The sequence below is a fragment of the Salvia splendens genome, chromosome 14 (assembly GCF_004379255.2).
Source record: "Salvia splendens isolate huo1 chromosome 14, SspV2, whole genome shotgun sequence".
Lineage (NCBI taxonomy): Eukaryota > Viridiplantae > Streptophyta > Magnoliopsida > Lamiales > Lamiaceae > Salvia > Salvia splendens.
This window is the reverse complement of record NC_056045.1, coordinates 21,991,048-22,058,810: the sequence shown is the minus strand read 5'-3', so window position 1 is coordinate 22,058,810 and position 67,763 is coordinate 21,991,048. Positions and strand designations below refer to the sequence as shown.

General features: G+C 37.5%; 6 protein-coding genes and 1 long non-coding RNA gene across 10 annotated transcripts; 4 read left to right on the top strand and 3 right to left on the bottom strand.

Annotated features, from left to right (window-relative positions):
- Positions 1–15,404: 15,404 nt before the first annotated feature.
- LOC121763795 lies at positions 15,405–16,652 on the top strand. Of its 2 annotated transcripts, XR_006042498.1 has the most exons (4): positions 15,405–15,466; positions 15,800–15,908; positions 16,122–16,231; positions 16,430–16,652. It is a non-coding gene; the product is annotated as an uncharacterized LOC121763795 (long non-coding RNA). The 2 variants fall into 2 exon arrangements; XR_006042497.1 differs by lacking the exon at positions 15,405–15,466 and having other exon boundaries at positions 15,523–15,908.
- Positions 16,653–23,021: 6,369 nt separating this feature from the next.
- LOC121763514 (protein NUCLEAR FUSION DEFECTIVE 4-like) lies at positions 23,022–25,677 on the top strand. Its single transcript, XM_042159540.1, has 3 exons — positions 23,022–23,440; positions 23,526–24,340; positions 24,944–25,677. Exons 1-3 carry the CDS (start codon positions 23,111–23,113, stop codon positions 25,416–25,418), a joined length of 1,620 nt encoding a protein of 539 aa, XP_042015474.1. The 5' UTR covers positions 23,022–23,110; the 3' UTR covers positions 25,419–25,677.
- Positions 25,678–32,197: 6,520 nt separating this feature from the next.
- LOC121763231 (endo-1,4-beta-xylanase 5-like) lies at positions 32,198–34,901 on the top strand. 2 transcript variants are annotated; one of them, XM_042159185.1, is made up of 7 exons: positions 32,198–32,458; positions 32,541–32,575; positions 32,740–32,881; positions 32,976–33,148; positions 33,233–33,334; positions 33,408–34,193; positions 34,282–34,901. In XM_042159185.1, the coding sequence occupies exons 1-7, from the start codon at positions 32,389–32,391 to the stop codon at positions 34,615–34,617; spliced, it is 1,644 nt and encodes a 547-aa protein (XP_042015119.1). In that variant the 5' UTR covers positions 32,198–32,388; the 3' UTR covers positions 34,618–34,901. The 2 variants fall into 2 exon arrangements, with proteins under 2 accessions (XP_042015119.1, XP_042015120.1); XM_042159186.1 differs by lacking the exons at positions 32,198–32,458; positions 32,541–32,575 and having other exon boundaries at positions 32,753–32,881; positions 32,986–33,148.
- A 6,500-nt stretch (positions 34,902–41,401) lies between these two features.
- On the top strand, positions 41,402–44,306 carry LOC121765794 (auxin transporter-like protein 2). Its single transcript, XM_042162031.1, has 8 exons — positions 41,402–41,605; positions 41,680–41,865; positions 41,935–42,047; positions 42,114–42,297; positions 42,508–42,605; positions 43,253–43,460; positions 43,552–43,809; positions 43,907–44,306. The coding sequence occupies exons 1-8, from the start codon at positions 41,447–41,449 to the stop codon at positions 44,186–44,188; spliced, it is 1,488 nt and encodes a 495-aa protein (XP_042017965.1). The 5' UTR covers positions 41,402–41,446; the 3' UTR covers positions 44,189–44,306.
- A 1,393-nt stretch (positions 44,307–45,699) lies between these two features.
- LOC121765419 (eukaryotic translation initiation factor 4B3-like) lies at positions 45,700–47,768 on the bottom strand. Its single transcript, XM_042161570.1, has 2 exons — positions 46,696–47,768; positions 45,700–46,016 (listed from the first exon to the last, which is right to left on the bottom strand). The coding sequence occupies exons 1-2, from the start codon at positions 47,667–47,669 to the stop codon at positions 45,959–45,961; spliced, it is 1,032 nt and encodes a 343-aa protein (XP_042017504.1). The 5' UTR covers positions 47,670–47,768; the 3' UTR covers positions 45,700–45,958.
- A 2,227-nt stretch (positions 47,769–49,995) lies between these two features.
- On the bottom strand, positions 49,996–53,124 carry LOC121765420 (probable magnesium transporter NIPA6). 2 transcript variants are annotated; one of them, XM_042161572.1, is made up of 10 exons: positions 52,758–52,895; positions 52,161–52,230; positions 51,835–51,891; positions 51,664–51,754; positions 51,396–51,556; positions 51,184–51,311; positions 50,931–51,068; positions 50,741–50,833; positions 50,554–50,671; positions 49,996–50,462 (listed from the first exon to the last, which is right to left on the bottom strand). In XM_042161572.1, the coding sequence occupies exons 3-10, from the start codon at positions 51,842–51,844 to the stop codon at positions 50,371–50,373; spliced, it is 831 nt and encodes a 276-aa protein (XP_042017506.1). In that variant the 5' UTR covers positions 51,845–51,891; positions 52,161–52,230; positions 52,758–52,895; the 3' UTR covers positions 49,996–50,370. The 2 variants fall into 2 exon arrangements, with proteins under 2 accessions (XP_042017506.1, XP_042017505.1); XM_042161571.1 differs by lacking the exon at positions 52,161–52,230 and having other exon boundaries at positions 52,758–53,124.
- A 5,559-nt stretch (positions 53,125–58,683) lies between these two features.
- Positions 58,684–59,840, bottom strand: LOC121764346 (uncharacterized transmembrane protein DDB_G0289901-like). Its single transcript, XM_042160382.1, has 3 exons — positions 59,573–59,840; positions 59,204–59,479; positions 58,684–58,721 (listed from the first exon to the last, which is right to left on the bottom strand). The coding sequence occupies exons 1-3, from the start codon at positions 59,838–59,840 to the stop codon at positions 58,684–58,686; spliced, it is 582 nt and encodes a 193-aa protein (XP_042016316.1).
- Positions 59,841–67,763: the final 7,923 nt, after the last annotated feature.

Here is a 67,763-nt window from a genome sequence, read left to right as displayed (position 1 = left end):
CGAGATTTAAAAAAAATGAAGTTTTGTTAGTTTAAAGGAAAGATGATAAAATAAAATAGAGAATAAAGTAAAGCGGACAAAAAGAGGAAAAAGTAAGAGAAAGAATGCGAAAAAAAAGAAATACTCTATCCGTATCTTAAATTTTATCACACTTTGACGGGACAAAAATTTTGCTCATATTTCATCATATTTTCTGTAACTTTTTTTAATGCTTTATATATTTTTTCTCTTGCTCTCAGCTATTATACCAATTGGTTATTCAAATTTGTGTCATCCATAAATGATGATAGTACTTTTCGGAGATGAAGGAGTATATCGTTTCTACTTGCATAATTGTAATGTCTATCATATGTAACTTACTTTTAATTTTTATTACGATTTTAATTCAATAATTATCACTATCCCGATTGGCGACTTTAGTCTATACTAATGTTAAACATGAAACAAAACATGCCTAAAAAAGAGCAAGAGAAATGCAACTATATTACGTAAAGATTTTATTTTTTAGATACTGAAAAGATCCCTTTTGTAAATAGCAGGTGGTTATTTGATTCGTAAATAGATCTTTTTGATGCTATTAAATATAAAAAATATTTATAAGAAATATTTTTATGCCAGTTCAGTCATCGACTTTAGTCTCACCCATCTACTTTTGCGCTAAGATCGGCATGAGTCATGCTCAAATTCTAAAGGGCGAAACGTAAAAAATCAAACTTGTCTAAATAAACTAATAGAGATTGAATTGAATGAGCATTATGGTGTCCACTATAGGGGCGGCGCGCCGGCCGCCCCCATCCCACCTCCGCCCCGCCTTGCTATAGTGGAGGGACCGACCGCCCCGAGGCGGACCCCATTTTTGGGGCGGAAGGCCCTTCTGCGAGTTTTGTGCGAGGACGCGCCGGACTGACTGCCACGAGGCGATAGGCGGGCCGACCTATAGTGGGGCGGTGCGAGGTGCGGCGGTTCCGGGGCGGACGAATTTTTTTGTTTTTTGTTTTTAAATTCAATTTAATTTACCTATAAATACACCTCATTCCTTTCATTATTTTCACGCTCACTAAAATTTGTGGATTGACATGAACGATTTGTGGAACGACGCGTGGAATTCCCTGATTCAAGAGGTGCAGCACCAGGCCAACGAGGAGGATGCAGCGCGCGCGGCGGAAGTGGCGGAGTCCGCGATCCCTCGTGCGATTACTCGTCGGCGGACCATCCAACGAGACCATAGCGGAGCGCACCAGCGACGAAAATTTAGTGTTTCATTTTAATTTCTTCACTTATAGCCGTTTTTTTAATTACGTATAGTCCGATAATTTTAATTATAATTAAATTAAAATAAACGAAAAAAATTGGGGCTATTGGAATTGTCCATCTATAGGGGAGGACAACTTTTTTTGTGGGTGCGGACAAATAAATTGGGGCTGTGGACAAAAAAGGGGGCTATTGGAAGTGTCCTTCTTATAGTGGACAATCTTAAGTGAGACAAAGACAAGTCGAGCTTGAAATAATTGATCATTTTTTTTTATTTTTTTGAACAACATATGGAGAATTGAATTGTTGGAAGGTTGCGCTATAAAGTGTCATAAAGATTGAGGTTTTTGGTTCCATATACAAGTTTGATTCCTTATCAACACAACTTATCTCGTCCAAAAAATCTGTGTTTGTGATAGTCTAATTTAGCTATGATCAGAACAATATATGTTTCTCAGCAATCAATATTGTGATGTCTTTTTTTGTATTTATTTAGTAGTAGTACTAGCTGAATCAACGGACTACATCGAATTGCATCTTACCTAGTTGATGGGAACCGGCAACGCCAAATATACAGTCTCTCTCCCATATTTAAATTTTTTTAAAAAAATAGTAGAAATTTATAAATTTTAATCTAACAGTTACAATAAGCGCAAAAAATCATGGAAAATTCGAGGAAGTTTCCATTCACAAATCAGTCTCTATGTCGGCAGCTACCCCCCATTCCAAAATAATCTTAGATTTACATACTTTATATTTAATAAATAAACTAGTCATATTAACTTGACGATTATGACAAACTTTTCACCTAACTATATTTTTTAAAAATGATATGCTACATCTTAATAGAGATTGATCGTTCATTCCGTGCACTTCCGTATCCACCACCTACAATGTTGATTTCAACTTGATTGGCATTTCAAATTTAATCTATCGCAATTACAAAAATATCAATAAAAACTTTCGTCGGTATTTTTGGTAATTATAACATAAAATCTTAAAGATAGCACAGCACCAGTTCACCACTATAGAATAAGATATTTTTTTGCATAAGCATTAATCACTCTGCGTTTTAGCCATCTTATTTTTCATACTCCATTCAATGCAATTAATTATAGTGTAAGAGGAACTTATAATTCACAAGAACACTTTTATATTTGGATATAAAAACCAATAATTGGTGTTGTTGGAAATCACAAAGTAGTAAGAGCATCCAAAATAGCGGCGAGCACACCGGCTCGCCGATTTTTGGCGCTCGCCGGTTCGCTCGCTTAACTATTGCAGTCGGCGAGCGCCAAATCGGCGAGCTCACGCCGATTCCCAGACGCTCGCCGATGCACTCGCCGATCGGCTCGCCGCTATTGCAGCCTCCCGATCGGCGAGCGGAAATTTTAATTTTTTTATTTAATGTTTTTTTATAAAACTCATTCTTGGTTGTTTCTCTTTTAGAGACATCCGTGAATGTTTTATGTTCCACTTTCGATGTGGGACAAACTCATTCTTGGTGGTTTCTCTTTTATAGAGACATCTTTGAATGTTTTATGTTCCACTTTCGATGTGGGACAAACTCATTCTTGGTTGTTTCTCTTTTATAGAGACATCCTTGAATGTTTTATGTTCCACTTTCGATGTGAGATAAACTCATTCTTGGTTGTTTCTCTTTTATAGAGACATCTTTGAATGTTTTATATTCCACTTTCGATGTGGGACAAACTCATTCTTGATTGTTTCTCTTTTATAGAGACATTCTTGAATGTTTTATGTTCCACATTCGATGTGGGACAAACTCATTAATGAGGATGTTGTAATGTTATTTTAATTTTAATGAAGTGTGTTTTTTTAATTAATGTACTTTTTAAATTTAAATATTATTATTGAATTTTCCCGTATCTGTGTCGTAAATTTAATTCCGTATTTTGTGTGATTGTTAATTATTTGTTTTTTATAATTTTGTTTATTGTGGCTAGGCTATGACCGTGCTATTACTTGTCCAGTTACTTGTCCTAATAATGTGGCAGAAGGAGTTTTTAGTGCTGATGATGTGGCAGGAGGAGTTTGTGGCTGGGCTATGGCTGGCTGATTTTTACCTCGGATGTTCTAAGCAGACGCTTCTACATACTACTAAATTTGGTGTGTAAAATAAACTAGTCGACCAACATACATCACTCATTTTCTTCACGTAATGAATATCTAACTAGTACACGTTCTCTAAAATCGACAACAAAATTTCCATTTTCATTTTGCACCATCAAATATAAACCACAAAAAAGCTAGCAGTGAACAGAAAAAAAAAACATGTTTTAGGTCGCCCTATGCACTAAAATAAAAAAGGAGAGTTATTGTAGAAATTGAGTATTAGGGATAATTCTTATATGTTTACACTAACTTGGTACACTGTTAATATAGGCCTAATGAGAGCTATACAAGGTAAGTTTAATTATGGTAGAACCGTGTATAATATCCCTAATTGGTGTGATTGATTTCCCCCAATCTTCTCCCTTGATTCTATGTAATCCTTGCTTCAATTGTGCAGGATATTCTGGGGATCTTCCTTCCAACACTCCCCCTCAAGTTAAGCGACGGGATTCCCGAAGTTTAACTTGCTCAACATTTCTTGAAAGATCTTGGCTGATACGGCTTTAGTCAGGATGTCTGCCAATTGATCTTCGGACTTCACATATGGGATTTCTACTATCTTCTCTTCAAGATTCTCCTTTATGAAATGCCGATCAATTTCCACGTGTTTGGTTCTATCATGTTGCACTGGATTTTCTGAAATGCTGATTGCTGCCTTGTTGTCACAGAGTAATTTGCACGGTTTTTGTGATTCGAGGTTCAGCTCCTTCATCACCCTTCTAAGCCATAAAATCTCCGTGAGTCCACTTTTAATGCCTCGGAATTCAGCCTCTGCACTTGATAGAGCCACTACTTTCTGCTTCTTGCTCCTCCAAGTGACTAAATTTCCGCCCACAAATGTGAAGTATCCTCCTGTTGATCGTCTATCAACTGGGTTTCCGGCCCAGTCTGCATCGGTGTATCCATGGATGTTAAGATGTCCATTTTTCCGGAACAGTACCCCATGTCCGGCCGTTCCCTTCAGGTAGCGCACTACTCTAAGTGCCGCCTCCCAGTGCTCCTCCTGTGGGTTATGCATAAACTGACTAAGTACCCCAACTGCGTAAGCGATATCGGGTCGAGTGTGGGATAGGTAGATAAGTTTTCCCACAAGCCGTTGGTACCGTCCTCGATCGGTTGATAATGCTCCTTTGATTATTTGGAGGCCATGATTCTGTACAATGGGAGTATCTGCCGGTCTGCACTCTAGCATCCCCATTTCCGTCAAGAGATCGAGAACATATTTCCGTTGGCTAATGAAGATTCCTTTTCCGGATCTGAGAACCTCGATCCCAAGGAAATATTTGAGATCTCCTAGATTCTTCATTTCGAACTCTGCAGCCAAATGTCCCTTGAGATCGTTCATTTCTTCTGTATCATCCCCTGTAATAATCATATCATCCACGTAGATTATAAGGCAAGTGATCTTCTCTCCTCTCTGTTTAGTAAATAAGGTGTGATCTGAGTTACTCTGCTTGTATCCATAGCGCTTCATTACATCCGTGAATCTCCCGAACCAGGCCCTTGGTGACTGCTTTAACCCATACAGAGTCTTCCTTAATTTGCACACCCTGTCTTGCCCAAATTCCTCTGTGAACCCAGGTGGAGCATCCATATAAATAGGATCCTTCAGTTCCCCATGAAGGAAGGCATTGGTGACGTCATACTGATGGAGTGGCCAGTCTTTTTTTGCTGCGATAGACAGCAATACACGTACTGTGTTCATCTTCGCAACGGGGGAGAATGTTTCAGAATAATCCACTCCATGGGTCTGCGTGTATCCTTTTGCTACTAAACGCGCCTTGTATCGTTCAATACTCCCGTCTGGTCTTCGTTTGATTGTGAAGACCCATCTGCAGCCCACTGTATGTTTCCCATCGGGCAGAGGGCTTACTTTCCAAGTGTCATTCCGTTCCAGTGCTTTCATTTCGACTAGCATAGCTTCCCTCCAGTGCTTGATTCTGAAGGCCTCTTCAAAGGTTCTAGGAATGTCTTCGTCACAGAGTGCTGCATGGAATGCCCGTGCCATTTTGGATATATTGGCTTCGGCGAAGTTGGCCACTGAGTACCTATTTTTCCTCTCTCTGGGTTCCGGGGAGTATCTCTTGGGCGGAATTCCTCTCGTGCTCCGCGGCGGAAGCACATACTGCCCTGTATCCTGATCAATAGTAGTATCTTCCTCTTCTTCTTCTTCTGTACCAAGTGAGTCAGAAACAGTATCTGAAGTTTCATGATTCGGACTAGATATTACCTCGGATTCCGTTACGGTTGGATCAGAGGAACGCGGCGGAAGCGTTGTCGGGGTCGTCCCTGTGGACGGGATCGGCTCAGGAACAGTGCCAGCTTGTTCTGTTAGGTCCGAATCGAAGTTACTTGGCACATACCACCGAAGGGAGTCATTTTCTCGGGTCTCCCCCTGTCTCACACTCTCCCCCTGAGTCCCAAGGTGGTAGTAGAATTCGTTTTCAAGAAAGTTGCAGTTCATGGTGGTAATCACTCGTTTGGTTTTCGGGTCATAACACCTATAGCCTTTCTGGTTAATCCCATACCCCATGAAGACGCATTTAATGGCACACGGTGAAAATTTATTCCTTTCATGCTTGGGAACATGGACATAAACCGAACACCCAAAAGTTTTAGGTGGTAAGGATAGGGCAGGGGGAATTTTGGTTAGGGTGGATAGGTGATCGAGAGGAGTTTTTCGGTTTAGGGTTTTTGTGGGAAGTCGATTAAGGAGGTAGACGGATGTGGCTACGGCTTCCGGCCAAAAAGATGGTGGTACTTTCGAGTCAAATAGGAGAGCCCGGGTCATTTCTAGGATGATTCGGTTCTTTCGTTCTGCCACCCCATTTTGTTCTGGTGTGTGGGAGCAAGAGGTTTGGTGTACTAACCCATTTTTTTCAAAAAAATTTGTCATTGGAGTGTTTAAAAATTCCCCCCCCATTATCTGAACGAAGGATTTTGACAGATGTCTGAAATTGGGTTTGAACCATTTTGTAAAACAACACGAATTTATCATATACTTCAGATTTGTGTTTCATGAAATAAACCCACATAGTTCTACTGCAATCGTCTACAAATATCACAAAATATTTAAATCCAAAGCTTGTTCCTATAGGAGCTGGGCCCCACACATCAGAATGAACCAAAGAGAAAACAGTCTGAACACGAGTATCATTAGGTTTAAATGAGTTTCGGTGGCTCTTGGCCAAAACGCATGCTTCACAAGAAAAATCTTTAGGAACAAAAAGTTTAGGAAATAAGGATTTCAAATAACCCGGAGAGGTATGTCCCATCCGACGGTGCCAGAGCCAAGTATCTCGATCGGTGGACCCGTGAGCAAGCATCGCCGCACCATCTCGTCGAGCGATCTCGTCCACAAAGTAGAGCCCACGACGTTCAGTGCCACGTCCAATAATCTTCCCCGTCTGGATATCCTGTAACATACAGAAGTTTGGATGCATCAGGAGTGAGCAGTTTAAATCCTTAGTTACATGACTTATCGACATCAATTTCTGAGACAATTTAGGCACGTAGAGGCAATTGGGAATATGCACGTTAGGAAAGATTTCTATAGTTCCTGCCCCTTCCACTGGTGTTACCCCTCCATTTGCAGTCTTAATATGTGATTTGGGTGTTTTATGGATTTCTAAAAAATCATTCCTATCATATGACATAGTGTCGGTTGCCCCACAGTCAAAAATCCACCCTGTCGCGTTACTAATTTCCCCATCCCGGGCTTCAAAAGCATATGAAAGATTTTCCAGGGGTGCAAATGAATTTTTGCAAACAATGGGGTTACTTATGCAATTACTAACAGGCTGGGGGTCAAGTTTATAATTATCAACATGCTGGGGTTCAATAATGGTATATTTTCTGAAGTGGGGTTGAATTTCGAATTTTCTAAAACTTGGGGACTTAATAGCAGAATCGAGTTTAATAGGGTTAGGGCTTGCAAACCCTAACCCTTTACCTCCTGTCTCCCCGCCGTCTAGCCTGAATGAGGCGATCATCGCCTCGGCTGGTTTCCCTCCACTACCGCTGCTCTCGCTGCGTCCGCCGCCGTCGGTTAGGAGACCTCCGGTATCGGTTTTCCTTTCTTGAAAGGCTGTTGCCTCTCGCCCCCCTTCTGTCTGATTTCGGCCTCCGTTGTTTGTCCCGATAGCGACCTTCGCCTTTCCGGCCTTCTCCTCTTCCCACCACTCTGGATATCCCACTAATTGGAAGCAAGTCTCCTTTGTGTGTTTTTGCATTCCACAGTGGGAGCACCAAAGTTTGGATTTGTCCGGACGATTGTTTCCCCGGCGGCTGGTGGTGTTGCGTTGCGTAGGTGGTTGTCCTCTGTTCTGTGGTGGGCGGTATTCGCGTGCCCCGAACCCAAATCCGACCCCCGATGATGTCTCGCTCCCGACAGCGATGGAGGTCGATTCGGACGCCGGCGACATGATCTTGAGTCGAGCTGCCTCCCGTTTCACCCATCTGTACGCTACGTCGGCTGAGGGGTAGGGATCCTCTTTGAGGATCTCCCGTCGGATCCAGTCGTATTTCTCGTTTAATCCGGTAAGAAATTTGAACAATCTCAATTCGGCCTTGATGTCTCGGTACTGTGCTATCCCTTTATCGCAGCAATTCACTGTTTTGTGTGGGCATCGATCAATGTCGATCCACAATCCGTGGAGTCTACTCCAGTATGCTTCCAATGTTGATTCTCCTTGTATAACTCTGCTCGCCTTGTCTCGCAGGTCGTATATGAGATACGAATCTGCCGAACTTGCAAAAGTTACGGCTAACGTGTCCCATAGTGCTTTCGCCGTTTGGTGATGCGCAAAGTCGGCGATGATGTTGGTTTCCATATTGTCGATAATCCAGGAGAAGACTATCAAGTCTATCTCCTCCCAATCGGTATACCCTTTCTCCCCCGGCTGTGGTGGAGGTGGGACACCGGATATATGGCGGTAGACTCCTCGGCCGCCTATGGATACCTTCATTAAACGCGCCCATAATGCATAGTTTGAGCCGTTTAGTTTGAAGGCTACGGTAACACTCTTGCTTGATCTTATTTTCTCGGCCACTGGTTCGACCGTCTCTGGTTTGCCTTCTGACATTTTTGGCTGGTTATTGTTCTCGCCTTCTTGGTCGAGAAAGGTATAGGTTTGGGCTATGATGATAATTTCCTGAGCCCCTGCTCGGATGCCATGTAGAAATTGAGTATTAGGGATAATTCTTATATGTTTACACTAACTTGGTACACTGTTAATATAGGCCTAATGAGAGCTATACAAGGTAAGTTTAATTATGGTAGAACCGTGTATAATATCCCTAATTGGTGTGATTGATTTCCCCCAATCTTCTCCCTTGATTCTATGTAATCCTTGCTTCAATTGTGCAGGATATTCTGGGGATCTTCCTTCCAACAGTTATAATTTGGCAGATTTGAACAGCCAACTTTGTTTATTTTATTTTATTTTATTTTATTTTTACATAAACAAAACAAAAAAAAACGTTTTCAAATTCAAATCACATCAAAAGTACAATTGAATTGGCGTTTTCCCAGAAAATAGCAAGCTGGACGCAACTTGCTGTTAGGAGAAAAGCGTGAAAACTGAAAACGATGTAATCTGCACATACACGACAAAACCATACTATGATTTCTTTACTTAGTTAACCTAAGAGCATCATCCACTGTGCTGTTCCCCCATCGTCTCTTAACCGACCCTTAACCATATCTTAAACTACTATTTGAGGGTCTCACTATACTTTATTTCTCCATCCCTTAATTAAGAGACGGAACCTGCAACGCTCCGTCCCTTAACCGTCCCTTATTCCGTCCCTTAAATTACTATTAATTCAATTTCATTTTTTATTTTTTTTCGAACACAATTCAATTAAAACAAACACACTTCATTAAAATTAAAATAACATTACAGCATAAAATAAAAATACAACTTAAAATTTACAAAAAAAACATAATTAAAATCTTTAAAAAATAAAAATGACATAATTTAAAATACAATTTTATATGGACATCCTTGAATGTTTTATGTTTCACTTTCGATGTGGGACAAAATCATTCTTGGATGTCTCTATAAAAGAGAAACAACCAAGAATGATTTTGTCCCACATCAAAAGTGAAACATAAAACATTCAAGGATGTCTATATAAAATAAGAACAACCAAGAATAATTTTATCCCACATCGAAAGTGGAACATAAAACATTCAAGGTTGTCTATATAAAAGAGAAGCAACCAAGAATGACTTTGTCCCACATCAAAAGTGAAACATAAAACATTCAAGGTTGTCTCTATAAAAGAGAAGCAACCAAGAATAACTTTTTCCCACATCGAAAGTGAAACATAAAACATTCAAGGTTGTCTCTATAAAAGAGAAGCAACCAAGAATGACTTTGTCCCACATCGAAAGTGAAACGTAAAACATTCAAGGTTTTCTTTATAAAAGAGAAGAAACCAAGAATGACATTGTCCCACATCGAAAGTGGAACATAAAACATTCAAGGTTGTCTCTATAAAAGAGAAGCAACCATGAATGACTTTGTCCCACATCGAAAGTAGAACATAAAACATTCAAGGTTGTCTCTATAAAAGAGAAGCAACCAAGAATGAGTTTCATAAATTCGCAAGCCCATCAAATATATGTGAGCTATTACGAATTTCTTGTATTTGTTTATTTGTAAAAATTGTTTTTAAATATAAAACAATTTTTATAAATAAAAAGTTTTTTTTTAAAATTCGATATTTTTTTAAAAAAATTAATTTATTGCGTCAGCATGACGACGCCGGGTCGCGCCACGTCGCCTAGATGAGTAGTACTCCCTCCGTTTCTCTATAGATGAGTCATTTTTCCATTTTGGGAAGTTTCCTCATAGTTGAGTTATTTCTCTATATAGTAACTTTTTTCTCTTTCCTACTTTACTCTTTCTTACTGTATTCTCTCTACTTTATTCACTTTCTACATTACTCTCTCTACTTTTTTCCTTCTCTTACTTTTTATCTATTTATTTAACACATTCAACATCCATTTCTTAAACTACGTGCCGAAAAGTTTTGCCTCAACTATAAAGAAACGGAGGGAGTACTATTGTTTAATAGTATAACACAATTATTATGAAATAAACTCCAATTTCATACTATAACACAATAAGAAACTTAAAATCACCGTAGTATAACATAATAATAGGACTTAAATCAATCTCATTTCATCGACAACTTCTACCAAGAGCATCCACAATGGGGCGCCATATAGTCCGTCACATCATTGTTATATCCTCCTACCTTTCCACCTGCAGTGGGACGCCATAAAGTCCGCCTTATAGTTTTAACTACTATTTTGTTAATTAATTTTTTATGTTTTCAAATATGTCATGCAAAATTATAAAAAAAAAGCACCACGATGAAAGGCAAATCCTACATTACTAATTAAAAAAAAAGTTACAAGAGTTAGAAATTAAAAAACAAGTTCACTACAGATAATAGGAAGCTCTACATCATTCCTAGCTTGCGGCGCAGATCATCGACCATCCACTTGAGGTATTCGCCTTTGCCCGTGTCCTCGCACTGCATGAGGGCGTGGTGCGTGTCCAACAACGTCCTTCGGTTGGCGGCCGCCACCAACTCCGCGTAGGCATGTCCCACAGCCGAAGTCGGGGCTAAGGTCGGGGTCGCGATCGGGGCCGGGGTCGAGGCCGGGGCCTGTGAGGATGTCGCCTTCGCCTTGCTGCCAATGGGACACTGGGAGGACATCGGTGTGCCAGAACTCTCATCCTCGTACATCGGCTGGTTGAGGTCCATCGGAGGTGTGCCGCTGTCGCTACTCGTATAATCACCGGCGGCGGTTTTCTCCGCCTTCTTCGCCGCAACCGATACAGGCAGAATCCCTCGGAACTTATGCTTGTCCTTCAAGAGGACCCAGAAGTTGTAATGCTTAAAATCGCCGTACAATGAAATGTACTACGCAACCGATTTATCGCGGACATCCGTCAAACTCTCACCGCTGCCCTTCCCCCTCAAGCACTTCTCGTACTCCGACGAGAACAAATTGACTTGCTTCTTCACTTGATCCCAGTGCTTGCGGAGCTGCTCCCTATGGCGCTTGTAGGCGGCCGGCGGCTTGGCCTCATTGCAGCGATCAACGATGCGCTCCCAGTACGCGATATGCTTTTGGTTGTTGGCAAACACCGGGTCCTATGAAATATCAATCCAACACCTCTTCAAGACGATGGTTTCATCTGAGTTGTAGTTCTTCCTTCATAGGGCGAACTCTTCATTCTTCTCCGGAAGCAGAAACTTCTGGGTCCTTTGCCTGTTTCGCTTCTTCTTGGTGGCGGAGCTCGAAGCGGGGGGGGCGGCGAAGCCAGAGGCGCGGCGGGGTGGGGCGGGGCCGCGGGTGGGAGACGGCTCCATGTCTGACAACCCGTACGAATCCGTGCTGAAATCGGGATCATACTGGGTGTTTGAGTCGAAGGGCCGGTATTCATCAGGGTCTGTACCCGGCCACCGTGCACCACCACCGAACATCGGACTATTCGGACTTGGGTAATCACCGGGATTCATTGTGGCGTATGGAAGAGTGAGATAGAGAATAGAGAATGAGATAGAGACTAAGAGTGAATGGAAGAGTGAAAGGAAGTATAAAATGGTGTATATATATAAATTTTGAAGAATTAAAAAATAAAAAAAAGGAAAACGCCTTGCCGCGTCCGTGTCGCCCGCAGTGGGACAGACGATACCGCGGACGATGCGTGGTTGAAGGCCCATCGTCCGCGGACGATGGATGTTCTATCGTCCGCATGGCTATAGTGGTGGATTATCGTCCGCCCCACTGTGAATGAGTCTGAAGGATCACCCAATTCCACTTTCTTGCAATCACAACTCAACTTTTCAATTTCATTACTATTTTTATTACACTTAATTTTATACTCATGTTATTTTATTTGAATTTTAAAATTTATAAAATTAAACTAAATAATTAAATATAATAAAATGACTTTACTATTACAGTCATGAAGCCGTCGGGGCCATCTGGCCGGCTTTAAACCGCGGAAATAATATTTCCCTTTTCTTTGAGGGATATTATTTCCTTACTTTAAGCTCAATATTAAAATAGTTTTTAAAAAAAGCTATCCTCCCCCCCTCCTCCCACCACCCACATATCTATTTATTGTTTGTGAAATCATCAAATTGGTTCAATTATGCTTGCAATGGATGAGATACAGATGATATGTGCTAGCACAATAATATTGCAACAAAAATGATTAATAAAACGACTTTAATTTGTGAAACGTACAGTTTGGATTTGTCGAAAAATTTGATTTTGAAAAAGTAATATGTCTGTGAGATGTAGCCGAAATATCCTTATCATATCAAGCCTTTTTCTGTCCTTTTATTTGTGGTCTGCAAATCTGATAACCTTTGCGATAAGCAGCAGCCGTTCTTTTTGTTTATTATTATTGCGTACTGCTCCTTCCATTCCATAGGAGATGTCACGCTTTAAAGATAACACAAGATTTTATGAGATCGTTATTTTGTGTGTTAAGTAGTGAGAGAAAATATAATTTTATAATTGATATGAGAAGGAACTTTTCCAAAAGATGAAATATGATATCTTTTGTGAGACAAACTAAAAAGGAAAGTGTGACATCTATTATGAGACGGCGGAAATACTATTAACATGAGCAATTTTGCTTATTTTAAGGTTTCAATTGAACATGAATTTTTAATCTTATTTTGGTGCAAAGTGAAAAGTTTAAGTAAAAGTGAAAGAATTTAGTACTCCATAAAACATTTCATAGGGCGACTAAGTGCTGGTAATTGTATTATCATAAAATATTATTATAACTATAGAATACGTGCTAACATTTTATAAATAAGGTAAGGATTAAATATTCTCAATAATACTGTAGAAAGTTTCGCAAAACACAACCCATCCATTTGTTAATTTTTTTTATGTACACTATATGTAATGTTCACTACTAGAAAAATTGCCTATTACTACACTTTACTACTGACACTTTGCAAACATTGCCATGAAAGATTGCTTATCAATACACCAGCGTTTCACTACGTTTATTTCAATCAATATTACTACGTTTTAAATAAATGCCACAATGAGACCCTTTTAGCCACACTTTTAACTTAAAATTTTAAGATAAAAAACCATTACTAAAATAAACAAAGTAAAACAAGAAGCGGTAAACTATTTCAATTTCCCTCTCTCCCAAATTCACCTTCTACCGCCCTCGATTTCAAATAATCCCCAAATCCTAATTTTCATTCCATTGATGATTGATCCCCAATTTCATCAAGATACTGATTTACACGGCCAGTTGCAGAAATTTGCACAACATATAATTCTTGAGTATTCGCAGCTTCTGGGGGATTCAAGGTTCGATTTTTTTGACATGATTCGAAAAATATCACATTTACGAAAATTATCATTCGTCTTTGTTTATGAATTTTCTTAGTCATCTGTTTGCAAGGAAATTGCTGCGATTGAATTATTTTTTCCGATGCAGTGACTTCATTTGTCTATATCTATGAATAGAAGTGGAAATTAAAGAATAATTTGAAAGGGAGTATACTAATATATGTATGGGTGCAGAATTTGTAGGTTTTGCATTCTTAATATATTGAAAATTTTAGTAGTACTAGTATTTTACAATTCTTCGTGTAAAAAGGTTGAGAGTTGATGTAAAATTGTGAGTTTGTCGGAGTTGGGTTGTGTTAGGTGTGTATCTACTAATCAACAGAGATAGATGATTTACTCTAATCAATAAGCCATGTCCACGGTTGTGATTGTAGGTGCATCTATTCATGGTTGTGTTTACAGGTTCCCCAAGTGCATAGTACTAAAGCTTACCCTTGAACATGGATTTTGTACTCCACTTATTGTTCTTTTATAGCAATACTATATTTATTGTTAAAATTGATGAGTAGTAGCTGGTTGTGAGATGTGAGAATAACCAGAGAGATTGATAGTTTAGAGTGATGGATTAAAATTTGCTGTTGTTACTCACTCCTCTTCTTTCACAAGAGGGAACCCTAACTTGGTTACTAGGTTAGTCAGTTAGTGTGTGTTTTTTTTTATCAATTCTCTCCTTATCTAATTTCATTGCGATCATAACTTGTGTAAAATCTGTAGAAGCAGCAATGATATGTGTTATCAATGGTGGTACTTCTTTCACAAGAGGGAAACTCAACTTAATTTTAAGGTTAGTATTTTTCATCAGTTCTCGCTCGAGCTGATCCGCTGTCTCCTTAATTCTCCTCTGAACTGCCAAATATATTGTAGTTTCTGCCTACCAATTCTTTAAAGATTCTAGAAATAACATGATTAATCTTTCTTTAATTTTGAGAATGCTAGATTTGAAAGTCATCATTTTTATTTAATATTCAAAAATGACAAAATGGCTCTACAATTGTATAATCGGATAGATGAAATTTGATTTATGTGCATGTTAAATAGGTTGATTGGTTTGTGGAGAACCTGACGATGGTTGGGTTGGACGGCTGGGTTTTCGCTGAGATTCGGCTACATTATCTTGTATATTGGGTGACAGATTTGATCTGAAACTATTAACATAGTGTGAGGGTTTGTATAATAGAAATCACCTTTCTAATAATTATTTTTCAATGAATGCAATAGATTATTTTTGTCATAATGTTATTATGTTTTACAATTAATGGATGTTTATTGCATATTTAAATGTATAAGCGAACATAACACAAGTCTAAGTCTTTGTTCTAGTAGACCGGTTGTGGGCTGCGCTAAATTTAAGGTACGCGGTCAGTCCTGAACAAAGAAAGCTCAATTTAAGGTACGCGGTCAGTCCTGAACAAAGAAAAAAAAAATAAGAATTTCACAACGCAGATAGACCTAGACTACCTATCGTGAAAGGTTGCAATTGTTCCCTTCGTGAGCTGAGTTCTGTCTTCGTTATTCGAGTCCTAGTATTCTGGTGAGATTTTCCCACACAAATATCAGCATACAGTCCGGGACACCAGTCAGAATTTCAGAGGTCGAGTACTGAAGGTCTTCACGTGGAGACGGAGCAAGCCATCATCGATTCTTGATTGAATCATCGAGGTAAATTGGCTAATTCCGTAGTGAGCATGTTTTTGGGATTTTATATGCTAAAGCATGTTTTAATTCAAGTTATGAGCATGATACATGTGATAATTACGCGAATAGAATTTGTCTAAATAATCTGCTAAATAGATCAATTTTATGTGATCCGATTTCATGCACGCTTCCGCTGCCAACCCCTACACATAGTACTGGCATCCCTACGTAAGTATACTTACTGAATATTCTTGTAATATTTTTTGCAGTGTTGATTGTTGTTTGCTAAATTTGACCTTTTGGTTGATGTGATCTCAATTTTACTATTGGAATTTGGTGTTTTGTGTATTTGTGTAGACTGATTTGACAATCGATAATGCTGATATTATGGAAGACTCTGAAGGAAGAAAGATTTCCTTAGTTCCAAACGTTTAGTTCAGATGAGAGAACAAAGCTAAAAAGTGAAGTATGTGGCTTTTTTCTTTTTGTGAAGTGTGTTTACAATTATGGGAATGAAATTAGGTTAACATGGATGTATTGGGGAGTCAGTATTTAATAAGTTAATGAAGTTGATGAATTAGTTTATTTCAGTTACTTCAGTATAATGGTTATATGGAGATAAGCATGTTGTAGTTGAGAATCACCATTGTATCCTTGTTGTAATACTATTTTTTTTCAGAGTGATGAACTTGCTGCACAACAGGGAAATAGAGTAACAACATTGGCAGATTGTGGGACATTGAATGCAGAACTTAGTTGTCTTCCAATCCTAAGATTCTTACATTTAAGGTACGAGAGTAAGTTTATGTTATACTGTAAGGAAGATGATTATTTAACCAAGGATATGCTTGTGTTTGTGACTGTTACAGGGAGGGAGCACACGAACTTGATATTTTGTGCATATTCATAATTTATTTCACATATAACTTGGAATAATACTACTATTTGGAGTGCTAATATATACTATATTTTTTTCTTTTTGTACAGGTAGAAGAGGCACACAGCTCATTCTCTAAAGAGACAACCATTGCATCTACAAATAATTGAGCTCTCCGGATAGATTGGGAATATATAATATATAGTATTAGTATTGTGTTTTAGTAGAAGCATATAGGCACTTGGATTTCTGTATTTTCAAATTTGGTATTTTATTCAAATGAGTTGTATATAAATATTTGTTGAATGATTAAAAGTTCTTATGATTTATGTATGTTGGAAGTGAAAACTTAGATATACATATTATAAAATAAAAGGAATAAATATGTAATGGATGAAAATATAATTTATAGTTATTTAAAGGATGGAAATATAATTTATAGAAATTTGTAGGTGGAAATAAAAATTAAATAATATAACAGAGAAAAATTGTAATAACAAATATTTATAGGATTATTTTGCAAATTTTTAGGTGTAGTAAATTAGTGTAGTTTAGATGAACATTATATGGCACTTCCTATTGCCATTACATGTTCTTTCTCACGACATGTTGAAGTGCAGTTTTGGAGATTCTATCCTTACATTAAACCTATCCTTACATCTACCTGTGCTGCACTTGAATAACGCGCCACAATAGATAAAGTTCCATAATAATATACTTTTGTTGACAGTTTCAGGTGCCATGAAAGGTGGATTTTCTAGTAGGGGTTATTTTAAAGTAAAACGGCATTTCGTATTAAATCACATATACATAATCTTCAATAGTTTTGTTTATTAAGAGGTGCCTGCATAATTCTATTGGTGTTGTACATATTTTTGTTGGCAAAAATACATGCTTACTTATAAAGATAATAATAAGACTAAGATCGTTTATTTTATACTTCACCCAAGCTGACTTTGTGTCAGCAATCAAAGAACATTATCTAAAGCAATAATCAAGGAATTACATAAATTAAGAGGTTACTTTCTATTCTGTGATCATTGTAATTCTATAGAATCGTCTCCTATAACCATCTGAATAGAAAATTAATACTACTGCAATACAGATCAATTCTTTGATCTTCCACTTTCCATATTATATACGCATACGTATAAGAAAAGTGATAAAATGCAAACTCTATATATTGTACAAACTCCATTCAACACAATGTCAACACAATGTAAAATTTTAAGATTTTGATGTCAAAACAATGTCAATACAATGTCAACACGGTGTCAAGCGTTGATACTGTTGACATTTTCTATTTCCGGTATTTTATCATCTATTGACAATTTCTAACAGTTCAGATCATAATTTGGAGTTTGTACAATATTTAGAATTTGCATTTGATTACATCCCCTATTCCTGTGTATACAGTATACCGTACACATATTGTAGAATGTTCTTTTAGCTGGTTTTTGGTTATCTTCGTGTATTTTGGACTTTATGCTAGCCAGCTTTGATGGCTTGGAGCTCTCTACTTTATGCATAAAAAATTCTTAATCGCTAACAATTAAAATTTTTAGACCCTCCGATTATTGCAACACATTAACGTACTAGTTAAAATTTTGTTAAAAAGTTGATTTCTTGACCTTTTTATTAAACTACTTCTGCACTACCTTGTTGATAAGTTGAATATTTTGCAACACATCAAAAACTTCTATACTCCCAGCTACAACAAATTAGCCCCTCATTAGCATACTTTTAACTTTTCATATTAGATACTCTCTGCCAGTAATACACCTTTCGTCCAAAAAAAATAGAATAAATTGTGTAAATAGCATGGTTTTAACAATTAGTAATGAAAGAGAGAGATAAAAAAAATATTAGAAGTAGTGTTAATAGATTATGAGATTCACGTCACTATTTAACTACATAATTTAATTTTGATGGATGATTCAAATAATAAAACTATTCTATTTTATTTTAGACCGAAGAACTTATTCTTAACAAGGAGTATTTTTCATTTCATTTAATGTTAGAGATAATTTTTGAATGATGATATGTCTATTCAACCACAAGTGGCCACAGTTTTTTTTTTACATAAGTGGCCGTAGTTGTTGAAAATGAACTCTCTTATAAGTTGTGGGTCCTATCAAATAATTACAGGCGATAAACAGCGTATATCACATAATAGGGCTAGTGTCTTATCAACTCATTGTCATTATATCTTGTCCACCTCCAAGTTCTTTTTTTTTAAACCAATTTCTTTATGTCAACATTTTATGCTTAATCAACCTACTAAGAATATTCCGATTATGCTATATTAACATTGAATTGCATCAACGGAGACACTCAAAATTTAATACTATAATCAAGTATACAAATTTTATGTATAGTAAAATACTCTGAACAAATATCCTTAAGGGTTAAAAAAAGTTGTTCCTATATAAATGTTAATACAAATTGCTTATAAAGTCATTAACTTTTGGTTTTTCTTGTGAATTTTAAATATTGCATAAAAAGTGATGAACTTTATCGGACTGTGTAAATTTTGCATCCGACCCGACCCGATAGATTTCCTACGCAATTACTTATCCGACATGGCGTGCCGGAGGCGTGACTTGGCAAAACTCCACTAATTCTGATTATTCTCTTCTATCTTTGCAATCTTTGAGCCTGAACTTTTCACAAACATACAAGTAGCACAAATCTCAAAATACAAATCGAATTCAGCATAAAAGTAGCATTAATTCCACAATTTGAATTGAACCCTAAATTTGTCATTTGCCAAGTCACGCCTCCGGCGCGTCACGTAGGATAAGTTTGTGTCAGAAATCTACTGAGTCGGGTCGGGTCGGATGAGAAATTTACACAATCCAGTAAAGCTCATGACTTTTCGTGTAATATTTAAAGTTCACGGGAAAAATCAAACTATTCTGAAAGTTCATAACTTTACAAACAATTTATTACCCTGAATGTGATTGCATGTATCTTTTAAATAGAGATCTAAGATATTTTCTTTTTAAAATGCACGCAAAAAATACTCTCTATGTCCTATTCTAAGAGAAACAGTTTATATTCAGAACATGATTTTATATTGTTTTGTAAGTTGAATGAACAGAGAATAAAGTATAAGATATAGTAAATTAGAGATAATTATGTTTTATTGTAGAAAATGTATTAATTAGAGAGAGACATCTAAAGAAAAATTATCAGAGATAATGATAATTACTAAGAACATGTACTTAGAATAGTTTCATGTGTAATTCACATGTCAATAAGATCTAACTTTTTTTATATATTAAGATAATGATTTCATTGTTACTGTATTGAATTTTATATCTTATGATGATTTGTTTTAAAAAAGGTTAATGAAAAAAGGAAATAATCTTTTGAATAACACAAAACATAAATAAAAATTAGATCTTAAATTATAAAATTATTATATATAAATTTATTTTAAAATATATATAGTAGTACTATAGTAAATTACTTTACAATTATATATCTTGTTGAAATAGACACAATGCGCACAATAATAACTCGATCTTATCACTTTGCTGTGGTAAGATCATCAATAATTTTTCTTTACGCTATGTGAACCTAAAATTATGATTTAAATGTCAATTATTTATTTGTTATATTAACGCTATTTTTTTATAGCAATCATGAAGTATACAACTATCAACGGCTGGTAAAGTTTAGCTCGACGATTTCTCCTAAGGTGGTCCGCCACCAGTATTTGCAAGTTGCATTTTGAGTTTTGACACTAAAAACAATCTGTCTCCAAATTTATTTAAAGAACCCAAACATTTTTAAGTGTGCTTGCTATTTCCTTGCCAAATAATGTGAACGATGAATAAACTTTATATGTATATACGTTGAAACTTGAAAGAGACAACATAAATCTATATTTATTTGGTTGATGATCGATATACATACGTTACGCGTATGTATAAATACCTTCAATTCTATACGATTGTTTCTAAAATCTCTAAAAGAAAAATTGATTGTTTGTAAAATACTTGTGGTATTTTTTTGCTTGGCGCTTGAATGAAAATATAATATTAACCTAAGAAAATTATCAAATCAATCATATTTTGAAAAGTCGTATCTGTTTATTTTCAAATACTAGTAGACATAAACTAATTTTACAATCAAAATTGAGAATTTGAAAAGGGGTTAAGTAAACGTTAGACTTAAAGTTGAAAATTTCAATTTATCAATAGGATGATTCCAAAGACATTTCTAAACTTCTCGAATAAAAGATTATTTTTAAACACTATTATAGCTAAAAAAGCAAAAATACGCGCACATATAAATAAAATTAGACCCATATTAAGTTATACTTATTTTTTTCATTACCACCTCCCACACAGACATTCTCATGATGCAATCCCATTTCTTATTGTTTAAGTTTCGTTGAGACGTAGTTTACAGAATAAAAATCTAATACTCCATCCGTCCCGGACTACTTGCACTTATTTCCTTTCTGGGCGTCCCAAGTTATTTGCACTCTTACCATTTTTAGTAAAAATTATCACCTACAGCCGCAATTGTTGACTTTGCTATACACTCATTCCTTAATCTCCGTGCCGAAAAGGAAATGTGCGAGTAGTCCGGGACGGAGGGAGTATGTGTTCACATATAGAAAATTCCATCAATAAAGAATAAAATAGAAAAAATATAAAATAAAATTACTAGTCAAATGTTTCCTGTTTTAATTTTTTAATGATAAATCTATTGCTAAAACAGCTGACCCACCATGTACGGCGTAGTAGTACAACTCCGATTTATTAGTATAAATTGTTAGAGCACCCACAACCGTGCTCTTGCCAACGAGCACGGTTGTGGGCCCGGGGCCACTATTCCTGCCTGCTCTTAGGCAAGAGCACAACACCCATAGCTGTGCTCTTTCGTAAGGACGAGCACAATTCATTTTAAATAAAAACATTTCCATAACATTAAAATTCATTAAAAAATCAAATAATATTACAAATAAAATAAAAAAGACATAATTAAAATCCTAAAATATAAAAATTACATAATTAAAATCCTAAAAATTATAAATTACATAATTAAAATACTAAAAATTAAAAATTACATAATTGAAATACTAAAAATTAAAAATTACATAATTAAAGCTAAAAATATCCCCGTGGAAGACTACTCATCCGGCGGCACTACCCCCAATTATTTTTGGAGGCCCAATATCATGGCCTCGTGCGATCGAAGTTGCGAGGGGGTCATAGTTGACCTATCGGCCATATTGAGTTGGGCCAAAAGGGTCCACAACGAGTTGGTGGGGGGTGGAGGTGGTGCATAGGGAACGGGAAAGAGAGTGGGGTCGGGAGCATCGCCGGATGGAGTCGCGGCCCGACGGCGGTTGGCCGCCGCATTCTTCCTTCCTTGCGGTCGGCGTTGGAAACCGCTCGGGCCGGCGTCGGGGCTACCCAAGTTAGCTCCGGCGAGTTGGCTAACCACGTCTTCGGAGCCGGAGCTGGAGTCGGATAGGGATACCGACCTTGACCGTTTGGAGGAGCTGCTAGAGGAGGATGTTACGCCTCCCCTATACTTCAGATGCGATCGCGTCTCCTGCCAAATGTTGAGGTACTTGAACGCCTTGTAGTTCATGGATTGGTAGGTCGACATGGCGGAACTGATGATGTCGACCTCGCTCCGGCCGCTCCCCGCCGACCGCTCTTCCTGGAGGTAATACCCCTGGAACTTGTTAATTTCGTCGTTGGCTCAGTAGATGGCGTTGCGCTCGATTATTCCCTCCGCCCGGTTTTCATTGTACCGGTGACAGATACACCACCAAAAGTGATCGCCGGATTGGTTCGTGCCAACCTCCAGATCTTCGGAGATTGACAAATACGCCTTGAACAATTGCTCCATCTCCGCCGGCGAGTACGGTGTGCGGACACCGCGAGTAGGAGGAGTCGGAGTTTGGGAGGGGGTGGTCGACCTCGCTCTAGGCTCGGGTGTCCACCCGTATCGTCCTTCGGGGGCATCTTGGTCACCGATTGGGTATGGCCGGTAGCCACCCGGAACGCCCGAACTTTTGGTTTGAGGAGAGGCCGAATATTCCGTTTCCGGACTAGGAAACGGTTGTGAACCGAACCACTCGGGGTTCCAACCATGGGAGTCCGAGGGGTTATTGCCATGATCGGACATTGTTATGTTGTTTGTGTGGAAGAAAGATTGGGAATGGAGATGAGAGAATGTAGATGGGAATGAAAATGAGAGAATGTAGATGAGAATGGAAATGAGAGAATGTGGTGTGAATTTTTGTGTGTGAAAGTGGGGGTATTTATAGATGAAAATGTGTATTTTTGGGGGAAAAAATAAATAAAAAATAAAAAAAATTGGTAGAAAATGGTAAAAAATGGATATATATTTTTTGGGAAGTGGAAAATAAATTTTTTTATTTTTTATCGGTTTTTTAAATTAAAATCGATTTTAAAAAAAATAAATTCAAAGGCAACGACTATGCGTTGCCCAATCGCAGCACGCCACGTCACCTGCTCGCTGGCACGGACGTGCTCGATGCATCGAGTAGCGCCGTGCCAGCGGCAGACGATGTCTTCCGTGCAGCTGAAGGACGGACGCCGTCCGTCCACCGCGGTGCATTCTCTTAGAAAAAAATAAAAAAAAGGGAATAGAAATAAAGTGGAAAATCTCTTTAAATAAAGGTACCCAAACATTTCATATGTCACAACTACTCTCAAGCTTCAAAACCTCTCGACATTCCCAAACACCCGAAAAATTTCTCTATCATTTCCAAACAATATTTCCCACATTCTGCCATGGGAGTAAAACTATCGCCGGCGTCCTCGGCCGGGAAATGGCTCGGCCTTGTTACCGCCGTCTGGGTTCAAGCTATTTCCGGCAACAATTACACCTTCTCTAATTACTCCGACGCCCTCAAAACACTCATGGGACTCACTCAGCTCCAGCTCAACAGCCTCTCCGTCGCCAAAGACGTCGGAAAAGCATTCGGCATCTTCGCCGGCCTCGCCTCCGACCGCCTCCCCACCTCTATCATCCTCCTCATTGGCTCCGTCGAAGGCTTCGTCGGCTACGGCGTCCAGTGGCTCGTTGTTAGCGGCCGAATCCAACCCCTCCCTTACTGGGTGGTAAGTGTTCAAATCAGCCCTAATTTCACATTTACACAAAAATCCCCAAATTCTGACTGAATTTACTCAATCGATTCAATTGCAGATGTGTATCTTTCTATGTATGGGTGGAAACAGCACTACTTGGATGAACACCGCGATTTTGGTAACATGCATTCGGAATTTCCGGAAGAATCGGGGCCCTGTTTCGGGGATTTTAAAAGGCTACGTCGGTTTGAGCACCGCCATCTTCACCGACGTCTGCTCGGCGCTGTTCGGCGACGATCCGGCGAAGTTTCTGCTGATGCTCACTGTCGTTCCGTTGATCGTCTGCCTCGCCGCCATGTTCTTCCTCCGCGAGATCCCGCCGTCGCAATCCGCGGAGGAGGAGGGCGAAGAGACGAAATTCTTCGGCATAATCAACGTAATCGCCATTGTAATCGCTCTCTACTTGCTCGCATTTGACGTTACCGGCGCTCACGGCCGCTTGTTCTCGCAATTATTTGCCGGAGTTCTCCTAGTTCTACTGGCCTCGCCTCTTTTGATCCCGATTTACCTCAGTGTGAAAAATTTAATCCGTTTGGGCAGCGAAGCCGTGGACGTGGAGCGAACTGTGACGGAGCCGCTCGTGGTGGCGGCGGCGGAGGAGAAGAAGGTGGAAGTGGTTAGTACGGGGGAGAAGAAGCGGGCGGTGATAGGAGAAGAGCACACAATTGTGGAGGCGCTGCAAACCGTGGATTTCTGGATCTTATTCGGGTCGTTTTTGTGTGGAGTTGGAACGGGCCTAGCGGTGATGAATAATATGGGGCAAATGGGTCTGGCTCTCGGGTATGCGGATGTATCCATGTTCGTTTCACTCACCAGCATTTGGGGATTTTTCGGCCGGATCTTATCCGGCTCGGTTTCCGAGTACTTCATCAAGTATGTTTCACTATTACGTCTGCTTTGCTTTTGCTTACTTGCTAAGTTTACTATAAAAGTTCTTCCTTTTCCGCATAATTTCGATATACCGATACAAATAATTAATACAGAGAATAAAGTAAGTTGAAAAATATTTAAATGAGAAATTGTGTTATAATTTGATAAAAAAATTTGAGTCGGTTTAATAGTGGGACTGAGGGACTTTTTGGGCACATATATGCCTCCTGCGAGACATTATTAATATTCATTGACCATTAAAGGCATTAAAAGTGCATCAATTGTGTAAAGTTAAATACAAAAGTCTCCCTTACTGGTCGTATCGTACACTTCAAGCACAGCTTGAATCTACATTGATCTACTTTTTCTTTCCAACCCAACTTTGTATTTTATAGTATGTATAAATTTTTGATCCACTAAAGTAAATGGTGGCGAAACTTCCTAATCCTGTCTCGTTCTATTATAGAGAGTTAAAGACTCATCGTAGTCACAACAAGTGGGTTAATAAATGCTATAATCAAAGTAATTAATCTTATACTATCAATGCAAGAGTGGTTTGGTCATGATACATAATGGTGTAACTCATGAAAATATGTATAATTGTAGGAGGGCTGGGACACCTAGACCTGTTTGGAATGCAGCTTCACAGATTCTAATGGCAGTGGGATATGTTGTGATGGCCATGGCTATGCCAGGATCACTCTACGTGGGCTCCATCGTGGTCGGAATCTGCTACGGCGTGCGCCTTGCCGTGTCAGTCCCCACAGCGTCTGAGCTCTTCGGCCTAAAGTACTATGGCCTCATTTACAACATTCTCATTCTCAACCTCCCACTCGGCTCCTTCCTCTTCTCCGGCCTGCTCGCGGGCTTCCTCTACGACGCTCAGGCGACTAGCACGGCTGGAGGCGGTAACACGTGCATAGGCGCCCATTGCTACCGGCTGGTGTTTGTGGTTATGGCGGTTGTGTGTGTCATTGGATTTGGCCTTGATATGCTGCTGTGTGTGAGAACCAAAGCAGTATATGCCAAGATTTATGCTAGCAAGAAGTCTAAGAAATCTACATCTAATTTTGTTCAATAAGATAGACAGAGAGAGGGAGGGCAAACTGGGAATTTTAGTCTCAGATATGTCCTATTGTCAAATTTGTGTGTTTGATTAGTATTTTTGGTGATGGGTTTAAATCAAATAGAGGGTGACTAACCCTTAGTATTTTACTTAAAAATGTGCTATTTTAGTAAAATTGTCTTTTGCAATTGTCAATTTAATATACAGTAGAAAATTCATGTATTGTATTGCCCCACGTATCAATGAATTAAAGAGTATTGCTCAATTGTTTTAATAGCATAAGAGATTTTTTTACTTTGTGGTATAGTTTAGTTTTTGATATTTTCCTTGTAGAAAAAATACTATTCCCTCTGTCCTAATTTAAGAGTCATATTTTGCCATTTAAATCCGTCCTAATTTAAGAGTCACATTTAGAATCTACCATATTTGGACATAAAATTTAACTTCGTTATTCATCAAATTTACACTCAAATGCCATTACTTTTATAAAAATAAAACAAAACATTGGACTACCTAAGTTGGTTTGTGCCTGGGCCAAATCTCTCCAACGAGGACTCAACAGAAAAGGTTAGCACTGCCACTGAGCATGTCCCAACCGCACCAGAGTACTCTCAACCGCATCCCCGTGTCTCTCCTCAACCAGTCTCCGAGGCACATGAGGTAATTCCCGACTCACCTCAAGAAAATACTACTCGTCCTGACCTTGTTGATACAGAAATTGAAGATACGACTATAGATGAAAGCACAGGTCACTATATACTCCCACCACGAAGTACTCGTGGAATCCCAGCGAAGAGATTCTCCCCGGAGAAAATAGGCAGGATGAGTCAGTATGCTGTGGCAAACTTTATGAAAGGGAACTTAACCAAGATGACGATGGCCTTTGCTGCTGCCCTTTACGAGGAGGAGGAAATTCCCTATATAGCAGAAGAGGCATGGAAAGTTAAACATTGGAGAGATGCTATGCTTGTAGAGATGGATGCTTTGTTGAAAAATAAAACTTGGGAAGTTAGCAAACTACCCAAAGGAGCTACTACAGTGGGGTGCAGATGTGTATTCATAATTAAGAGAAGACCTGATGGATCTATGGATAGATATAAGGCGAGACTGGTGGCAAAATGATATACCCAGACTTATGGCGTCGACTATGAGAAGACTTTCTCGCCGGTTGCCAAGATCAACACAATAAGAGTGTTATTCTCGATAGCAGCCAACTGGGACTGGCCCTTGCATGAGTTCGATGTAACAAATGACTTCCTACATGGAGAACTGACCAAACCTGCGGAGAACTCCAGGACGGAGATGTCTGCAAGCTCAAGAAGACACTATATGGCCTTAAGCAATCTCCTAGAGCATGGTCCGGGAGGTTTACTGAAGTAATGAAGAAGTATGATTACCGTCAGAGCAACTCAAATCACACTTTGTTCCTCAAGAAGAAGAATGGTAAGATTACATGTCTTATTATTTATGTTGATGATATGATTATCATCGGTGATGATGAAGAAGAAATAGATCAATTGAGGAAAAATCTGTCCAAGGAGTTTGAAATGAAAGATCCTGGTCTCCTGAAGTATTTCTTAGGCATAGAGGTACTTAGATCAAAACAGGCGATCTTCATCAATCAGAGGAAGCATATACTTGATATTCTAGCAGAGACGGGAATGATAGATTGCAAGCCAGCAGACACTCCAATGGTCCAGAATCACGGGCTGCAGATTCGGGAGAGAGCTAAACTCGCTGATCGAGGGAGGTATCAATGGTTAGTTGGCAAACTCATCTACTTATCCCACACCAGGCCAGACCTTGCTTACGCTGTTGGGGTAGTAAGTCAGTTCATGCATCCACCACAAGAAGAACATTGGGAGGCAGTGTTGAGAATAATACGATACTTGAAGGGTACACCGGGTCATGGAGTGTTGTTCAAAAAGCACGGACACTTAGAGATACATGGTTATACTTAGGAAGTCAACAATATGGTACTTTACCTTTGTAGTAGGTAACTTGGTGACATGGAGAAGCAAGAAACAGAAGGTGGTTGCACTGTCCAATGTCTAGGCAGAATTCCGGGGAATCAAGAGTAGATTGACAGAAATACTATGGCTCAGAAGACTCATGACAGAACTTGACCTTAAGTCAACTCAGCCGTGTCGGTTGCTATGTGACAACAAGGCTGTCATTAATATCTCTGAAAATCCAGTTCAACATGACCGAACCAAGCATGTAGAGGTAGATCGACACTTCATAAAAGACATGATTGATGCAAAAGTGGTAGAGCTGCCCTATGTCAAGTCCAAAGATCAACTGGCGGACATCTTGACAAAGGCTATAAATTCTCACTCTTTACGAGCAGTATTGGACAAGTTAAGTATCGGTAATCCCATCACTTAACTTGAGGGGGAGTGTTGGAAGGAAGATCCTATGGAATCAAGAGGCTGATTTCTTGCAATCACAATTAGTAGGAAGATTAGTAATTGATTGTATAATGATTCTTTTTCCTTGTATAGGAAATTAGGTTTAGGGAATTAGACCTACCGTAATTATATTCTTCAATGCCTATAAAGAGGCGTGTAAATAAGTATATTCAATAACAAAAAAATGAGAGAAACAATTCCCCTAAAACCTGTTTTATCAGTTAGGATCGACCCACCCCACTGCCGGCCCTGAAGAACTGCCACCATCAGCCTGCGTCCCATCTGTCTGCATTTGCTTCTCACTAGGCTTTAGTTTTGGGCTTGTCTTGTAAAATTCTTTCTTATTAATTTCAACATCCAGCCTAACAAAACATATTGTACTATTCTTTTTGTCCGACATTGATTTAATAAGATAATAATAAATTATTAAATTGCAGAAATGCTAAAGTAAGAGACAGAATAATGCAAAGAGTATTATGTTTTTCATGATTCAAAGTTTCAGATATGTCGTAATAATGATTAATTGGAATGTCATGTATTAGCGCCGAGCGGATCGCCCAGCGCACCGCCTAGCGCCACGGGACCGCCGAGCGCTAGGCGGTTTTTAAATCCGGAAATGGCTGGGCGGTTGCAATAGACCTCCTAGCGCCGGCGCTCGGCTAGGCGGTGCGCTAGACGCTATTGTGGATGCTCTTATATTCCTGAAAAGCCATATAATCGACCGATCCTTCGTAGTGAAAAATTTAATTAATCGATCATGTTATCAATATTGTAGATATTGATTGTGATGCCTCGACCTTTATATTGATGGATAAATTTCTTTTGAAAAGATCTCAAGATTTTAACTGAAATTTCTTTTAAACATACCTAAAGTTTTTATAGGTTTTTTTATGCTAGTGTTAAACAAGAAGTACAACAACTGGAAAATCCTTTGGTATTGATAATAATTTGGCGAGGTGAAAGTGATGAAAATGAAACGGTTGTCGATCTCCGATAATATAAATTATAATTTATATTTTATAAAAATAATCACTTGAAGCACGTCGTTTTTTTTCTTTTCTAGAATTCTCCTTGTATCTCCATCTCAAATAATGGTAAAAAATATGTTCATATTCATTAATAACTCATTACCAAGAAGTAGATATTTTTCTTTGTAATACTCCCTCCGCCCGTGAATAGGGGTCCCGTTTTGTCATTTTAGTTCGCGAATAGAAATCTCAGTTCACCTTTACTATAACTGATAATATGATCTCACATTTCACTAATTCATTCTACTCACATTTCATTTAAAACTACTCAATATATACAGCGGGACCCAAATTCCAATAATTTTTTTCTACCTACTTTTCTAAACATTTCTTAAAATCTGTGCCGGAAAGAAATGAGACTTCTATTGGCGGACGGATGGAGTATTAATTTGTCAATAAAATAGACTTTAAGAATCAAATGGGCTGAGTAAAAGTGGTGTGGTGAGTGCCGATGAGGGGACGCATTTCTCTATTATTGATAAACTCTCGGAAGCTTATGTGTTCATACATAGTGCTTCATTCTTTTCTGTTGTGCTATGAACCAAGATTTAGTTTCATCTTTATTTCAAAATGATTGATTTAATATTGTTCGAACACTAATCCTAAGAATTATTATTTGACTTATCATATAACTGCCTGTTCAACACTTTTTTGTTTCCCTTTTTCGCATCTCACCCCTAGTCACCCTCAGTCACGGTTTCCTAAATTTTACTATCCTTGCAAAATACATTAGTGATAAAATTCTATTTTTCAGAAACTAAATTTAAAGTCCGCTCTTCATTTTTTGGATAAATCAAAACCCCTAAAACTCATCTCATACTCCACCAAAATTTGTTAAATTAAGTACATTGCCACAACTATAAATTTGGCAAGGCAACTTTCGAATATAAGTTCTCGGTAATGACGGAGGTTTTCATTTTTAGTTATCGTTAATGTCGTAATACGCCTTAGACCTTACCCGACCCATTTAAATACTAAGGACTGCTTACTGATTAATCACTCTAATCTCAAAACTAGTTTTACTTTTAATTGAAAATTAGTCCTGTAGATTTAAATTATTATTATTTGTAGATTTATACCGTTAGCTTGATCAAGATTTGAATCAGCTTATTTGTACTTATCCGTCACGAGAATGACACATCCCTTTTTGAAACATCAGATTCTTTTGCAATACAAGCATTCATTATTACACACGTCCGATATTCATGTGCCTATTTATAAAGTAGAGTACAACTCCCTTTTGGTCCAAAACACATAGTCAAATTACAAATTTTGTCCATTACATTCATTTTCTGATTTTCGGGTCCATAACATGCGAAAATCGCCCCCGGTTTGATCCTTTCTAGATGGCTCAGTTAAAATGCAAAAGTCAACCATTAATTAGCAAAAGTTTGACTAGATTAAGGAATTTGATTAATATAGCGAATATTTTTTTAAATTCTATAAAATAATATTAAAACTTAAAATTCCCCATGTTATTTGAAAACTGATTTCCTTTCCATCTCTTTTAACACTTCATCTTAAAACACACTTCATCTTTTTTTATCTCTCTCTTTCTTCCCTACACAATCAGCGAAGAACCCTAATTCTTCGTCGTCCTCCCCTACCCTACAACACGCCGAAAAATCGTTTGAAATGCATCGGTCGACTTCCAGCAACAATTCCAGCGACAACGGCGGTGGGCGCGACCTTCGATTTAGGCCTCTGCTCTGCTTTTGTAAAAAGGTAGCGGCACTATAGTCAGCAGCAACACAAAACCGTCAAAAGGGAAGCTTTACTTTGCTTGCGAGAAGAACGAATGCAATTTCTTCAAGTGGTGTGAGCCAATTCATCAAGGCAAAGTCTCTTCTTCGTCAACCTCAGTTGTTGCTTCTAATTTAGGGTTGGTTTTAGCAGAAATTAATGAAAAAATTGAGGCTGTAAAGTTGATGTTGGACAAAATTAAAGCAGAAATGAAGGTAAAATTTGAGAAATTAGTGTATGTTGTTGTATATGCTCTATGATTTGTAGTTGTTGTTGGGATATTTTGTATGTTGAATTAATTTGATGAAAATTCTAGTTTTTGTTTGAAATTTGTATTTTGAGTTCGATGCATTTGCCAGCTAGCTTGCTTGCTTCTTCTTCGGAGGAAGTGGCGGCTTATGAGAAACCGAGCGGTCGCATCTCATCTTCGTCCTCCTCTATAATTCGGGATCATTGGCGTCAATCGGAGGTTGTCGGTCACCCCTTGGAAGAATTAGGGTCTGACTTTGACCCGTCGTTACCGGAATGTAGCTTCACTTCGACTTCCGCGACGAGGCTAGGGGTTCAACGACGCCAACCCACCTTCGGGACTAGGGTTAGCTACCGACAGACCAGGACCCTTCTCGCCTTCATTCTCTGGTGGCTCGACTTCATTTTCAGGTGGGTTCGGAGACTCCCAACTCATGGGTGGAACGCTGGTATATCGCTCAGAATCGCCGGAATTTAGGGCTTGGAGTGAGAGTTGGAATTTATCGCTCAGAATCACCGGAACGACACTTTGCCTTTTTGTTTTTTAAAATGAGAGTTGAAGAGTCGTTCTTCTCTCATTCAAAGCATAACTATAATTATGAAAATAAATAATTGGTATTTTTAAGAAAATAATTAGCAAATTATTTAGTCACTAATAATCTAGTTTAAAGTTTAATTTAGTCAAACTTTTGCTAATTAATAGTTGACTTCCGAATTTTAACTGAGCCGTCCAAAAAGGATCAAACCGAGAGCGATTTTCGTATGTTATGGACCCGAAAATCCGAAAATGAATGTAATGGATAAAATTCGTAATTTAACTATATGTTTTAGACCAAAAGGGAGTTGTACTCTATAAAGTACTAATATAATACAAACTCCCTTTCCTAGTCTCGAGGTTCCCTTTTTAAGTAGAGGGACAAATTAATTATAATACAAAATTAACTAATTAAATTGTTTAGTACTTACTAACATTTTCTCAACTTAATTGCTCATTTTTTGTTGTGACAGAATAGAACAATTATGTAATTGAGACAAACCGAAACGTAAAGAGACACAAAATTTACGTGGTTCACTAACATTGTGTTGGCTATATCCACGGGCAAAAAATGGAGAACAGATTGTATTCAGATTGTTTTTCAGAATACAGAGTTGTGCGTTCTATTTCTTTATAAATAGGCGCACAGACGATGGGCTAGGCCCAATAAGACAATTAGGGCATATCATAGCGGTAAATTGTACAGATTCAAGGCATACTAATATTTGCATTACAGGCAAAACATGATAGTAGCTCACCCAGACAAAAGTTTTTGCATATGTATTCAATCTAAAATAGGTGAGGGCGAATTTTTGCTCCCACTCAATATTCACAAATAAATTTATGTGAATCTGTACTGAAGATGCAAGAGAATAGTGCAAATGAAGAGGCAATGTGAGAAATAATGAACTGTTTGGCTTGTGAATTCCGCTCCTCTTAACTCTTTCTCATCATTCCTTCCTTCTTTATTATTCTCCACACAATTTTACATCTTTCTCTGCAACTCTTTCCTTCTAAGCATGTCTCAACCTCCAATCCTCGCTGCTCTACTTTTCTTCTTCTTTATCTCCATCCCGGTTTCATCCTATGGTCTCTCTCCCTTCTCTTTCTCTTTCTCTTTCTCTCAATTTTCAATATATATATACTGACACTACCTTCTTGTTTATTGCAGATGGGCCACTTTATGATTCATCAGCTTACACTAAGGCAGCCACCATTCTTCTAATTCATTACAATACGTTTTATTCTATTCTAACTATGACTATTTGTAACATGCCTGCATTTTAAGGAAATCTATATACTAATCACATATTTTTATCAACACATTATCAATTATGCCTTTACTAGTATTTGTTTTGTGTGCTGAACAGTGTAAAATACAACCTGAGCCTCCACTCTACAATGGAGGGATGCTCAAGGATCAGCACGCCATTCCAGGCACAGGAGATCGACGAAATTCATTGTCGTTTTCTCTTAAAAAGATAGATGCTGCCACAAAATACTGCTTCTCCAGTTGAGTCTCATTTCATCAGTTCACACACATTTTGTCATGTCACGTGTGTTATGTCGGGTTACAAATTTTGAAATATGATCGATCGTATCACAGTTTGGATCAGGACCAAGGATGCCGAATCAGCCATGATAACAGCCAGTCTAGTGACACAAGACACACGCCTAAAATGCATCGGAACTGTGACAGCATATAAAGGATGCTGGTCATTTCTCAAGGGTGGATTTGTACTGTCTTCACCTTCTAATGCATCCACCCTTTACATCAAGGTAACTAATTCACTAACACATGCTCACAAATTACATATGATCATATCCAATCCAACTATACTAACTAACTAGTTTGCACTTCAGAATTTAGACAGCAGGGATGCCGGTATAGAAATCACCAGCGCTTCTCTGCAGCCTTTCACTCCACAGCAATGGAGACTCAATCAAGACACCAAGATCAATCAGGTTAGTCAACATCCCAAAAATGAAAAAATATTGAAAACCAATCTATGCCTAGATCATTAATCTTCCCCTGCAGGCGAGAAAACTAGCCGTTACAGTCCATGTTTCAGACAGGGAGGGCAGACAAGTGCAGGGAGCTGCAATAAGAGTAGAGCAGCTCTCCAAAGACTTCCCCTTCGGATCAGCCATAGCCGAAAGCATCATAGCAAATCCTCCCTACCAGAAATGGTTCGTGGAGAGATTCAACGCAGCAGTGTTCGAAAACGAGCTGAAATGGAACGCAACCGAATTCACACAAGGCCAAGTGAACTACACTCTCCCGGACCAGATGCTAGAATTCGTGCAAGCCAACCAAATAACAGCGAGAGGCCACAACATCTTCTGGGAGAATCCCCAATACATCCCCGAATGGGCTCAAAACCTGACCGGATCCGGCCTCGAATCAGCGGTCACCTCCCGAATCCAGAGCCTTATGCACAAGTACAGAGGAGACTTCGTGCACTGGGACGTCAACAACGAGATGCTCCACTTCGACTTCTACGAGGACCGCCTCGGCCCCAACGCCACACTGCGTTTGTTCAAGGCCGCGCACCAATCCGACCCCCTCGCCACGCTCTTCATGAACGAGTTCAATGTGGTGGAAACCTGCAGAGACACAGAATCAACGGTTGATGCTTACGTTTTGAGAATGCGAGGCCTCCAACGAGGAGGAGTCAGGGTGGGAGGGATCGGGCTGCAGGGGCATTTCGATGTGCCTAATCCGCCTTTGATGAGAGGTGTTCTTGACAAACTAGCCACCCTTGGCCTTCCTATTTGGCTCACTGAGGTTGACATAAGCAATGAATTCACCAAGGAAACACAGGTTAGATTACATATATATGTCTTTGTTTTTTTAATAGGTAAATGAATATAAATTTAAAGACGTGTTAGTTAATTAATTAAGTGAACAGGCTGTCTACTTGGAGGAAGTGGTGAGGGAAGGGTTCTCGCATCCGGCGGTTAACGGGATTGTGCTGTGGTCGGCGTTTCGGCGGGGGAGGTGTTACCAGATGTGTCTCACGGACGGTAACTTTAGCAACCTAGCGACGGGGGAGGCGGTGGACAAGCTTATGAAAGAGTGGAGTAGTGATGGGTTGGAAGGGAGAAGTGATGAGCATGGTTGTTACAGCTTCTTTGCTTTCTTAGGTGAATACAAAGTCACTGCACAGTATGGTGATAAAACGGTTGATTCCACATTTTGTGTGTCACAAGCAAGAGAAACCAAACATTTTAACATCCAACTCTAGCTGCTTTGCTTTTTTCTTTTGTAAGCCTGACTATACAACCCTTATGTTCATTAATTACTACTTTGTATTGGGCTATTCTTATCCGGCATTACTATTTGGGCCTTATTTTGTCATTGGCCCAAACTCAACTGCACACAATAGTGGAGGTCTTACAAAGACACTTTCTACCTTTTTTTGTCCTTTTCTCTCTTTATTGTATTTTGAGAGTTTGTGTTTTGATTGCTTTTATAACATCATGTTAGATTATAGAGTAAAGGCCAAAATTGGTCCTGAACATATAGTCATTTTACGATTTTGGTCCTAAACATTATCTTTTGGATTTTTTGGTCCTGCACATATGGACATTTGATCATTTTGGTCATGCACATATGGAAATTTGATCATTTTGGTCCTCCGTCAACATTTTCGTTAAAAACTAACGGTCAACATTATCTTTTGGATTTTTTGGTCCTACACATATGGATATTTGATCATTTTGGTCCTGCACATATGGAATTTTGATCATTTTGGTCATCCGTCAACATTTTCGTTAAAAACTAACGGTCAACGGCCGATTTTTGACTAAAACAATGGGTTGGGTCGGGTCGTGTTTGGGTCGGGTTTGGGATACACGTTAAGAAAAAAAATAATTATTTTTTATTAATTAAAAATTATAAAACTTTAATTTTTAGTTATTTTTGTTGATTAAAAATATTATAACGACTAAAACATGATGTTATTATACGATTTAAACATGATATTACACGACAAAATAAAAAATTACCAAATTAAAATAATCATTTTTTAATCAAAATAATAAAATTAAAGTATACTAATATTAAATCTATATAATAAAATTAAATAATTAAAAAATTATTTTAATAAAATCTATACTTTAATTTTATTAATTAAAAAATATTAATTAATTTTTAAGAATATCATGCTTAGATTTTAACGAAAATATTATGCTTAGATTTTAAGAAAATATTATTTTTTTCTTAACGTGTAACCCAAACCCGACCCAAACACGACCCGACCCAACCCATTGTTTTAGTCAAAAATCGGCCGTTGACCGTTAGTTTTTAACGAAAATGTTGACGGAGGACCAAAATGATCAAAATTCCATATGTGCAGGACCAAAATGATCAAATGTCCATATGTCTAGGACCAAAAAATCCAAAAGATAATGTTGATCGTTAGTTTTTAACGGAAATATTGACGGAGGACCAAAATGATCAAATGTCCATATGTGCAGGACCAAAAAATCCAAAAGATAATGTTTAGGACCAAAATCGTAAAATGGCTATATGTTCAGGACCAATTTTGGCCTTTACTCTAGATTATATGGCACAAATAGATAGTTATTCTAAAGTAATTAGTATGTCTTTTATGACTTTCTACATCTATTTTGATGGTTTTCAAAAATCAATCTCACTCAACAATGATATGAGAGCATCCACAATGGGGCGCCCATGGCGCGCCACGTCAGCAGTTTTATCATCCTACCCTCTCACCTGCAATGGGACGCCCTAAGGCGCGCCCTGTGCATTTTATTTAATTTGAATATTTAAATAATAAAAAATTGGGAAAAAACTTCATTTCATATATAAAAATTAATACATTACAATACCAGGTCTCTGAGTGCGAACTACCCGACTCCGAAGAGCTAGAACTAGTGGTGGCATCGTCGTGATTCATTTTGGTATGTGAGATAGGTAGAAATGTGAGAGAGGAGCGAAACGAGAGAGGCGAGGTGTTCGTATGAACAAGTGAATGAGAAACGAGGTTTAAATAGAAAATAAAAAAATAAAAAAACGCATGGCATCGTCTGCGACCATCGTCCGCCAATCCCGCAATGGGGCGCCCGATGGCGCGGACGATGGCCTATCGTCCACGGAGCCCACAATGGCGCAGACGATGACGGGCACCCACAATGGGACGGACGATGACTCCCGCGAACGATAGCACGCATCGGGCGTGCCATCGGGCGTCCCATTGTGGATGCTCTGATAGCACCTGATAAACTGATTTCATTCTTCAAATCTAATGCGGATCTACTTTTTCAATACCAGAAGGTCACTCCGCAAGCTTTTCTATTATTCATGACCAGTTAAATTGTACCTCATATATTAATGGGCATATAGTTAATGGACATTTTTGCCCTCAACTCAAAAAGTAGATGTAAGGGTAAAAATATCCGAGAATAGTGCAAAAGTCATTTCAGCGTGATCATACCATATTGCTAATAAAATTGTCTACGGGTCGGAAACGTTAGAACCCAATTGTCTAAGACCTTTTTTTTAGTTCACTTATAATTCACTACTAAAAAGGTGACAACAGTCTAGATTGAGGAAAAAAATAAGAGGAAAATAAAATTTGATTTTATAAGTCGTGACATTGTAAAATGATACACCTAATTGATGCTCTGTTGTGTGATAATTCAAAAACTGATGTTATGGAGTGGAAGGGGGCAGATTCTATGATAGATAGGGTGTATTGTGAAATGATAGAACATACTCCTATAATAATTGTAAATGCTTCTTTAATGGCAACCACAGCTATAGGTAACGGAAATTCATCATCAGCCTATTCTATCTATTGTGAGTCAATGGACCTACATTTTGCCTTGCCAATTAATGAAAATAATTTAACTCCCACTAATTCTTCTCTATTATTCATTACTCCATATTTTTACATTATTTTTTACTACAGTATATAGTTACGCTCATTATTATAGTCGAAGTAATTAATTTTGTATTGTATTTTCATCATTTCGGCACTAGCTAGTTTATGAGCGTTAACAGGCACTCTTTGGCTCTATGGTAGGCTTGCTCATTGTTGCAATTTGATTATTATGGATTCAATAAATATTCAATGGTTCTATCTTACTAATTACATAATGAGTACTATTATTCTATTTAAAATTAAAATAGGTCGATTAATTGGAACATGTGAAAAATTAAAGATAACGGCAATAGTGGCAAGAAAAAATAAAAGAGTAAAGCATAAAGCTTGAAGGTCCTAAACATATAGCAAAGCTTCGATAATTTCTACAAGAAAAAATAAAAGAGTAACACGGTATATATCGTAAAGCATAAAGCTTGAAGGTATGGATGTCAATGTACCCCGTAATCTGTGGGCTGACCCGAATAGCCCGCTAAATTTATAGGGTTAGGGCCGGAAATTTCTAGCCCGATAAAATCAAAACTCGATTAGCCCGCACCCGATTAACCCGCAACCCGTTAGGGCAAGACCCGAAAACTCGATGGGCTGGCCCGAAAACCTGATAAAATTTCTATTATTCTATTTTTTTTACTCCTAATTCGACACTTCATTGATTAATTTTAACTAAAAAAATAACTTACAATTTTATATTAAATATACAAATTATATATTAAATTTTTATTAATTTAATAATTGATAAATAAATTAAAAACTTCAAAAAAATATTTAAATTTCTAAAACATGCATTAAAATTCCACGAAATATCCCAAATATTAGTATTTGATCATGTTTATGATTGAGTTTAAGCATATATCTCAAACATATCATAATTAAATGTTTTACATTGTATGAATATTAGTAAGTTTAATCATTATTTATTGGATTGATCGCATGTTAATATTATCGGTAACAACTCGATTAACCCGCTGGGCTAGCCCGAAACCCGAGCTTTTAGGGTTAGGGTTGAACTTTTATAACCCGAAACAAATCACAACCCGATTAGCCCGCACCCGATTGACCCGTAACCCGAATAGGGTTGGCCCGAAAACCGCCGGCCCGGCCCGATTGACGTCCCTACTTGAAGGTTCTAAAAAATATAGCAAAGCTTCGGTAATTTCTACTGAAATCAACTAGTAGTACTATAATCTATCATCCAATAATTAAATGCACTCACATTATTAAAAAGTGAATACTATCATAATTCTTGGTTCTATTATTGCTAGTCACAGGTCTTTTCTGACTCAAATAAGTAAAAAATATGACACGCATCTATCATGGTAATTGGAAAACTGTTTCCAATGTACTTGGTGCCGTATGTACCTACATTTAATGAAATAGGCCATCGTGACCAAATTCATATACTATATATATGATCCAATTTTATTTCATTTTTACTTGAACTACTAATTAACATATATATTTACATACGAATAAAACAATACTATATGTCTTTATTTCGATGGGCTTCAAACATATGTTTTGACAAAGAACAAGAGCAGTGTTAATTTTGATGGTTTACAATCTGATTGCATAAACTGATGATGAAGGAATAAATTATTTCTAAAAGCAAGAAATTGATCGTTTCATATATAAAACACAAAACCAGTCAAAGGAGACAATATTTTCAGGAATGTTGCTGGTCCCAATTCCTGTGAAGAAGAGTGACAATACTACTCTTTTGTTCTCAATACATATGTTTGAGTAGCAAACAATAAATAAGTTTGCCTTCGTTTTATGCATTTCTTTGAAAATGATTTCTTATGTTGGATATAAATTAAATTAATATTGTCATGCGGTGACTAATGAATTAGGTTGGAGGTCGATAAACATACATGATGAGAAGAAACAAATAAAGATAAAGATTGGTAAAAAGATTGTCTTGTTGTACTTGAAGTGGGGAAAAAGACAATGGTGGAATATAAATGATGATGCTGATCAAGTATGCTACACAAAATCATACAGCTTAATAAAGTAAATAGGAAAAGGAGAATATTCGTGTTTTCACTTTGCTCCATACACTATTTCCTTATTTTATTTTCTCATTTGGCTATGAAATGTAATTTTGGGTTGCATGGTACAAGTATAGTAAGTAGATCACAAGACTACAAGAGGGAATCACAAGTAAATTTGGGAGTAGTATAAAATATTGGAAGATTTCAATTTTTTAAATTACCTCTAAATAGTAATAGTTTATACAATTATCTAAAATTTTCCCTATAATAGATTTAAAAGAGTAGGTGTAATAATTTAGCTATACTTACCCTGTGAGGGCCTGACTTCACCACTGGCCAATGCACCACTCCAAGACGATAATGTATTAAATTTATTCAATGCACAAATAGGCTATTATTTTAGTACACAATTGACGTGCACCTAATCGGGCACCGTTTAATCGTCGGAGATTAATTTCATTATTAGGAAATTGAACTTAATTCCTAACATCCTATGATATGCGTTGAATGAAAGATTAACAAAACAGGATAGCAACCCTTTTATAATCAAAACATGAATTTTGTTTTTCACCAAAAAAAGAAAAGAAAAAAGAACAAGAAAAGGATCAGAAAAGGAAAAAGAAAAAGAAAAAATTAATCAAACCAAATTTGGAAAAAGAAAACCTAAATGGCCGTGCAAGCAATACTACCAATTAGAAAAAAATGAACGCTAATAATTAAACTTGGTTTAGTATTTCTACACCAAACAGTATTAAAAAATATTCTTGATATCCTAAACCCTAAACTAGAACATTTAAATTTAATTTTTTTGCTAAAAACTCAGCATATTGCGTGAGAAATATGAACGTAATAGTATAGTGGTGTTTCGAGAAAATGAAACTAATTTCCCAAGAATAATTTAAAATATATGTCGTGCTTTGGGCTAATTAATTGATTTTTGATATATTTGGGAGGGTTTGGTATAGAAGGAGGGCATGTGATAAAGTGACCTTCTTCTTCTTCTTCTATAATGAGGGACAAGCGGCCACGCCCCTTATCATTTCCTCTACTTTTAATTATTCCATCACTTTTTCAATATTGTTATTTCTTTTATACTTTGCTCCATTTTCATTGGGATATTAGTGAATTAAATGTTTGAAATTTATTTTAATATTTCAAATAGTGGAAGAACAACAGATGGATATTGGATTGGATATTGGGAGCTCTTGTAAGTGCATATGCATTCATCAAGTGTGATCGACTCGTGATACCTAATTCCAATTGGTTGGAATTTAGTATTATTCCACATCTCTACCCAAGTCATTCGTTCCGATGATTTTAATTTTAAAGCCCTAGATCCTACTGATAAAGCAAACAAATCATACTCCAATCAGTATGTCCCCCTTTAAATTTCCCAACGTGCTAGCTAGCTAGATTAGACACCACAAAAATACAAATAGAGAAATAGGTCTAATTCATATTTTCGACAAAGGATAAACACTAGCCATCTTATGACACTCTAAAAATCCTATGTAACAACATGGAGATCGAAATAATGAGCAAATGTTGTGCTTGCAAAACATTGGAGTTTCTCTATGATCTTTTCACTCAATTAACTTATTAATTAAATTGTTCATAATACCCTTAGGAAATGAAGATATAGATCTGATAAAGCAGATTACCTTCTAAGTTGTAAAATCCCTATTAATTTTTCTAGAAACCACTGTCTTTTTTTTTTAATAATTTCTTTTGCACTTTTCCTCGCATTTGTCCAATTAAATTTGTTTTCCGATACCAAGATGATACTTGTCATGTCTAGTACTTGGCCGATCTATTATTAAAATCCCACTCCTCCCAAGAATGTGGTAATTTTCAATAGTAAATTATGTTGAAAAGTAAGATAATGATATTAAAAAGAAGGTTGGGTGGTAGTAGCTAGTACTAATAATATTTGTATAAACGTTGGAAATGGAGAAACCCAAGTGGTGCGTACAGGCCTCCCACGCTTCCATAATTATCCATTGCAATTACATAATCTTAATATCAATCTTTCTCATTTAGCAGAAAAAGACAAACAAGGTTGAAGCAATCAACAAAAAGCGACTTCTCCTAAAAGCGTGTTAGTTGATTCCCCACAGCGCGCTTTCTATATATATAGTGTGTATGTATCTGTGCAGAAATTAGATCACGCAAAGATGGCGGCGTCGGACAAGGTGGTGGAGAGCGTGATAGCCGGAAGCTACGAGGAGATGGAGACAGACGGCAAGCCCCGAGACCTCCGATCGACCATTTCCAATTTCTTCTGGCACGGCGGCTCCGTGTACGACGCCTGGTTCAGCTGCGCTTCCAATCAGGTCAATTTCTGAGTTAGTTAATTTCAGAATTAATTGGAAGTTTGAGAGTAAAATGCGTTGAATTGCAAGTGCAGGTGGCGCAGGTGCTGCTGACGTTGCCGTACTCGTTCTCCCAGGTGGGGATGACGTCAGGCATTGTGTTTCAGCTGTTTTACGGCGTGATGGGCAGCTGGACGGCCTACCTCATCAGCATTCTCTACGTCGAGTACCGAACCAGAAAAGAGCGTGAAAAAGTTGATTTCAGAAACCATGTTATTCAGGTTAATATTTTTAAGAATTTAATTAGTTTTGTTAATTATATGGGCTCTGGAATGAAAAATGGAAAACAGTGGTTTGAAGTTCTGGATGGGCTGCTGGGGAAGCACTGGAGGAATGTGGGGCTGGCTTTCAACTGCACTTTCCTTCTCTTTGGATCAGTAATTCAGCTCATTGCCTGTGCCAGGTGGTACACCTTCAATTAATTCAACTTCAAGTTTATGTAGTAATTATTAGTATGTGTTGAATGCAGCAATATTTATTATATAAACGACAATTTGGACAAGAGGACATGGACCTACATATTCGGAGCATGCTGTGCCACCACCGTCTTCATCCCATCTTTCCATAATTACAGAATTTGGTCTTTTCTTGGCCTTATTATGACTACTTACACTGCTTGGTACCTCACCATTGCTTCCTTACTCCATGGACAGGTACTAATTATTTACCTCTTTAATTAACCTCTACAATAATAGCTCTAGCTACGGTCACTGATTTTATTAGTATCTATTTTTGGGTTGTTTTATATAATGCCCCACCTTGCGTTTTCATAGGACAGATCTCAACTCAAGCAAGATTCGTAGTCAAAGATGTGATTGATTATTGTGAAATTAGTCTAATTAAGTGAATAATAATAATAACAGGTGGAAGGTGTGAAGCACTCGGGCCCCACCAAGTTGGTCCTATACTTCACTGGAGCCACAAACATTCTCTACACCTTTGGGGGGCATGCTGTCACAGTGTAACTCTTTTTTAAATCCTCAATATTTTATTATCATTGCCATGGAGTATGGAATTAATTATCAAAATGTTTTTTATGTTTATATAAAATGGTTTTCTATATGATTAAAAATAAAGACTTTCAAGTGAGAAAATCAGAAGTTTTATTGTTTTGCAGTACGTCGTTATGAAAGGGACGCAACGTTATGTATTATAGAGAAAGACATTATCTGAGCATATATTGCAGTAATCGATTTTATTTGCCTTTATGCTGCAAGAAATTGGCGACATGTCATTTTCTTCCAATATAAAAATACGTTTGATACAGTGCCCTTTTAGGCATGCTAGACCCAAAATAAAAGTTGCACTTTTTTTCATATCCTTTCTCTCACGTAGTCTACTAAAAGTGAGATATCTTTACTTCTCCAATCACTTTCCTATACTCTTAAAACGAAACCCATGTTTAATTTATTCTTTTCTTTTTTTATATTTTCTTCCAAGCTTCATGATTTTTTGGTGACACAGTCTCCTTTTCTTATGATTTAAAATATGCTTCTCCAATAGTCACGCTTGAGCAAAAAGTGGTGGCCTTAGTGTGATTCCTACTACCAATAACGTGTAGATTAAGAGTTTAGTTAAAGAGTTGTTTATATTGATGAAATGGAACAGAGAGATAATGCACGCAATGTGGAGGCCGCAAAAGTTCAAGGCAATATACTTGTTGGCAACTGTGTATGTGCTGACGCTAACGATTCCATCAGCATCAGCTGTGTACTGGGCTTTTGGCGATCTCCTCCTCAACCACTCCAACGCATTTGCCCTTCTTCCCAGAACACCCTTCAGGGACATTTCCGTCATTTTGATGCTCATTCACCAGGTCCCCATCATACACAATATTAGTGTTACAATACAATCATCAAATTCATTTTCACTCACAACTTACCTACCTATATTGTTACGCGCCGCAGTTTATAACCTTCGGCTTTGCCTGCACGCCACTCTACTTCGTGTGGGAGAAGGCCATCGGGATGCACGAGTGCCGGAGCCTGTGCAAGAGGGCGGCCGCGCGCCTGCCTGTGGTGATCCCCATCTGGTTCCTCGCCATCGTCTTCCCCTTCTTCGGCCCCATCAACTCCACCGTCGGATCGCTTCTTGTTAGCTTCACCGTCTATATTATTCCCTCTCTGGCCCACATTTTCACCTTCCGAACATCTGCCGCTCGCGAGGTACGTACAAACTTTACTATAATCACTTTATTATACATATAGTTTCTTTTACTTAATTAGTTTTTCCTAATTAATTTCTAATTGTATTAAATGACAGAATGCGGTGGAGCAGCCGTCGAAATACATGGGACGATGGGTGGGGACGTATACGATCAACGTGTTCGTAGTAATATGGGTCTTGATTGTCGGGTTCGGGTTTGGTGGATGGGCCAGTATGACCAACTTTATCCATCAAATTGATACATTTGGCCTCTTCACCAAATGCTACCAATGCATGCCCCAGCTCCCGCCGCCGCAGCACTTCCACAATGCCACCGCTCCTCTTCACCCTCCGCCGGCTAACCTCACTCACGCGCCGCCGCATCTTCACGCACTATGAAACTAATTATGTCTCAAAATGTGACCTAATGGAATGTTGTAAGTTAGGATGTCTTAATTCTACTTTATGAAAACTATGGATCTTCTAATCAATGAAAATGTGTATCTATGTTCTACTATTTGTTTCTCGACTCAAGGAAGAGGCCTTTTTATTATCTCAAGTGGAGTATATTAGATTTATAGAATTATCTTCTCCGATTAAGTGTGCTTAAAACCGGCCCAATATCTGTTCTTGGGCCTTACCTTGTGCTATAAAGGCCGGCCCAAGTTCATTTTTGCTTAAGGATTTAGGAATAGAGACTATTTCTGTGGTATTATTATTTGCTAAGATGAACTAGCTGCTCCATTTGGATGCCATTCGATTTGTTTTTTCTTTTTTTCTTGTCGTGGTTAATTAATTACTGCACGTGTATTTCCTAAAGGCATGTCGAATTACTTCGTAATTGGTATTCGCTCGAACTTGGATGATGTGAATTCGGTTATTTGTTTGCAAATCGCAATTATCCTACAACAAAAAAATATGATCGCTTGTTATAATAATATGTTGTTCTGTATGAATAGGCGGCATTTTTTATCTACAGACGGTGACCAACATATGGTTTCTTAACTATGATATCAGATACCGTTTCACTAAAAAATTTCGCGTTGGAATAATTGCAAACAAATTCAAACTTCATGATTTTTCTAGTTAATTATTTAAGTTGCAGGTCATTCCAGAATTTGTCCACAGTTCATGGAATTTCAATCATTTGCCCTGTTATATATTAGTGATGTATGTATTCACCCATCATTGGAATAAGCTTTTGTGATTGGCATGTGCAGCTGCAAAGTGCTGTAATTTGTTAGAATCTAACTTTTTCATTCTTTCTCATACATCATCTGGAATGCATAAAATCCTATCATATTTTATATGATAGCAAAATAATCTTGCTCATCTCTCTGTTCTTCCTCTCTTTTTTGTTTGTTTACCACGCCAAGCTGATCAAGCTGCGGACACTTCCTTCTTGCCCTGCAGGTAGGCAGAAGATATCGACACAGAATTGTCCGTGAATTTGCTTTTGACCACAGCCTCAACAAGCTCAGAACAGAAGACGTCACATTCTTCGGAAGAACTTAGCTGAAATTTCCTTTTATTTCATTAAGGGTGTTCTACTATGGAATTTTCTCTAGTTCAGAATTTTGTAGGATGTTTTGTTGTCGCTGTTTCGACCAAGGATATTCTTTAAGTGTTGAGTTCGACAGTAGCTGATAATATATTTCTTATAATAATGCTCAAGATTTTGGGCAGCTGCAGACTAGAAAACACAAGCAAATTCTGAATATACTGATATGGTTTCGATCTAAATCCAGACTTCGATCTTACTAAAAGATAAAATGTTCTTTACATCTGAACTTTGTAGTATCTATTTAATTTAAATCCGGATTTAGATGTATCAAATATTCACTATTGATTTTTGAGTTGGGCACTTTGGCTAGAAATCAATTTTACATAAGTGAAAGACTACAACATTATACGGTGAAGTTGGGGGAAAGACTTGGCATTGCAATGTAATAGTATTACAAAAAAACATTCCATCAACGTTGGCGATTGGCCGATTAGTTAAAACAATAAAGGAGGGACAATCTAACGTTACTAAAGTTGTGGCTTTATTATAAAATTAGTGCAGAAGGAAAAGGGAATTACACAAACTATAGTGTTATGTTTATCAGTGCATCATTCACATCTCTTGATGACAAAACTCAAAGCTGATCCACCTTATTTCCATAAGCATCATATTTCACAATCCTTATTCTCAGAATCATCATTGTCAGCTTCAGTTTCACCAGCCCTGCAACAGAACAATTTTTTAGCAACAATGATGGATCTAAACACAAAAAGAGCTTGAGGAACACCATACTCAAACTCAAGGCCTGCTAATGAGGATCCTGTTGAGTGGTAGCATGACGAGATCATAGATAAAGATGAGCGAAGATACAGTTCGCAGTCAATTAGGACTACTTAATTGGCTGCCTCCATAGTTTGTGCAGACACTCATGCTGATTTTACTGGACAGTAAGTAATACACATAAAACCCAATGCATTTAAACTCGCTGCAACCCCAAATAACTACTGCTAGTGGCATAACTGGAAAACAATAACATGGAAAAGTTTTAACTACAAATATTTTAGAAAGGAAAAAGAATTATGTATGTGCTAAAGATAACAAGTATTCTACTGAAAGAACAAACAAATGTGGAGTAGTATTCTTGCTGAGAGATGCTAAGCCAAAAGTCAAATGCCATACTTCATGGCAACAAAAACTACAAGCATATGTTACTCTGCTTACACCAAACATTCAACATAATGAATCAAGACTTTTGTATGCATCATCACAGAGACCAATTGAATTAAACATACCATCATTCATAGATATAATATACTACTATATGATTCCATGGCTAGTTATATCAAAATGTAGAAAATATTTCAACAATCAACAAATCATAATGAATTAAGCAGACACGAACCTCTGTGGAGGATCAAGCGATTCCGGCATCCTCCAAACGCTCTTTGCAGAATCAACGCTAACGCCCTCGAGCTTCTCCTCAATTTCCTTAACATCTTGAGCCTTGTCCTTGAGCACCTCCTCCCTCGGCCTCGCCTCACCAAATGGATTGCTGCTCCCCTTGGCCTTCACAGCACTATTATTGCCTTCCTCATTCACTGGCAGCGTCCTTGGCTGCAGATTCAACCTCGGCCTAGTAGATTCCTCTCTCTTCCTCCCCCAGCTCTCCGAATCCGCCTCCATTCCACCTCTTTTATCCCTCAAGCTATCAAAACCCCCGCCGCTCCTCCGCCCCTCCTCCTCCTTTCTCTTCCCCCAATTACTCGAATCAGAACCAGCATCACCCGATTCCATCCCGAATCCGCCTCTCTTCTCATACCTCCTCGCCTCCGAATTCTTATTGGACGCCCAATTATCGACCTCATCCGCCCGCGATTGCGAATCCCCAAAGACGCCCCCTCGCTCTCTCCTCTCAGATCCAGTATTAGGAGAGGGTTTCTTATTCGCGCCCCAATCATCAGTCTCGTCAGCCCTAGAAGGCGCTAATTCATGACCAGATTCCCGATTGAAGCTCCCCTGACGCCGCGGCTGCTTATCCCTGCCTCCGCCGCCGTAGGATCTAAAACCGCCGCCGAGCTTATTCCGGTCGAGCTCCTCGGCGGAGCGCTCGCGCGGACCGGTCGGAAGCGCCGATAGCTCATCGTGAGTCAATCCCTTGGGCTTTCCCGAGCTGTAGGCCGAGAATTCCTGAAGCGACAGCGCCTGCGGCTTCTTCTTTTTAGTCTTGGAGGAGGCGCCGGCGGAGAGTGATGGAAAATCCGGCGTTTCAGCGGCAGAATGATCCTCCTCGGTCTGGGGGAGAAGCTCGGACTCATTGTCTTCAGCATCCAATGCCCACGCGCCAGGCTTTCCCCACGCGCTCACCGTTGCCGCCATATTTTCCACTAATGCAAGGAAAGCTGTTTCGGTTGCGAATAATAGTGAGTGTAACGCTTTGGTTTTCTGAAGATTTTGCGTTTCTTAAAAGCCAATACGAACATCTAATCTAACGCCACCAATTTCATGCAAAATAAAATGCTACGTCTACGGTTGAGATTTCGAATTTCAATCTAAAGCTTGTCTTGAGGTGACGTTACATGCATAAGAGCTCGCCACCTTGTTTCCTTTATTTCCTTTATTTCATAAAATATTCACTTCCTTCATATTTTATTTCATTAACTCCTTTACTTTCTATTATCTCTCCTAATTTATCATCGCTTCTCTTTTCCGTACAATTTTTCAATTCACGATGTCTACAAATTTTATCTCAACTTATTTAGGACGACGAAGGGAATGAACAAAACGTTATAATCCCCTAATCCTGTTTAGTAGATTAAATAGAGACAAAATGATAAGTGGAAGAATAAAGTAAAAGAAAAAATAGAAAATAAAATAAGCGAAATTAAATATTTTATTTTTGGCAATAAAAATAAAAATATCAAGTAATTGAAAACTGACTCAAGTAACTTGTGACGTGAGAAATAATACTTTGTGCTATTTGGTTCTTAAAATTTTGTCGTTTCTTTTTTGTACTCTCTCTATCCCATTAAATATGAAACGTTTTCCTCTTTGAATTGATCTCATTAAAAATAAAATGTTTCCTAAAATGGAAACAGCTGTATCTCTACTTTTTCATCCCCTTACTTTATTCTATCTTCATTAATACATGAAACAACACTATATAAAATCTTGTGTTTATTCTCAAATGTTGTATATTTAATGAGACGGGGTATATAACCTCCACAGGTGTAGAGTTGTCAATGGGCCGAATAACAGCATCGCAATCCAACCCAAGTTTGGTGAGGTCCAATAGGCTTGATGCATCTTGGCTCATGTCCGTATTACAATGTTATGAAAGGATAATACACATAGGGGTGTTCGGTTGGTAAGATTAAATCTCATGATTAAATATGTATCATGTTTGGTTCATAAGATTGAACCATTCAACTTAATTCTAGATGGGATAGTCTCATGATAATTAGTCATAGTCTTCTCCCTCCAACTAAAATAATCCCACATCTTGATCCTAGATGGATAATCTCATAATATTAGTCATGACAACTGACTACCGTAATATAATAATATATATCATCGAACACACATACATGATTGGTAGTAATTCATATGTACTGACACTTTAACAATCATTTAATGTACTTGGAGCATACTTTCATCTTTTTATGCCGCCTCTTGTATTTGAGAAAAGTAGTAAAGCTAAATTATTAAAAATCAAAAATAAATAATTAATGTACTAAAATTACATAATTAAAGCATACCCAATTGTTTTAGAGATTTTGGATCATTCTCTAGTAGTCTAGTGTACGTCCAATTGTTGCGGGTTCATAATACTTTAGTCTTTGTAGTCTTAGTCATTTGTCCATCCACTCATTTTCCCACGATCATACGTTTTAATATAATCTTTCATTGATCAGTTTTGATTTTGATTAAATTGTTAGGTTTAGTTGTCATTACATTGTTATTTAGATAGTTGTATTATTCAACAACTAATCTTATTGTTTCACAATTTATACAGATTAGTTCATAGGGGAGTGTTATATTGCTAAACCCAATACTTAATTGTTAACTATAATTAAATAATAGTCTTTAGATATTTAAATCAAGGGCCTAGATCATCAGCCCCGAAATATCAATATGATCAACAAAAAACGTCAATAAGGGTCAATTTACAGCAAATTGGTCGTAACTAACTTTTGAAAATTATCTCATAACTTTAAAGGCATATAACTTTCTCAATTTAAATTATTTTTTTGCACAATATATATCAAATTAAAGATAATTTCATAAGGATTCTAACAAGATCTCACTTGCATATGTTCCGATGTCAAAATTTTTAAAAAAAATCAAAAAATTTTAATTTTTTCGTATAGCAACAAATGTCAACCTAATATATAAAATATGTCAATATAATATATGTAGAAAACAATGTATTGAAATAAGCAATGTGTTGACATTTTTTCAAAGCATTGTATTGATATTTTCAAAACACTATATTGACATTTTCATCCAAAACCCTAATTGGTAGCTTTTTTTATCTATTTCGATTTAATTAATACAAATGAAAATTACAGTGGCAAATTTTAAACCACTGGATTTCTAAAATCCTATGATCTTAAATTAGTTGTAGTTAGCAACTAGAGGGTGAGTTACATCACTCCCCTTAGTTCATATGTATCCAGTGTATATTATATGAGCGACAACAAAATAGCACTCAAGTTGCATATATTGATCAATACATATATTTTCATTTTGAGGGGAAACTACAACCGTAGATGGGCAAATGAAGAAGCCACATTTGTCAAAAGAATTGAAGAAACTATCAACCTCAGATGGGCAAACCAAGAAACCAAACCAATGAACGCACAAACCTTTTACCAGAAACAAGTATAGGAAAACATCAAGATATGTACAGAATCCGAGTCCTGTCGGATGAAGTTCTGAAGCCATTGCAAACTCGTCTTCTCCCCCACCCCAACGAAGATCATGCAATTTAACTTCCAAATGCATTACACAGAGATGGGGCCTCAACTGCTGATATGGATTCATTGCAACAATATGATGATTTCTCATAAAATAATGATCAGTCAAAGTAATCAGAATTATCCAATGTAATGAAATGAGGTTCCTCCCGATCTGCTTTCGACCGGTCTCCATCAAACCAAGTTACAGTTCCTGCACCGATTTAGCAATGTGATATCTTAATCACAACAAAACCAATGATACTATCAACTGATCTGAGTGAATCTTGACCCGTTATGAATACCTGTAGCATTAGGCTGTTCCTCTTCTCGTGTCATGTGAAGTATGATGGTTCCGGTGAGAACAGTAATGAATCCACATATCTCAGAGGCAATGCTGCTCGCGTCTTGACCCGACCAGTCCTGCAAAATCGGGCTTAGTACTGCCATTGAACCACGTTATTTAGCTAAAACTGAGTGAATTGATGTTACCTTGAACATTATAGCACTCGCCATGATTGTCAGGGTGGTGAACATCACATAATATATAGGAGAAACGATAGCTGTATTGAAAGTGTCAAGTGCCTGAATATAACATTTTGCAGAAGAAGAAGAAGACAAGTTGAGAAATAGAAACATGAAAAGAAAGGATCAAAGGTAAATTAATGAAAAATATGGCCACCTTGTTCAAATAATTCAACTGCATAATCACAAAGATTACTGCAACTGAAATGAAGAACCAAGTCTTTGCATATATGAATTGATTGATCCCCTCTAAGGTTAGCTTAATGGCGATACCAATCGCCTTTATGCTGACAACCTATATGATTAACTCATATTAGTATCGCATAGAAGAAAAAAGTTTCAGCAAGAACTAGCAGAGAGTTGAAAATCGATTCAGAGTTCAATTGATGCATGTGAAGGAGAGCAACTACCGTAAGTGCTCCCATCAAAGAACAAATCCCCAAGTACACTAAAATATTCCTCTGCCCATAGAGAGGCTCGAAATGCAGTATCAGCACTAGTGTTATGGATAATGTGGCTGCAACATATATAAGAAATGCTGTCGACAGACGCAAAGGGAAAAAATGAGCAATCATGTGATTTAAGGTGGTGGAGATGGAAACCGGGGGGAGGGGCTAGGAACCTGGTTCAGTAGCCAGCTTCCAGACTTCTTGTACCGAACTAGGAGTATGCTCTTCTGGCGCGTGCAAAACAATGACGACGGACCCTACAATACATGAAACGCATCCCAGTATTCCCATCTGTCGCAAACGTTCCTTCAATATAAAGTGTGCCAGAACAGCACTTTTGCGATTCATGAGATGTGTCAGTGAAGAAGTTATCTAAGATGCCTGACCGAAAGGTTTTCTGTCCATCTCCGATGGTAATAGTCATAAAATTTGAAGACATACCTAACAATAATACTTAATGCACCAAGAGGGGTCACAAGAACAGCTGGAGCATAGATATAAGCAACGAAATTGGCGACCTCTCCAACAATCACTGATTAGAAAGATAATCGAGGATTACAAACATAGGAAATGGAAAGCTTGAATATGGAAAAGAAAGAGAGCACAACATACTTGTGATCATTCCGGCCCACCAAAGAGGTTCTAACAAGTACGTGTAGCCTCCACCTCCTGCAACAATGATAGCATGGATGGTGAGTTGGCAAAGCAGATAGACAGCAGCAAAAAGGTGTATTGACAAGGTATTCTGCTTCATCAACGAGGTCTAAGCATAAATTTTCACAAGCAACTGACGATATTCTGGATGTATCACCACAGAACAGATCCTATCTAGTGTTAAATGCAAAATGAAGTACAAGATCGTCTAAGCAAGGATAAGTATATTAATATGGCAGCACATTTCCTAGAAGAATATGTAAGAATAGGATAATCAAGCTTACCTCCTGCACTACTAGACTCCTTTAAGAAGGTTACTCTCAAAAGTATAAACCAGAATTCCTACCGGACTCCCTATCATCGAGAAATCACAAAATAAATTTAATCAGGTCTCAGTGTTTCCACCATTGTTCCAACTCAAGCTTAATTTTTAACACAAGCAGATTTTGACAATAAGCACCACCACCATATTACTACTATGGTATGTAACTGCAGACGATTATCACTATTGTCATTTCAGCTGGACAGCAAAAAACTGCTACTCTCAAGAACAAACAGGGCCTTTCCCTAATCCCCAATGCCAAATCACAATCTGAAAAAATACAGCTCTTCTCCTCAATCAATGCCACACCCTTAATCCATAAATACACCTATAATCACTTCCAATTGAATCAATTAAGCACATGATGATCAAGAGTGCTACAACAAATCACAAATCAACAAGCTCTCTCCAATACAAAAAAGGCCTTTCATAATAAGACAGATTAATCCAATCAAAGAACCCTACATGAGCAACTGAAAGCCCCAAAGGCTGAAAGTAAAAGCACAAAAAACTGAATTCAAATCCAACATTCATAGATAAGTAAAATTGACATTCAAACCTGCGCGTGTGCCAGCTGCCGCGGCTCGCCTGAGCCCTTTCTTCTTCAAGATGAAGCTCATCCCAACAAACAAACTCGAAACCACTGCCAGTATCAACCCCCTCGAATTATCCGAAACTCCCATCCCTTAATCCTAACTGGTTCCGAACCAGTAAAGCTGACCCAACTACTGACAATCGACTACGAATCTCGAAAAAAAGTAAAAAAAAACAGGACTGAATCTAGGATTCCAACAGAGCAGGGTTCCCGCCAGTGACGAACAAAACAAATTTGCAATCCTCCAATTGCCGAAAAAGGAAAAAAGGGGAAAACGAGTATGATAAAGGGGGTGACGGCGAGCTGTCCTGTCTGGGACCAGCGGAGGAGAGATAGCTGTTAATGGAAATATACGACTGTGAATAGATCAATGTTTTAAAAATCGGACCGTCAAGCGAACCGGCGACGTTACTGGTTCACGGTTCAACCGGTCCAACCGGTCGAACCACCGGTCTAACCGTTTTACTGTTGCAAATATATATAAAAATATATTAAATTTTGTAAATTATTTACAATTAATAATATATCACAAAACATTAAACCTAATAGATAATTAGTGATGTATAAATATAAATAATATTAAAATTTAGTAAATATATTCAGATGTATATATATTTAATATTAGTTAGTCTAGATAAAAAATTTAATATTTCATGTATTAAAATAGATAATGTTTATATTAATTTAAGAAAATTTATTTCGTAAAATAATATATAATTAAATACGAATTAAATACTTATTAATTAGTTTAGATAAGATTATTTATTAATGTCAATAGCTAGGGTATATAAATTAAGTAGGTAATATAAAAAAATTATTTATAGTAAATAATGAATCTTATATGGTACTAATAATAATATAGGTGGTAAGTAGAGCATCATTAAAATATAAAGGATGATAATTATATATATATATATATATTATAATTAACAATTATATTAAAGAAAAATAAAATTAAAATGAATTATTAGTTTTTGTAGATAAAATTAATGGTTAATGTATAAAAATATTTAATGTTCAAATTGTTCAATGAGCTCATGTGGTGGAGTGGTAGAGGTCTTCTTAACTAGAAGAGAACTCATGAGTTCAACCTCTACCAATAACAAATTTTTAAAAAAATTAAAAAAAAAATAGAAAATCGGTTTCCTGTTCACGGTCCAACCGGTCCGACCGATCGATTCCACCGGTTCACGGCGGTTCAATGCAGTGGTGGTTTAAAGGGGTGAACCGGACCGAACTACCGACCAGGCGAACCGGCCGGTCCGGTTTTTAAAACATTGGAATAGATGTTGACGCGCTACTCCCATTTTTCAACCAAATAATCACACTCTCAACGAATCTACTGTTAGGCAATGAATTTTTAACTTTAATTTAAACTGCGTTTATGATCGATAATTTGATATGAATTTCTAGTTTTCTACCGTTAAAAAAAAAAAGAAATATATCGGGGGTACAATTTTCACTTTTTATGAGTGATGGTTATATTTGCATTTTTATTTACTTACAATTACAATTATATTGAACTTGAATTTTTAATGTTGAAAAAACAGAGTGACAAAAATAAATTAAGTACATATTAAATTAGGGATTAAGTTTAGGTAAGATATTAGGCTGTTGCGTCAATCATCTCATCCGTGTTGATGATGTGCCTGGCTTGTCGGCACTCAGCAGAAAAGTTAAGCACCCGCATCGCGTCTCGACACGGGCTCTATCTCGTCTCGGAGAGACGAGACCCCATCGAGACAGCGATGCGGGCTCCCGTCTCATCTCCAGCCCGTCCCTTGTCTCGCCGCGGAGAGGAATCTCGCGCGCCAGCTCGCCACGCGCGTTGGCCACGTGGCGAGCTCTGGTTCGTCCGTGACGCCCACTCGCCAGCCCGTGAGTGGGCGTCGTTTATATTCGTTTTAAATGTTTTTTTGTTTGTTTTTTTTTAAAAAAATAAGGAAAAATTCAAAAATTAAAAAAATCCCAAAAAATATACTAGTCGTTTATAGCCATTTTTTTCCAAATTTTTAAATTTTTTTTGTATTTTTTTAAGCCCACAATCACTTCTATAATATCTAATGAAGCACATTTGGGCAAATTTTTGGCAACCGGTAGACGCACATGATAGTCATTAGACAACTCTTTCTTCTGCTTCTTTGAGTTTTGAGATTTTGAATTTAGAGAGAGTGAGCGGAGTTTTATTTTTTTTAAGATTTTAATTATGTGTTTTTTTATTTTTTTAGAATTTTAATTGTAATTTTATTCTATTTAATGAAGTGTGTTTTTATTAATTGAATTTGTTGGAAATAAAAATAAAAAATGAAATTGAATGAATAGTTAAGGGATGAGATGGTTAAGAGATGAAGGGATGTATGTGCTGTCTCTTAGTTAAGAGATGAGGTGAAAAGTACAGTGAGGCCCATGAATAGTGAAAAGATGAGACGGTTAAGAGACAATTAAGTGACAAGGATGCGGATGGCCTAAAAATCTAATCGACTAAATATCTGCACTAATCACTTCCAAGTAAATTGGGAAATCCAAAACCAACTTGAACAAATGGGCTTAGGTTTGGGAATGGGGTTAGTATAGGCTATAAGCAGTCACCAATTCAAATATCAAAATAAAAGAAGATTCCACATACACATAATGTTAAATGGTATAGACAACATATTTAGAGAAGAAAGCAATGGGAGAAGATTATTGTATTTTGATTGAATGATGAAATGGTACTCAACAGCCATATATTTATAGGGATGTTGGTAACTTTTGAGATCCTACAATAAATGTATATTCATGGAACTACACTACTATTGGAACAATGCATGCACATCTTCAATGCTTCTTGGAACTCCATTCTTGGAACTCTATTCTTCTTTAATGCTTATTGATACTTCCCCTTTTCTCAACACTCCCCCCCAAATTGAGTGGTGGGATCTCCAAAACTCAATTTGGAAAGCACATCTTCAAAGCTCCTTGAGTTGACTGCTTTAGTTAGGATGTCGGCAAGTTGATCCTCAGAGCGAACAAAAGGGAGCTCGACAATCTCATTCTCAATGTTTTCTTTGATGAAGTGTCTGTCAACCTCCACATGCTTCGTTCGATCATGTTGTACTGGATTTTGTGAGATGCTTATAGCGGCTTTGTTATCACAATACAACTGGCACTTGCTTGGAGGGAGATTAATCTCTTTCATCAATCTCCTTAACCATAAAATCTCGGTCAACCCACTTTTAATCTCACGAAATTCTGCTTCGGCACTCGAAAGAGCCACCACCTTCTACTTCTTACTTCTCCATGTTACCAAATTACCTCCAACAAAGGTAAAGTAGCCTGCTGTAGACTTCCTATCGTTTGGGTTCCCTGCCCAGTCAGCATCTGTATAACCATGAATCTCAAGATGCCCATTTTTAGCGAACAACACTCCATGCCCTGGAGTTCCCTTCAAATACCGACAAATCCTAAGTGCTGCCTCCATGTGATCTGTCTGCGGCTTATGCATGAACTGACTTACGACCCCAACTGCATAGGCAATATTTGGCCTAGTGTGCGAGAGATATATGAGTTTTCCGACTAGTCGCTGATATCGACTACGGTCAGCCAACTTGGCTCCTTCTCTGATTTGTAATCCGTGATTAACTGCCAGAGGAGTGTCTGCTGGTTTACATTCCAGTAGGCCAGTCTCTGCTAGGATGTCCAAGATATACTTACTTTGTCGCAGAAAAATTCCTTTGGTTGACCTTAGCACTTCAATCCCAAGAAAGTACTTGAGATTCCCCAAGTCCTTCATCTCAAATTCCTGAAAAAGATTTTTCTTTAATTCCTCAATCTCTTCTAGGTCGTCACCTGTAATAATCATGTCATCAACATATATGATTAAACATGTGATCTTATCACCCTGCTTCTTAAAAAATAGTGTATGGTCTGAATTGCTCTGTGTATATCCATAGCTAATCATTGCCCCAGCAAACTTCCCAAACCTTACTCTTGGAGATTGCTTCAATCCATACAAGGTCTTCCTCAATCGGCACCCTTCACCTGCTTTAAAATCTGTTGCAAAACCTGGTGGTGCCTCCATGTAAACTTCTTCTTCCTTCTTCAACTCTCCATGTAGGAAGGCATTCGTCACATCAAACTGGTGTAATGGCCAGTCCCTATTAGCAGCAATGGATAACAACACCCGAATTGTGTTCATCTTAGCTACTGGAGAGAAGGTCTCAGAATAGTCAACTCCATATGTCTGAGTATAGCCTTTTGCGACAAGTCGTGCATTGTACCTTTCTATCGAGCCATCAGGTCTTCTTTTGATAGTGAAGACCCATCGACAACCCACTGGTCGCTTCCCTTCTGGTAGAGCACATTTCTCCCATGTGTGGTTTCGAATCAGTGCATCAATCTCTTTCTTCATTGCTTCCCTCCAATGCTTGTATTTAATAGCTTCTTCCCATGTCTGTGGTATTTCTTCTTCCTCATATAGTGCATTCTCGAAAGCCCGAGCCATCTCTGATAAATGGCCTTTGGCTAGGTTCACAACAGAGTACCGCTTTTTCTTGTCAATCCTCTCTGGCGTATACCTTTTGGGTGGAACTCCTCTGTTTGACCTTGGTGGAAGTATGTACCTCCCAGTGTCAGGGTCAACTCCTTCGACCTCGACTTCCTCAATTTCCCTTTCTTCGGCCTCAATTGAATTTTCTTCTGCACTTACAGTGTTAGCCAAACAATTATTTGTATCCACAGGATTACTTACATTGGATAACCTTAACGGAGAAATATTTGAGGCGATGCCACTTTCTACGATGGACTCTACCACATCAGAGACTTGCTCAGCGGAATTGCTTACTGTTTTCTCTGATAGATCCGCATCAGGATTGCTTGGCGTTGGCAGTGGCATTGAGATCCAACTTAGCGGGTCCGTATCATTGTTATCCCTAACATTACTCTCCCCCTGACCGCTAAGATGGGTAAAGAAGTACTCAAATTCAAGAAAGTTGCAGTTCATTGTAACAAACATCCGGTTGGACTTTGGATCGAAACACCTATACCCCTTTTGATTTACCCCATATCCTACAAAAACGCATTTGATAGCGCAAGGGGATAGTTTAGTTCTTTCATGTTTAGGAATGTGGAAAAAAACGGAGCATCCGAAGACGCGAGGTTCAAGAGTCAAGGGCGGAGGAATTTTTGTGAAGGTGGACAAGACTTGTAGAGGAGTTTTGTGTTTGAGAATACTTGTGGGCAATCGGTTTAAGAGATAGGCTGAGGTGGCAATGGCTTCTGGCCAGAAGTGTTTCGGGGCTTTTGACTCTATAAGCATAGAACGAGTCATTTCGAGGAGAGATCGATTTTTCCTTTCAGCCACACCGTTTTGTTCGGGAGTATGAGCACATGTGGTTTGGTGTATAAGGCCTTTGTTTTGGAAGAGTTGTTTCATGGTAGAATTAACGAATTCCCCCCCATTATCTGACCGAAGGACCTGAATGGTTTTGTGAAACTGAGTTTGGATAAGGTTATAGAAATGGGTAAAGTGTGACAAAACTTCAAATTTTTGTTTCATGAAATATATCCAGGTCATGCGAGTGCAATCATCCACAAAAACTAAGAAATATCGAAAACCTTACCCCCCAATAACTGGTGCGGGCCCCAAACATCAGAGTGTACTAAGGCAAATGGGGTTTCAACACGAGTATTACTTAATGGGTAAGAGTTCCGATGACTTTTGGATAAAAGACAAGTTTCACAGTACATGTCATGCTTAGGAATAATACTAGGAAATAACAATTTTAAGTAACCGATAGATGGATGACCCAAGCGCCGATGCCAAAGCCAAGCTTTCCGGTCAGCTGATCCGTGAGTTAACATGGCAGTCCCTTTTTGAGCTATCTCATCCACATAGTAAAGCCCATCACGTTCAGTGCCATGCCCAATTATCTCTCCGGTTCGGATATCCTGCAACAGACAAAATTGTGGCTGCATTAGTAACGTACAATTCAATTCCTTTGTGACATGACTAATGGATAATAACTTATGAGACATCTAAGGAATATATAGACAATTTGATAACTGCAAAGTTGGGGAAATGTTAACGGTTCCAGCCCCCTCAACCACCGTAAATTCCCCATTGGCAGTTTGGATATGAGATTTTAGAGGTTTCTGAAGGTTGGTAAGGTCTGAGGCATCATATGTTATGGTATCGGTTGCCCCACAGTCAAAAATCCATTTATCATTTTTCTCATGGCCATTAGATACTGCACACACAACTCCAAGCTTCTCGAGAGGCTGAAATCGATTTTGGCAAGTGGTTTGGGAAATTATGGAATTTTCAGAAGATTTGGGGGCTAATTATGACTGAGAATTTTGGTGGGGTAAAACCTGCAATTTCCCAAAGATTTGGGGGCTTCCAATAAAAGAGCCCCCTAACCCTAATCTACCTGAATCGGGCGCCGCCTCTCCCCTCATCAATTCGTCACTCCAATCGTGAATTACACTCCCACTTCCGCTGGCAACGAAGTTTGCTGCCCCGGTTGTGTTCGCCGGCTGAGCAGCTTCATTTCTGGTCCTTCCTCCTGGCTGGACAGCACCGGCGGTTTGCACGACCCCCAGCACGGCGTTGCCTTCGTCGCCTCCAACTGCTGCGGCGGCGTGCCCGCCACGGTTCCAGGGTGTTTGCGGTTGTGGCGGCTTGCCGTGCTTCTCTTCCCACCAATCTGGATATCCAACTAGTTCAAAGCATGAATCTTTTGTGTGTCTTTTCCGTTTGCAGTAGGAACACACCAATTTTGACTTGTCTTCTTCATCACTTCGCATATTTCTATCATTGCCACTGCCGCGACCACCACTGTTGCTGCCGCGACCACCACTGTTGCTGCCGCGACCACCACCGTTGCTGCCGCGACCGCCACCCCGAGAGCCGCTGGTAGGGTTCTGCCACCCTCGGATGGCGAGGCCAGTTCCAATTCCATCCATGGCAGCTGCTCCGCCGGTGTTTGCCTGTTGTAACACTTGGAGTCGTGTCTCCTCCTGCTGAATCAGGTTGTACGCATAGTCGACGGAGGGAAGCAGGTCCATTTTCAGTATCTCCCTCTTGGTTGTTTCATATTTGCTATCAATTGCATAGAGAAACTGACATACTCTATGATCTTGTTGATGCACTATTTATTAGCACTAAAAATACCTGCAAGCATACAGGGTAGATCTAGTATAGCTAAAGGTCAGTACCGAATATCGAACACAGGGAATAAGATTGCAACTGACTACCATATACTAAGCGTCATATACTATCTAGAGACACGTGATTTTTGGGTTGATTAATTAAACTAGACTGAAAGAAATAAACAAAAAATGGAAAACATAAAAAGAAATAATACAAAGCAGGCTTAAGAATGTAGAATTTTAGGATCCAAAAACACAATCGACTTCCTTGAATTACGGTCTCCAGAGCTAGTAAGTCGATCACAATTATAGATTAAACCCCCTCCCGAGGTGAGAAACATGTAGATTAGGTGATAGGATTGAAGTCCCCTTCTAACCCTTAAACCCCTAACTCCTAAAAGCATATAAGATCAAAGACCTCACTCAAAACCTCAACTCTCCCGAGTTCTATTGAATTAAGGTGTGAATTATCTCTTTTACCAAGTCAATTATTTCGTCTCCCGAGTACTCTAATCAACTCTAACATGTATTCAAGAGGTAGCTAATCAATTGAACATAGAAAGCACTAGATAAATCAAATAACTGCAAGAGCTAACAAGGAAAATCAATCGAATATCTATACCAAAAATTCTACAAAAGATGTTCTACTCATAGACAAGTAAAAACTACAATTAAAGTACGAGACATGAAAGAAATTGATAAAACCCAAGGTTGAATCTTCAATCTTCAGTCTTCTCTTGCCTGGATCTGCAGAGCTCCGCTCCAATGGAAGATGGATGAATTATGTGTATATTATGGAATGGAAAGAGGTGTAGAGATGGAGAAGGATTGGAGACTCTGAGATAAAGATTATGAATTAGGTTCAGAGGTATTTATAGGCTGGAAAAAGGTTTATTTTTGATAAATTTCGCGCCCTACAAGAAATAGGAGAGATTTGGCTTCACAATATAATAATTTCTTTTCTTCCGTGAATTTCCGCATAATTTCCGCCAGATTTTGACTGCACTGCGCGATGTTTGTAAAATGGCCATAACTTTCTCCACAGAACTCCGATTTAGATGTTTAAGGTATTCACGCGAAGGTCTTTCGAAGACGAAGAGACTGGTGTCTAGTAGGCACTGATTGGACTTCAAAATCGCTTCCATAATTGGCTCGAACAGAGGCTGCTGCACTTTGGCCATTTTTTCACCTTTTTCTATCTTTTTCTATCATTTATCAACAAACACGTCAAAAATACCAAATGTATAACATATGCAATTTAAGAACATAATTTACATGATTGACATTTAAAACAAGTCAAATCTAGTTCTTAAAAACATGCAAAATCTGTGTTTGTCAACTCCCCCAAACTTAATTATTTGTTTGTCCTCAAACAAAACAAGAGAAAAACTACTAAAGAAACACGGATGCTAAGAACTAGACTTCATAGTTGCCTCAAAAATTGTAACAAGAAATGAAGAGTTTGACAAGAATACAAATCAAATCAAGCAAAGCTTATTAGTGCATTTTCATTACTAGCTCGTTGATCACCTTGAAGTACATGCGCTCACAAGTGTTTAGAATGTGTTTATCACTCACTCTCAAAGTGTATAAGGTAAAGAATATATGCTCTCAGATCATGCAACATGCAAAGTTTACCATAGGCTTGCTCGATGTCTAATCCCTCCTCTACTTTATGTGATTAAAATCAAAAATCCGAAAGGTCTTTATTTTCGATTATAATGTAGGCTCTTTGGTAAGGTGAGGAAATATGGCTAGAAAGTGACTAATCCCAAACATAGCAAAAGTAATCAATTTCTACTACATCAAACATAGCACTGCACCAACAATTCGAATCTCAGTAAATTCTAGACTTTGTCTAAATTTCTTCTCACTTCCCAAATTTTTTTGATTTTTTTTCTTTTGATTTTTTTTTTCTTTTGTACATTTTTTTTTCTATGCACAACCAATTATCTCATTCAAACCACAAATGTCTATGCACTTTTCACAAGTAAGCACACTACTTTTCTTTCTACCTTATCTCTCCAACTCTTTTCATAAGATATGAACTAACTTTCTCCTAGAGTGTATGAATATTCCCCTTTTATTTAGCTTCCAAAGAAAAAGGCTTTAAAGGCTCAAAATGGCTAGCTAGGGAAAAATATTTTGAGTAAGGTCAATAATTTGGATATTTAAAGTAGCTAAGAAGGATGGCCTAACGTCCTCTTTTATCATTTAAACACTTTGCAGACTTAAGCAGACTAGGAGCAGGTTCTAGAAACAAATACATGAATACAGATAAATCACACAAGAAAGAAATTTATGGCTCAAGTCTCACAAGGTATAAGCAAGATTCAAGGCAAACAAGCAATTCATTATTTATGCACATTTTCACTAAACCTTCAAATCAATGCATCAAGTCAACTCAATCAACACATAAACGAACTTTTAATCATAGGCAACTCAGTCTGATGTTCCTAAACATGAGTATTTCTAAATTTTCTATGTTATGGTCATGACAAGATTCACCTCGGGATTATTAAAAAAAACTAACAAAAATAAGCAAAAACAACTAAACTCACGGTCCACCACTTTATCCCCCCAAACTTATTCAAAACTACGTTAAGAATAAGTTTGCAAAGTCTGTGGAGATGTGAGTAAACTAAGAAAACAAATCAAACTTAATAAAAAAAATACCAATGTTGGGTTGTCTCCCAACAAGCGCTTGGTTAACGTCTTTAGCTTGACGTTCTTTGAGGCTCATAAAATATCCCCCATTCTCGGGATTTTCTTTGGGATGCCTTATGTACCTACAATTTCGCAATGTGAGCATATAATGAAGAAAATTATAGTAGAGTACAATGCATAACATGTGGCAATCCCCTAAACTTTAATCATATCAAGGCATAAAATATGCAAATCAAATTATCTACCTTAACATGATCATTTTTCATCCCCCGTAATATTCTCTGTCCCCCAATTAATTGTAAAAATTTTCAACAATAGACCAAGATCACGCAAAACAATTTAAGCTCCTAAAACACAATTCATGCAAGATAAAATAACCTCGCAATGCTATGAACATGAACTATGTGTATCAACAATCAAGCCAAAGTGATATTCAATTTTCATCCACCAAAGACCAAACATACCCAAGCACACCCAACAACTATTTCTTGCAAATATCCAAAACTCACAAATTCACCAAAAATAAATCCAAATTAAATCGTCACTCATCAAACTCCCAATATATATATCAACAACAAAGTCATTCAATGAAAGAATTCAAGATCAAAGCTCAGAAATTAAAAGAGAACTTACCTTGTGTCGATTGAGAGCTAAGCACATGAATAATTGGTAGAGTACAAAGAATTTGCTTAAGTGATGTGAATTTGAAGTGTGTGTGAATGATTTATGTGAAGAAAATAAAATAAAATAAAAATAGAGGGAAAGAGGTTCTAGTTTTTCTACTTTTTTTTAAAGATTTTCTTGAAAAAAATGAAGAGTAAGAAGTTAAAAAAAAGGAAAAAGAAAAAAAAAAGAAAAGGAAAAATTCACACGGAAAAGAAAAAAAAGTTTAAAGAAAAGAATTTTTTTTAATTTTGTTTATTTAACTTAAGCTCTATGGAGAAAAACTTCAGCTCTACGGAGGAGAAAACTAAAGGTAAAAAAAAACAAGAGAGCAAGCATATTTTATATCTCACCCACGCTCTACGGAGTATATCAAATGTTGTAGCAGATAATTGCATCTTCCATAGGAGCGCAGAGTAATCTATTGTTGTGCTTCGTGCTCCTTGCAAAACAAATACAATAAAAACAATTAAAACAAAACTATACAAAAAATTACACTCCAAATTAGTATTATCAACCGTTCTACAATATCAGCTTAAAGCAATAATATTCCCCGGCAACGGCGCCAAAAACTTGATGTATTATTTATTAGCACTAAAAATACCTGCAAGCATACATGGTAGATCTAGTATAGCTAAAGGTCAGTACCGGATATTGAACACAGGGAATAAGATTGCAACTGACTACCATATACTAAGCGTCATATACTATCTAGAGACACGTGATTTTTGGGTTGATTAATTAAACTAGACTGAAAGAAATAAATAAAAAATGGAAAACATAAAAAGAAATAATACAAAGCAGGCTTAAGAATGTAGAATTTTAGGATCCAAAAACACAATCGACTTCCTTGAATTACGGTCTCCAGGGCTATTAAGTCGATCACAATTATAGATTAAACCCCATCCCGAGGTAAGAAACATGTAAATTAGGTGATAGGATTGAAGTCCCCTTCTAACCCTTAAACCCCTAACTCCTAAAAGCATATAAGATCAAAGACCTCACTCAAAACCTCAACTCTCCCGAGTTCTATTGAATTAAGGTGTGAATTATCTCTTTTTCCAAGTCAATTATTTCGTCTCCCGATTACTCTAATCAACTCTAACATGTATTCAAGAGGTAGCTAATCAATTGAACATAGAAAGCACTAGATAAATCAAATAACTGCAAGAGCTAACAAGGAAAATCAATCGAATATCTATACCAAAAATTCTACAAAAGATGTTCTACTCATAGACAAGTAAAAACTACAATTAAAGTACGAGACATGAAAGAAATTGATAAAACCCAAGGTTGAATCTTCAATCTTCAGTCTTCTCTTGCCTGGATCTGCAGAGCTCCGCTCCAATGGAAGATGGATGAATTATGTGTATATTATGGAATGGAAAGAGGTGTAGAGATGGAGAAGGATTTGAGACTCTGAGATAAAGATTATGAATTAGGTTCAGAGGTATTTATAGGCTGGAAAAAGGTTTATTTTTGATAAATTTCGCGCCCTACAAGAAATAGGAGAGATTTGGCTTCACAATATAATAATTTCTTTTCTTCCGTGAATTTCCGCATAATTTCCGCCAGATTTTGACTGCACTGCGCGATGTTTGTAAAATGGCCATAACTTTCTCCACAGAACTCCGATTTAGATGTTTAAGGTATCCACGCGAAGGTCTTTCGAAGACGAAGAGACTGGTGTCTAGTAGGCACTGATTGGACTTCAAAATCGCTTCCATAATTGGCTCGAACAGAGGCTGCTGCACTTTGGCCATTTTTTCACCTTTTTCTATCTTTTTCTATCATTTATCAACAAACACGTCAAAAATACCAAATGTATAACATATGCAATTTAAGAACATAATTTACATGATTGATATTTAAAACAAGTCAAATCTAGTCCTTAAAAACATGCAAAATCTGTGTTTGTCACTTGTATGAATTTGTTATGAATCTCCATATCCTCTGGACATTTCATTGGGTTCGTCTGTTTTTGGTCGATTGAAATCTAGATCTCTTCCAACCGGCTCCATATTTTTTCTAATGAACTGCTTCCTTGTCTCAGTGTGGTTGCTTTGAACTGAAGATCATACACCTGGATTTTATCTCTTCCGCTCCCATATGTGACGGCCAACGCATCCCATATATGCTTTGCCGTCGGATGTTGTGACGGCCAACTCTATTCTTCTTTAATGCTTATTGATACTTCCCCTTTTCTCAACACATACTATTAATTATAAGCAGAATGTTTTGAAATTTTGCTTTCAATATTCATGAGAAATATTAATTGAACAATTTATTAAATGCTATATAAGATTGAGCAACAATTTTTATCAGCCATATACTACAAATGTTTTTTAGCAACATACGATTTGTCTGTCATAATGCAAGGAAAATGACATTAGCATGATGCTATGATATTAAATAGTGTTAAACTAATTAAATACATGTACCGTAGCAAGTAAAAGATACTCCATATGTTTGATAGGGGTAACTTTTTTGAATTAGAGCTTTCAATTTAAAATCCATTACATAGTACTTTAGTATCATAAAAGAATACTTATAAGTCAAAATTGATTTCCGAACCAAAAATTATCAATTCTATATTATTGATTTCGTAGTCAAAGAAAATAATATGCTTGAGATGTTTTCACCTGACTCAGGGTTGTCCTTTCGGGTAGTTATCACTCGTCTGAGTCTTCTTAAACCTCATGTGTGTAGGGAATAATTTTCTGTTTCAACCATTTAAGGCTCTATAAATAAATAACTCTGACAAAAAATTATATCAAACGTGAAATACACTTCAGACTTCAGAGACAGACCGGTTAGTGGTGATAATCACAACTATTGTCACGCAAAGAAATGATAAAAATGGAGACTTGGCTGCACACCTATTCCACAACTACTCAAGCGATCACATGAATTATCCACTACTCAAGCAAATATGATCCTCAATCCATTAATCATCCATTTTCGTCGCATCTTACCATGCAGAGATGTTACACAAGCACGAATAGCACACCACAATTCACTAAGTAACATGTAGAAAATTCATATAAAAAATTGAATTCTGAATTATTTATAACTAAATTCGTGAAATTGGATAGCATAGAACTTATTGAAGCATTCGGTAATGAGTTATAGACTAATGTAGTACAATGATTAATTAAACAAGTGGGTCTACAAAAAGGTCCAATGTAATTTTTGAACTTTGTAAACTATGCCAAATTATCATAATTGTCAATTGCCAATATATATTTTTTATTTTTGAGGAGAATTCATTATGATATTAGAAAAATGACTAACCAATATTTTTTAAACATTGCAAATAGCCACATGTCTCTTTTCAAGACAAAACTACATTACCAACCACCATACTTTTCGTATATTTATTTATTATCAACTTATTTAATTTAATTACAATAGTTCTATCATGATTGATGACAAATATGTATCCGACACATTATGTAATGCATATAAACCCTCATAAATTAAGACTAATATTTTGTGACAGAATTTTAAAATTAAGTATTAAGCCGAATCAAGTCAGTTGAATAATGAATATCTTTATTTTAAACTGAATTTTATCTAATTAATCTTCTAATACTCAGACGACACCTACAATAATCCTCAATAATCCTCTTTTCCTTTTTCAACGAGAATCCAAATTAATTGAGTTTTCCCTTTCGATGAGAATCCAAATTCATTGAGTCTAATAATACAGATATGCAACAAAATGTCAAATATTAGGTGTTGGAATATAATGTATATGTTGGAGGAGTAACTTTTTGAAGGAAATAATTGAGAGGAGAATGGTTGGAATATATAGGAAATGATTTAGGAGATGTTGGTGATGTGAGAAAACTAAGGAACAATTTATTTCTCAAAAAGTTGTACGAAATGGTACATCTCTCCCATATTTATAGGCATCCACTTATTCTAGAATTCTGTACTTCATTCTTTTATATTCTAAATATTTAGATTTTTCTATAAAAATCTAGATATTTTTAGATAATATCTACCCCACATTCTAGAGAATTTTACCTCTAGTTAATTCTACTAAAAAATCTGTGCATTATCTCTTCCAAAAGCGGGTAAAACGGCCAGAAGTCAAGGTGTGAAATGAGCCTCATCACTCGTTCATTATAGATTAATGCTGGATTGATCGGACCAAATCGACATACATAAATTTTCACCAATTAATTTAATTTTCATTTTTGTTTAGATTTTAATAAAAAAAATTACTTCCCACATAAAATGCTGGTCAAAATTAAAAACCTCATGTATCATTAAACCCTATTTCACGCCCCTCCATCTTCTTTCTTCACTTGTAATCTCTCTCTTCAATCTTCTTCCTCCATTTCTTCACTCGTAATCTCTCTCTCCAATCTTATTCTTCCCTTTCTTCACTCGTAATTTCACTCTCCAAACTTCTAGCGTTTGTTTTTAGAATCAAAATCTTCTTCTTGCGTTTGTTTCACTTGATTGTGTATCATATTGCCAAAATCTCATATAGCATCT

Bases quoted from the DNA above. Each gene is read 5' to 3' on its own strand.
- LOC121763514 (XM_042159540.1), top strand. From the start codon at position 23,111: ATGGGAGTAAAACTATCGCCGGCGTCCTCGGCCGGGAAATGGCTCGGC. The intron at 23,441-23,525 runs GTAAGTGTTCAA...ATTCAATTGCAG, and splicing joins AACCCCTCCCTTACTGGGTG to ATGTGTATCTTTCTATGTAT. The intron at 24,341-24,943 runs GTATGTTTCACT...GTATAATTGTAG, and splicing joins GTTTCCGAGTACTTCATCAA to GAGGGCTGGGACACCTAGAC.
- LOC121765419 (XM_042161570.1), bottom strand. From the start codon at position 47,669: ATGGCGGCAACGGTGAGCGCGTGGGGAAAGCCTGGCGCGTGGGCATTG. The intron at 46,017-46,695 runs GTTCGTGTCTGC...GTTCTGTTGCAG, and splicing joins TCGCTTGATCCTCCACAGAG to GGCTGGTGAAACTGAAGCTG.
- LOC121764346 (XM_042160382.1), bottom strand. From the start codon at position 59,840: ATGGACCTGCTTCCCTCCGTCGACTATGCGTACAACCTGATTCAGCAG. The intron at 59,480-59,572 runs GTGATGAAGAAG...TTGGATATCCAG, and splicing joins CAATGATAGAAATATGCGAA to ATTGGTGGGAAGAGAAGCAC. The intron at 58,722-59,203 runs GTAGATTAGGGT...TGTCTGTTGCAG, and splicing joins AGAGGCGGCGCCCGATTCAG to GATATCCGAACCGGAGAGAT.
- LOC121763231 (XM_042159185.1), top strand. From the start codon at position 32,389: ATGTCTCAACCTCCAATCCTCGCTGCTCTACTTTTCTTCTTCTTTATC. The intron at 32,459-32,540 runs GTCTCTCTCCCT...TGTTTATTGCAG, and splicing joins CATCCCGGTTTCATCCTATG to ATGGGCCACTTTATGATTCA. The intron at 33,335-33,407 runs GTTAGTCAACAT...CTTCCCCTGCAG, and splicing joins AAGACACCAAGATCAATCAG to GCGAGAAAACTAGCCGTTAC.
- LOC121765794 (XM_042162031.1), top strand. From the start codon at position 41,447: ATGGCGGCGTCGGACAAGGTGGTGGAGAGCGTGATAGCCGGAAGCTAC. The intron at 41,606-41,679 runs GTCAATTTCTGA...TTGCAAGTGCAG, and splicing joins TCAGCTGCGCTTCCAATCAG to GTGGCGCAGGTGCTGCTGAC. The intron at 42,606-43,252 runs GTAACTCTTTTT...GAAATGGAACAG, and splicing joins GGGGGGCATGCTGTCACAGT to AGAGATAATGCACGCAATGT.
- LOC121765420 (XM_042161571.1), bottom strand. From the start codon at position 52,881: ATGGGAGTTTCGGATAATTCGAGGGGGTTGATACTGGCAGTGGTTTCG. The intron at 51,892-52,757 runs GTTTGAATGTCA...TCATTGTTGCAG, and splicing joins GGCAGCTGGCACACGCGCAG to GAGGTGGAGGCTACACGTAC. The intron at 51,557-51,663 runs GTATGTCTTCAA...GAATCGCAAAAG, and splicing joins GCATTAAGTATTATTGTTAG to TGCTGTTCTGGCACACTTTA.